General features: G+C 42.5%; 4 protein-coding genes across 8 annotated transcripts in view; 3 read left to right on the top strand and 1 right to left on the bottom strand.

The window, feature by feature from the left end:
* The first annotated feature begins 19,749 nt into the window (after positions 1-19,749).
* Positions 19,750-39,281, top strand: htr1fb (5-hydroxytryptamine (serotonin) receptor 1Fb). 2 transcript variants are annotated; one of them, XM_066660108.1, is made up of 2 exons: positions 19,750-19,837; positions 37,054-39,281. In XM_066660108.1, exons 1-2 carry the CDS (start codon positions 19,792-19,794, stop codon positions 38,202-38,204), a joined length of 1,197 nt encoding a protein of 398 aa, XP_066516205.1. In that variant the 5' UTR covers positions 19,750-19,791; the 3' UTR covers positions 38,205-39,281. The 2 variants fall into 2 exon arrangements, with proteins under 2 accessions (XP_066516205.1, XP_066516206.1); XM_066660109.1 differs by having other exon boundaries at positions 19,774-20,101.
* Positions 39,282-41,672: 2,391 nt separating this feature from the next.
* cldng (claudin g) lies at positions 41,673-44,079 on the bottom strand. The gene is made up of 2 exons (XM_066661302.1): positions 43,960-44,079; positions 41,673-42,890 (listed from the first exon to the last, which is right to left on the bottom strand). The coding sequence occupies exon 2, from the start codon at positions 42,859-42,861 to the stop codon at positions 42,238-42,240; it is 624 nt and encodes a 207-aa protein (XP_066517399.1). The 5' UTR covers positions 42,862-42,890; positions 43,960-44,079; the 3' UTR covers positions 41,673-42,237.
* A 1,297-nt stretch (positions 44,080-45,376) lies between these two features.
* On the top strand, positions 45,377-57,012 carry znf654 (zinc finger protein 654). The gene is made up of 9 exons (XM_066661301.1): positions 45,377-45,506; positions 48,207-48,352; positions 48,522-48,603; positions 48,872-49,007; positions 49,305-49,507; positions 49,675-49,811; positions 50,423-50,564; positions 50,965-54,865; positions 55,744-57,012. The coding sequence occupies exons 1-9, from the start codon at positions 45,381-45,383 to the stop codon at positions 55,752-55,754; spliced, it is 4,884 nt and encodes a 1,627-aa protein (XP_066517398.1). The 5' UTR covers positions 45,377-45,380; the 3' UTR covers positions 55,755-57,012.
* An 8,024-nt stretch (positions 57,013-65,036) lies between these two features.
* arl13b (ADP-ribosylation factor-like 13b) overlaps positions 65,037-72,089 on the top strand; it is a 12,656-nt gene continuing 5,603 nt past the window's right edge. For all 4 annotated transcript variants that reach the window (XM_066659591.1, XM_066659590.1, XM_066659587.1 and 1 more), the window contains exons 1-3: positions 65,037-65,880; positions 71,263-71,333; positions 71,867-72,089. The exon at positions 71,867-72,089 is cut by the window's right edge and continues 27 nt beyond it. In XM_066659591.1, the coding sequence (XP_066515688.1) occupies positions 65,822-65,880; positions 71,263-71,333; positions 71,867-72,089 (353 nt within the window). In that variant the 5' untranslated portion in view covers positions 65,037-65,821. The remainder of the gene's footprint in view (positions 65,881-71,262; positions 71,334-71,866) is intronic.

Here is a 72,089-nt window from a genome sequence, read left to right as displayed (position 1 = left end):
TGACTGTGGGAGGAAACCGGAGCACCCGGAGGAAACCCACGCAGACACAAAGAACACACCACACTCCTCACAGACAGTCACCCGGAGGAAACCCACGCAGACACAGGGAGAACACACCTAACGCCTCACAGACAGTCACCTGGAGGAAACCCACGCAGACACAGGGAGAACACACCACACTCCTCACAGACAGTCACCCGAAGGAAACCCACGCAGACACAGGGAGAACACACCACACTCCTCACAGACAGTCACCCGGAGGAAACCCACGCAGACACAGGGAGAACACACCACACTCCTCACAGACAGTCACCCGGAGTAAACCCACGCAGACACAGGGAGAACACACCACACTCCTCACAGACAGTCACCAGGAGGAAACCCACGCAGACACAGGGAGAACACACCACACTCCTCACAGACAGTCACCCAGAGGAAACACACGCAGACACAGAGAGAACACACCACATTCCCTTTACAGACAGTCACCCAGAGGAAACCCATGCAGACACAGGGAGAACACACCACACTCCTCACAGACCATCACCCGAAGGAAACCCACGCAGACACAGGGAGAACACACCTAACGCCTCACAGACAATCACCTGGAGCAGGAATCGAACCCACAACCTCCAGGTCCCTGGAGCTTTGTGACTGCGACACTACCTGCTGCACCAGTGTGCCGCAGATTTTTTATATATTATACTGTTTAATTGTTTTGGAATGGAAGATACTAATTTTTGCAGTTTTGCAAGTGGAATGTTTGCCCATTCTAGATGCACACTGCAGTCTGATTCTCCTCTTCATGATGTGCCTAACATTTTAATAGAAGACAGATTTGGACTGCAGATAGGTCAGTCAAGCACACACACACACACACACACACACACACACTCTATGTCTATAAGGCCACACTGTTGTAACTCATGCAACCTGAGGCCTGGCACTATCCTGCTGAATTAGACATGGAATATCTGGGAAAAGACCCCATCCTGGTGGCAGTATACACTGTTAGAAAAGCTGTCACTGAGGTTACATTTCTGTACCTTCATTTAGGGAGCATCATTGTACCTTATCCTATTAAAATAGTAGATTTTTAAATTGTGTTGATTTCATACGCCCTGTTTCCTCTTCAGGACTTTTATTATGTTTTTTCTTTGACACAGTTCTATAATGAAATCTTACAAATATTCACCTCTGAATGTAATGTACCTTTAGGGAACACAACTGGACAAACACCACTGTTGTACTTTTAAAAAGTACATTTACACTGTGTGTACTTTTATTGACTAGAAAGGTACCACTTTTCGTAATTCTTTTTTCTTTCTGAAAGTGTATGTTATTCCAAATACCAAAGGAAGGCTTCGTTTCAGTGGCACCTTCACATATAAGAAGATCACCCATGCTGTGAGTACTGATGCCCCCCCAGAGCATCACAGATTCTGGTGTTTGCACTTTTTTTTAACTTTGGCACATAGAATCCTCCCACGTCCGTTTTTGCCAAAGCAAGCTGAAACTTTGACTCCTCAGAACACATTATTGTAAATTTATGAAGTGTAGATAGTGAAAAACCTAAATTCTTTACGGTCTTGAGCTGTGAAACACTGTCTTTGAACTCACTGAAAATCCTCTCATGTAGTTTGGCAGATAGCGGTGAACCACGACCCATCTTTGCTAGTGAAAGACCAAGCCTTTGGTGGATGCTCCTTTTATACTCAGTCTTGATGACCTCAGCTGTCAGTTAAACTGCTAAATGTGGAACCTTCCAGAACAATTATACTTGTATAATTTATCAGTTTTCATTTACCTCAGTCCCAACATATTTGAGTGTGTTGCAGGAATCATATCTTATTATAAAAATAATAATTATTATTATTAATTCCGCGACCCTGAAGTGGAGAAGCGGAGAAGAAGATGATGATGATGATGATGATTATTATTAATGAAAACTTTCACTTGGGTATATCAATGAAAACACTAAATATTCATTCATTCATTCATTCATTATCTGTAACCCTTATCCAGTTCAGGGTTGCGGTGGGTCCAGAGCCTACCTGGAATCATTGGGCGCAAGGTGGGAATTCACCCTGGAGGGCGCACCAGTCCTTCACAGGACAACACACACTCACACACATTCACTCACACACTCACACCTACAGACACTTATGAGTCGCCAATCCACCTACCCATGTGTGTTTTGGACTGTGGGAGAAAACCGGAGCACCTGGAGGAAACCCACACAGACACAGGGAGAACACACCACACTCCTCACAGACAGTCACCCGGAGGAAACCCACGCAGACACAGGGAGAACACACCACACTCCTCACAGACAGTCACCCAGAGGAAACCCACGCAGACACAGGGAGAACACACCACACTCCTCACAGACAGTCACCCGGAGGAAACCCACACAGACACAGGGAGAACACACCACACTCCTCACAGACAGTCACTCGGAGGAAAACCACGCAGACACAGGGAGAACACACCACACTCCTCACAGACAGTCACTCGGAGGAAACCCACGCAGACACAGGGAGAACACACCACACTCCTCACAGACAGTCACCCAGAGGAAACCCACGCAGACACAGGGAGAACACACCACACTCCTCACAGACAGTCACCCGGAGGAAACCCACACAGACACAGGGAGAACACACCACACTCCTCACAGACAGTCACTCGGAGGAAACCCACGCAGACACAGGGAGAACACACCACACTCCTCACAGACAGTCACTCGGAGGAAACCCACGCAGACACAGAGAGAACACAACACACTCCTCACAGACAGTCACCCGGAGCAGGACTCAAACCCACATCCTCCAGGCCCATGGAGCTGTGTGACTGCGACACTACCTGCTGCACCACTGTGCTGCCCCAACACTGAAAATATTTTTTGATTTCACAAACTATTACTATTATTACTACTGTATTTTTAGAAAGTACCCCAACTTTCCTGGAAATGGGGTATTAATGTATTTTCTCATCATGATGGTCCCTAATCATGATGGTCCCTAATGATGGTCCCTAATGAATATATGTGAATTGTATTTGTAGAAACTATAAATGATTGACTGTGATGTTAAAGTTCAATATGAGGGAAGTTTCCATACACCATGGCTCACTGCACTCGGGCCTGGCCTCGGCGGAATCTCATTATCCATTAAATTTGGTTAATTTGATGCTTGAGTAACTGACGGGGGGCAATTACGTTTTCACATGTGCGAGTCACGTGATGAATGTTTTGCCTCCCTGCATCAATAAATAATCATTTAAAAATGCATTTTACCTTTGACTTGCTTCTAATAGTAAAACATTTCCAATAGCGTGGGGTACTCTGGAGTGGTGGACCTGGTGTTTGTGATCCAGAACTTGTAACCCCAGCATCAGTACCTGGACTCAGTAAGGTTTCTGTGGCTGAATGCAATCAACCCCTGACAGTAAAGTTCCAGTATTTGGTGTAAAGCCTTCCTAGCGGAAGTTAGCCCGTGTTGTGTATGCTCAGTGATGGTCCTTTAGTGGTCCAGACAGGGTACAGCATGTCTATTAAGTTGTGCTGCAACAAATGGGCTATAGTCAGTAACTGTAAACAAGGTAGGCGTTCCTAACAAACAGGCAACTCCATGTGCATCCAACAAAGTTAGAGACTGCTGGCTTAGAGGAGCTGAACTCAATGCACACATCTAACCACAAGTGATAGGTATCGACTTCACCTCAGGTGTTGGCATTTCGCTTCCATCCCGCCCCGTACAGTTGGCACAGACAATGGACGCAGCCGTCTATCTCCAATTATAGTGAAAGGCCAGGGGGAGAGATGAGAGCGAGAGAGAGAGAGACAGCGAAAGCAAGAGACGTGTGTGCTCCAGCAAAGAAAGAGTGATGAAAAGTCCTTCATGATTAAGAGATGAGAGTCTGAATGACGTCACAAGGACGCTCTGAGCCCCACAACTGCTTCTGTGTCATTATTCTCCATAATCAGGTCTGGACTGGGTCCAATCGCAAATGCCAAAGCCGAACGGACGCTATGAGTGGCTTCTGTATTCTCATTTCTGTAAGGGAGCATTCTGATTCATAGACTGTTCTCCTTCTTATCAGCTGCATATTGTTGAGACTGATCCTCAAGTACTAGACATACCATTAGCTGCATCTCAATAATAATGCAGAGTGCTGTGTAACAAAGGTCAGGGACAGTGTTTCTGGCTCATAAAAATGTGTTTATTTCCATCAACATCTTTTTGTTGGATCTTGGCAGTGTCTATTACGTATTGAAGGTGGACATATTCCACCTAATTTCCACAAGTGAACACAGTTCTGGGTCTTAATGAAACATCTGAAACATTCTTTGGTCAAAACACTACAGCAGCGTTCTCCCAGTGTTTAATCAGCTCTGTTCAGAACGGTCGGTTACAGCGCTTGTTCCTTTAAATGAGAATGAGCCATGAGAATGATTAGACACACTCAGACGAGGAGGTGGGGCAATTATGAAGTCTCAGCACTTGGCATTGAAGTAACTCTCTTCTCTAAGCTGTGAATTTAACTCTTTTCAGCTCTACTCTTGTGGGAGTTAAAAGAGAGATCCAATTTAGAGTAAAATACCACTCATAATTTGAGTTAAATTTGAGTTTTAACATGAACTTTAACATAATTGACTGTCCAGGTGACTGTCTGTGAGGAGTGTGGTGTGTTCTCCCTGTGTCTGTGTGGGTTTCCTCCGGGTGACTGTCTGTGAGGAGTGTGGTGCGTTCTCCCTGTGTCTGTGTGGGTTTCCTCCGGGTGACTGTCTGTGAGGAGTGTGGTGCGTTCTCCCTGTGTCTGTGTGGGTTTCCTCCGGGTGACTGTCTGTGAGGAGTGTGGTGTGTTCTCCTTGTGTCTGCGTGGGTTTCCTCCAGGTGACTGTCTGTGAGGAGTGTGGTGTGTTCTCCGTGTCTGTGTGGGTTTCCTCCGGGTGACTGTCTGTGAGGAGTGTGGTGCGTTCTCCCTGTGTCTGCGTGGGTTTCCTCCGGGTGACTGTCTGTGAGGAGTGTGGTGTGTTCTCCTTGTGTCTGCGTGGGTTTCCTCCGGGTGACTGTCTGTGAGGAGTGTGGTGTGTTCTCCCTGTGTCTGTGTGGGTTTCCTCCGGGTGACTGTCTGTGTGGAGTGTGGTGCGTTCTCCCTGTGTCTGTGTGGGTTTCCTCCGGGTGACTGTCTGTGAGGAGTGTGGTGCGTTCTCCCTGTGTCTGTGTGGGTTTCCTCCGGGTGACTGTCTGTGAGGAGTGTGGTGCGTTCTCCCTGTGTCTGTGTGGGTTTCCTCCGGGTGACTGTCTGTGTGGAGTGTGGTGTGTTCTCCCTGTGTCTGTGTGGGTTTCCTCCGGGTGACTGTCTGTAAGGAGTGTGGTGCGTTCTCCCTGTGTCTGTGTGGGTTTCCTCCGGGTGACTGTCTGTGAGGAGTGTGGTGTGTTCTCCTTGTGTCCGCGTGGGTTTCCTCCGGGTGACAGTCTGCGAGGAGTGTGGTGTGTTCTCCCTGTGTCTGCATGGGTTTCCTCCGGGGGACTGTCTGTGAGGAGTGTGGTGTGTTCTCCCTGTATTTGTGTGGGTTTCCTCCGGGTGACTGTGTGAGGAGTGTGGTGTGTTCTCCCTGTGTCTGTGTGGGTTTCCTCCGGGTGACTGTCTGTGAGGAGTGTGGTGTGTTCTCCTTGTGTCCGCGTGGGTTTTCTCCGGGTGACAGTCTGTGAGGAGTGTGGTGTGTTCTCCCTGTGTCTGCATGGGTTTCCTCCGGGGGACTGTCTGTGAGGAGTGTGGTGTGTTCTCCCTGTATCTGTGTGGGTTTCCTCCGGGTGACTGTGTGAGGAGTGTGGTGTGTTCTCCCTGTGTCTGTGTGGGTTTCCTCCGGGTGACTGTCTGTGTGGAGTGTGGTGTGTTCTCCCTGTGTCTGCGTGGGTTTCCTCCGGGTGACTGTCTGTGAGGAGTGTGGTGCGTTCTCCCTGTGTCTGCGTGGGTTTCCTCCAGGTGCTCCGGTTTGCTCCCATTGTCCAAAAACACACAACGGTAGGAGGATTGGCGACTCAAAAGTGTCCATAAGTGTGAGCGATCACAATGAAGGAATGAATCAATGTCAAGGAATATTTTATGTTCAAAAAGAAGCAGCTGATGTTCTCAAAACAGTGGCCTGACCCCAGAGTCCAGTCCTCAACATCACTGAATGTGTTTGGGACCTTTACAAGCAAAAACGTAAAGTTCTTGGACTGATATTCAGAGATATGGAAATTGAAAGCAAGTCTCCCAGAAAGATTGGAAGGTGTTACAAAGGCAACCCTGAGAGAGGCTTCTGGGTATGTACCCAATGGCCATTTTAATTGGAGATAAAGGTTGATCTCTGACCCTAGTGCAGTACAGTATGTCATTATATTAAAGAGCATATAGGGTATGTATGGAGCTTGTGGTATTGGTTGATCACAGCTTTGACATCACATAGCTGCCATCATTAAATACCAGTCAGAGACCAGAGTGGACATGACCAGCTTGTGGCTACAGGGATACAGCATGCTCTGGCAAAGCTAATAAGAGTGACAAGGTGGCTAATGGTATGGTGATGAGGTTTGAAATGAAACCACTATGCTAATGACGAGCACGGTGGGATAATAAATAGGTTCTGATTTGTCAGTGGAAATAGCAAATAACAGCCAATAATTTTACCTTCCCAGACGCCCAGAAACTCTTCAAAATTGTTCCATTTACTTGCTTTTAGTTGCCAAATACATTCAATATATTTGTAGGGCTTCTGACCCACAAGCCAAAGCCTCAGCTGCTCTGGAATTGATGCAAAACAATGGAAATTAATTACATCTTTCCACAAATGTGCTGCTCTCCTCTCCTGCGAGTTTATTTTCAAAGAGCATTTTTGTGAGATTTTAACTGTTTTGTTCCCTCTTTTCATTGCCTTCAGTAAGTGGCAAAACACACCAATGAGATCAGCCCCATCCTGCTCGAGTATCTCTCTGCACGCACTGGCAATGGCAAAGTCCTACAATAAATCAAAGTTAAGAAAATGTACAGGACGCCCGCTGCGGCAAAACTAATTGTGGAACACCTGCAGCCTCAGTTATAGAGGGAATATATTATGAAAAACGATGATAAATAATTTGTTCCATGCATGTGCACATTATTTTGGGGATTTAGGGATCTCCCACCAATTCATAAACATGAACAACACCACCTCGTCAGGTTTTGCTGCTCACCAAAAATGTCAGAAAAATTGTGTGCTGCTTCTTAACTCTGCTCTAGAGTATATTCGATGGTACACTCAAAATGAGTTGATTTGAACACTCAGGGAGTTTATTTCAAAAGGCAGAATCTGCTGTGTGCTCTCATTTTCTGTACATATTTCATAGCATATTTTTGTACTCTTGTTTTGTAACCTTGTAAACGTTGTACCTTCTCATTTGTTTGATTTAGCTACGATAAATCACGATAATATAACATTTCTGATAACATTTTAATGATCCTTCAGTGTTATTTTGCAAATGCCATATTCATTCATTCATTCATTCATTATCTGTAAGCACTAATCCAGTTCAGGGTCGCGGTGGGTCCAGAGCCTACCTGGAATCATTGGGCGCAAGGCAGGAATACACTCTGGAGGGGGCGCCAGTCCTTCACAGGGCAACACAGACACACACACTTTCACTGACACACTCACACCTACGGACACTTTTGAGTCGCCAATCCACCTACCAACGTGTGTTTTTGGACTGTGGGAGGAAACCGGAGCACCCGGAGGAAACCCACGCAGACACAGAAAGAACACACCACACTCCTCACAGACAGTCACCCGGAGGAAACCCACGCAGACACAGAAAGAACACACCACACTCCTCACAGTCACCCGGAGGAAACCCACACAGACACAGAGAGAACACACCACACTCCTCACAGACAGTCACCCGGAGGTAACCCACGCACACACAGGGAGAACACACCACACTCCTCAGACAGTCACCCGGAGGAAACCCACACAGACACAGGGAGAACACACCACACTCCTCACAGACAGTCACCCGGAGCGGGAATCGAACCCACAACCTCCAGGTCCCTGGAGCTGTGTGACTGCAACACCTACCTGCTGCACCACCATGCCACCCAATGCCATATTCCTTTATTTTAATTTTCACATTTGTACCTCATTTATAGGAATAATGTCTGCCAAAAAAAAAAATAAAAAAATAAATAAATATATATATATATATATATATATATATATATATATAATTGAAAGGGATTCCAAGTGTTTGAATAGTGGTCCACATTGCAGTCAGTGTAAAGCTTTTCCTGGAGGTTTGTATCAATACTGCCATGCATGTACTCCATTGGGGTCCCCAGTCAATGTCTTCTTTGTAGTGTGCTAGAGCCAGAGCTCCCATTTCTAACCGTATTGATATCCACACATGAATCAATGTGCAAGCTACATGACTTGCATATGTCATCTCCATTTACTCCAGACACAGGCTATGAACATACGCTTATTGAAGTCTGTGTGAAGAACCATCTGTGAGCTCAGGTAAAACAGTACCTGTCCTGTAGTTTAAAAATGAGCTTTGATTAAGATCTTTTATCCTTCTTGCCTGTCTAATGAATCCTTTATCCCTCTTTGTATCAATCCATATGGCTTTTAGGCACACAGTGCCTACTGGCTTCTTAAGCACCAGATTACTGGTAAAACGGCAAGTTTATCAGTCCTGTGCATCAGCCCAGCATCCTGGGTTTGTTTCAGAACCTGAGAATGGAGATAAAGCTGAAGCCCTTTATTGGAACACCTGGGAGTGGGTCTTATATTGTATGAATGTCTGTCCTTCTGTTCTTCTTATCACAGTTTCCCATACACGCAGCACTGCAGGGTATTATAAGCCTTGTCCTGTTGAACCGAGATGGCACATGCCGCTAGAGTTCATTTAGACCTGCTGTGTGCGTATGAGAGTGAAAGAGAGGGGAGGACAAGCAGATGGACAAAGCCAATAGAGACAGTAGTTAAAGTGCCCATTCCATGAAAATGACCTTGATTTTCCTTATTTTTCTTCTGTACTAACCACCTATGGAACCTAAGCTGCAGAAATGGAATTGAATTGAATTCTTTGATTTTGTGATGTCACAAAACACCAAGCTTACATTCATCTACCAAATGGGGGTCTACCAAAATTATATATCAGATATTGATCACAGCATTATTATTAGTGATAACTGATTATACTTATAACCGACAAGACCTGGAGGTTGTGGGTTCAAGCCCCGCTCCGGGTGAGTGTCTGTGAGGAGTGTGGTGTGTTCTCTCTGTGTCTGTGTGGGTTTCCTCCGGGTGACTGTCTGTGAGGAGTGTGGTGTGTTCTCCCTGTGTCTACGTGGGTTTCCTCTGGGTGACTGTGAGGAGTGTGGTGTGTTCTCCCTGTGTCTGCATAGGTGTGAGTGTGTGTTGCCCTGTGAAGGACTGGCGCCCCCTCCAGGGTGTGTTTCCGCCAAGCGCCCAATGATTCCAGGTAGGCTCAGGAACCACCGCGACCCTGAATTGGGTAAGCAAACTATGAATGAATGAATGAATGAATATAACTGACTGTATAAAATTGTAAGTTAACACTATAATTCCACTGTTCTAATTAATAATAAATGTTACTAAAAGCAAATAATTCTGACCAAAAGGTAGAGACCACCCTTCATTTGTTTACTTTCCAGTCAGCATGAACATTAAATACAATTAGACTCTTAAAAACAGGTAGACTACCTTTTCTTCCAACCAGAGCTAGGAGAATATCTTTGGGGTCTGAAGGGATGTGTAGCTCTAAATAACAGAACACTAAACAAGGGACAGACTGTCCCAGAGCCCAGGCCTCAACATCACTGAATGTGTCTGGAATGACTTGGTTTATGGAAAAGCTGAACTGAACGAGAGGTGTGGAAAAATATCTCTGCTGACAAGCTGAAAGCGAGACTCCTGATAAAAACGTAAGTTGTAATTAAGACAGAGCTGGATTCAGTAAATACTGGAGAAATGCTGTATATTAAGCTGCTGATGATTTTGTGTAAAATTCAGTTAAATATACAGATTAATAATATACAGATTAAAATAATAATAATATACAGATTAAAAAATACACAATATATGCTTTCAAATCAGGCGATCAGGCGATAAGGCGGCCCTGAGAACAGCGAGGGCCAAACTCTCCAGAGCTATCAGAGAGGCAAAGCGTGCACACGGCCAGATCATCCACAGCCACTTCCAGAGCAGTAGAGACACTCGGCGCATGTGGCAGGGCATCCAAAGCATCACCAGCTACAAGACTACACCACCTGTTTGTGACGGAGATGCTTCCCTACCAGACGTGCTGAACCATTTCTACGCACGGTTTGAGGCACAGAACAATGTAACGGCGAGAAAGTCCACCCCTTCTCCCAGCGACCAGGTGCTGTCTTTTACTGTAGCCGACGTGAGGAAAACTCTATGCAGAGTTGACCCGCGGAAAGCTGCTGGACCAGACAACATTCCTGGCAGAGTGCTCAGAGAATGCGCAGCCCAGCTTGCTGATGTCTTCACTGATATCTTCAATATCTCTCTTAGCAGCGCCGTTGTTCCAACATGCTTCAAGAACACCACCATCATCCCGGTGCCTAAGAATTCTTCTGTGTCCTGCCTCAATGACTATCGTCCCGTTGCACTCACACCGGTCATCACAAAGTGCTTCGAGAGGCTCGTCATGAGGCACATCAAAACCCTACTTCCCCCCACACTGGACCCTCTACAGTTCGCGTATCGTCCTAACCGTTCAACGGACGATGCCATATCCACCACGCTGCACCTGGCACTCACCCACTTGGACAAGAAAGACACATATGCCCGAATGCTGTTCATAGACTTCAGCTCAGCATTCAACACCATCATTCCTCAGCATCTGATCGGGAAGCTGAATATACTGGGCCTCAACACTTCTCTCTGCAACTGGATCCTGGACTTCCTGACTGGGAGACCTCAGTCAGTCCGGATCGGTAGGAACACCTCCAGCACCATCACACTGAACACTGGAGCCCCCCAGGGCTGCGTGCTCAGTCCACTGCTGTTCACATTGCTGACCCATGACTGTGCAGCAATGCACAGCTCAAATCATATCATCAAGTTCGCTGATGACACGACTGTGGTGGGTCACATCAGTAAGAACGACGAGTCAGCATACAGAGAGGAGGTGCAGCGGCTAACTGACTGGTGTGAAGTGAACAACCTGTCTCTGAACGTGGACAAAACCAAAGAGATGGTTGTAGACTTCAGAAAAACAAGGGGTGAGCACTCGCCGCTGAACATCGACAACTCTGCTGTGGAGATTGTCAGGAATACCAAATTCCTTGGTGTTCACCTAGCGGATGATCTCACTTGGTCCACTAACACCAGTAACATCAAAAAGAAAGCCCAGCAACGCCTCTACTTCCTGCGAAGGCTGAAGAAGGTTCATCTCCCCCCTCCAATTCTCACCACTTTCTACAGAGGAGTCATCGAGAGCATCATGACCAGCTGCATCTCTGTCTGGTTTGGGAACTGCACTGTGGCAGATCGCAAGTCCCTCCAGCGGATCGTGAGGACAGCTGAGAAGATTATCGGTGTGTCTCTTCCCTCCATTACAGACATCTACACCACTCGCTGCACTCGCAAAGCACTCAGCATTGTGGGAGATCACACACACCCTTCACACACACTCTTCAACCTACTGCCGTCTGGAAAAAGGTATCGAAGCATTCGAGCCCTCACATCCAGACTCCGTAACAGCTTCTTCCCACATGCTATCAGACTCCTGAACACCTAGAGACTAAGACTGGACTGAAAGAAGCACACACACACACACACACACACACACACTTCACACAAACACTGGTCTGTTGGACTGTAAATGTTTTCACATATCCGGTTTACATCATGTTTACATCCAGTTACCGTTTACAGCACAAATACACTTTAAATTGCAGTGTCTCTCTCCCTCATCCCCTCCGTACTTATGGTTTTTGCCTTGTCTTGTATTACATTGTATTGTATTGTACTGTAGGGACATTGTTTTGTATTTTTCTTAGCCATATCTTCTGCACTTTAATGTGTATGCACTGGTTTATGTTGCACTAGATTGTACTAGTTGCACTTTAATGTTGTGTATTGTTTTGTGTTCTATGTCCTTTGCACTTTAATGCGTGTGCACTGTTTCATGTTGCACTAGCTTTACACTAGTCGCACTTTAATGTTGTGTATTGTCTTATGTAGCACCTTGGTCCTGGAGGAACGCTATTTCGTTTCACTGTGTACTGTAAACACTATATACTGCTGAAATGACAATAAACTTCTTGAACTTGAACTTGAACTTGAACAGTACCTTCTGTATTTTTTTACCAACACTGAAAAATGTCATTAAAACCCACTGGGGTTGCACTTGCTCATGTGATCCTGATGTCGGTTCCAGGCCCAGTGTAATGGGAGTGTTGTATAAGGAAGGTTATCCAGCGTAAAAAAACCTGGGCCAAGTCTGATGTCAGTCGGGTTGGCGGGTGATCTTCTGTGGCAACTCCTTGCATTAGCAGCCAAAAGTGGAACAACAACTGACGTTTGTGGTTGTTTTGACAGAATGAAATAAATGAAGGGTAGTCTCTGACTTCTGCACAGTACTTTATTATAAAAGGACATGGCCGTGTTAAAGGTTCTGTAAATATTTGTTTGGTGTTTTTACATGGGGCGTTAAATACGTTCTTGGTATCTACCGTATATAACTAATCCTGCAGGTAATTTTATAATGGTTCAAGGAAGGGACACTTTTTGAGGAGATATTAAGAAAAATCAGCCCGCTATGAAAACTAAACCATTCTGGCTGTGGATTCCAAGATATTAGTCCTCCACCCTACAACCAGGACCTATGCTTCATTCCATTTACCTCAAAAGCTGGATTTTGGAGCTGGGAATGACTTCACACTTGAGCTGACCACATCCCAGTTGTACATTCCGAAATTAGCTTGAGTGACACCAGTTGATAACAGCGAATAATGCAACACGTTAGCAGGTGAAAAATGAAGTGTGTACGACTATTTCATGAGACATAAATTGATAAAAGCACTAATAAACTGTACAGTATATTACAGCTTATACACACTCCTGACATGCGGGCGGCCATCTTGAATTCTGAACTCAGAGTTGGTGAGGACCCCTTGGCATTCCAAGCAGGAAATCAGACTTGTGGGGGTGTTCCAGTTGAAATTTCATTTTTTTTTACCTGTTCCCATATCTGTAGGAAGCAACTTTCTGATGTGAGTGTGTGAGTGAATGGGTGAGTGTGTGTCGCCCTGCGAGGGACTGGCGCCCCCTCCAGGGTGTGATCCCACCTGTCACCTATCAGTGATTCCGGGTAGGCTCCGGCACACCCGTGACCCTCAACTTGATAAGAGTTACAGATAATGAATGAATGAGTGAACTTTCTGAAAATAGCAATCAATGATAATTGTTTTCAGGGAATTGAAAAGCTAATTTCTAGTTAAGTGTGATTACATAGGAAAATAGTATTAAAATAGTATTCATTTTGTTTTACGCTCCTGCCTACAGATTACTTCCAGACCACTGGTGTTGAGTGAAGTTTTTGGAGTGCAAAGCGAGGTCGTCTGGTTCTGTCTGCCACAAGGTTGTGCACTGTGTCAATGGGCATGAAAGTGGAACTCTGAGGTTGGGTCCTGTGTGCCTGACACACACACACACACACTCTCTCTCTCTCTCTCTCTCTGTGCCCTAGATACACACAGAGTACTAATACAGCCCACTGAGAAAACCCACCGACTGAGAAACTCAGAAAGAAAGAGAGAGAACAGAGAGATGTTGACATACACCTTTATTCCCACTGTCTCTCACATCCAGAGACAACTAAAGGGTTTCTTGGTGTGTGGGGTGTAGATGCTGAGGGAAAAAACAAATGAGCCAGGGCGCTAGCGATAAGATCGTTTGATGATGATCAAACACACAGATAGCTACACTGCGAGCTACAGGGCCACTATATCTCACCAGCTCACCACTCCAGAAAAGCCACGCGATAGCAACAGCACAGCTCCGTGGGTTCGGAACAGGTTCAAAGCAGAAGCAGGATTTTAAATAGTCCACCTTCATCTCCAACCACCTCCAACACATCAAAAAGCTTCCATTAATCCAGTGCAGAACATGTTTTGAGATCCACCCTAAAAAATCCTTTTTTTCCCTCTTATTTATAGCAGCGGTTTATTGTACTTTCAAACATCCGTTTCAAGCAATCGGCCAAAAACAAGTTATAGCTGAGAGTGACATCATCAATAATATCAATTTCACAATAGACGTGAAATATATTTTCCTCCTGTTTTAAAAATTCATTCATTATCTGTAACCCTTATCCAGTTCAGGGTCGCGGTGGGTCCAGAGCCTACCTGGAATCATTGGGCGCAAGGCAGGAATACACCCTGGAGGGGGCGCCACACAGACAGTCACCCGGAGGAAGCCCACGCAGACACAGGGAGAACACACCACACTCCTCACAGACAGTCACCCGGAGGAAACCCACGCAGACACAGAGACAACACACCACACTCCTCACAGACAGTCACCCGGAGGAAACCCACGCAGACACAGGGAGAACACACCACACTCCTCACAGACAGTCACCCGGAGGAAACCCACGCAGACACAGGGAGAACACACCACACTCCTCACAGACAGTCACCCGGAGGAAACCCACACAGACACAGAAAGAACATAGAATTATTCATAGAATTACTATAGATTTTTTTAATAATAAATAGATTTTTAATAATATAGATTTTTTTTAATAAAAAGTGGTTCATCTGGTATTAATTAACAATCAGATGTAATTTGAAAAATGAGATTAGGATTAGGCACGTGGCTTGCAGAGTACAGATGTTCCTCCACAGTTACTAAACTACACAAGCCTCGTAGCTCCAGTTCAAGAAGAAGAAAAAGTAAAGAAGAAGCTAACTTCGGAAGCCAAGCGGGTCTTGTGTGGCTGATTATGGTTGGGGTAAAGGGAATACAGTGTAAATTAGATTTTTCCCTTTGATTATTTTTTTATTCACACTCCTGCCAGCACAACAGGACACGTCATTTTGTACCGTGTCTTAAGGCTCATCGCTAGACTAAGAAGTCCATTATGTTTCATTTATTGGTTTTCAAACAGTAAATAAGAGTCATATTTGTAGGAGAAAGCAATATTGCACTTTGATGCTGGGATTTGATGCAGTGCAGAGATTGTTGCTTGTAATAACCCAGCTGTCGGTAAAACAAGCTCATATTTAGGGGGACAAGGCTCCAAATAACACCTAACAAGGTGTATGCATCCACAACTGTTAAGGTATTCCTGGTGTATGGTGCAGAACTGCCAGTGCTGACACCTCTCGCACCTCCGTAGCCTATTTGCCTGTGCGTGCCTATGTGTGTGTGTGTGTGTGTGTGTGTGCACACACAAAGATCAATACTGGACTGACCTGCACCTCCTTACTAACGAGGTGAGAATGTAAACAGATAGAGCAACAGTACAGAAGCTGAAATGCAGGCAGAATATATAGCTGCATTCAGATGGCCTAGATACATCGTACAGTAGGCACAGCGATATCATGCCTGCATTGCATAAATGCACTTCAAGGTGTGTTTATAAGAATATGCGTAGAACTGGAGGAGATAAAAATGCCAAAACCTTATTATGCGTATTGCAACGTCAAAACATAGCAACTATTAAGTCAAAACTGCAGCTGTATAGACCTCTTTCTGATTCTGAAAAAGGGGCACAGCTGTCATGAGCCATAACTATAATCATCATTCTGCTGAGGGATGGACAGCCACTGTTAAAATGGTTAGGTGTTGTGCACTACAGCTTCCATTTATAAGAGTGCCTTGAGCACACTGCATTAAGCACATCCATCTGGGTTATAATCTTTACTCTTTACTCCTGTACTTCAGAGAAAATGGACTATGGAACATACACATTTCCAATTGAAACACTTACACTACGGGAAAAGAACATTTTTTTTGTATTTAATGTATCATTTACTTATGTATGCTCCCCTCAGAAATGTCTATTAGTGTTAAATTAACACTGTTAGAGTAATAATTTAACACTCTCAGTGTTAACACTAATAACACTGGAGAATTGGCTGGGTGTTGCCAGGTTGCACGAGCTTCACAGAACTATGTCAAAAATCACATTCAAGCTACTGAGAAACAGCATGTTCGGAGTCACTATAAAACCTATTAAAACTATAAAACCTTGTAAAGCTGGCTGAGTTTTTACGTTGTTGTCGCTAATGAAAACTAGGTATTTGGAGAAAAAAAAAGGGATGTAGACTCTTGTCACATGTCGACTGACTGAAAGCTCGAGTATGAGTCAGACTTCAAACTCGTGAAGTTTTAGTCTGAGGAAAGAAAAATGTAAAACTAAATAAATGATGATCACTAGCCTTGAATTAAATAAAACCTTTCATTAAAAAAAACCCCTTCAATCTGAAGGATAAGATGAAGTAGAACATGCAGTGTTTAAATGAGAGGGAAAAAAATCAAACAGTAAACATTAAATGGCGAATTACTTCCTATTGCAACCAGCTAATCTGGCAGTAGGTTTAGAACCTTATAGATAAGATGCATTCACTTGCGCTAGCTAGCATGCGCTAGCTAGATAAATTATAGCCTAGCCGACCATTCAAGCTTTCTCAAACACCACATTTACAATTAAAAGTGCTTCAATTCTATCCTTCGGTGATGAAGGTGATATATATCTCATGAAAAGACTCGAGACTTAACTGAGATTCACATTAAATGACCTGTGAATTTGCTGCAATGCTAATCTGAGCTTGATTACACAGATTATCCTCTATGTCAGAAACCTGTAACCTTTTAGCTGCAAAATAAGCACACAGTAATATTAAATACAGGTTCTTTGTACATTAATGTGTATAACTGAATCTGGACAGCTTCTGTGGAGGCTGATGTCACCTCATGTACTGCCCTGCTAAGACTGTGCTCCACACATTACATGTTCTGTATTTTGTAGGCCAATTATGACTGACTGTAGCTCAGGATTATGCATGTAACATGACTGTGATTACAGGTACACTGTGTGACAAGATTTTGTGGAACCGTATAAAAGAGCCTAAAGGTAAACAGCATGACTTCATTTCATTGCCACTTAAAAGCTGAACTCAGGTTAAAAAATAAATGCAATAAATAAATAAATATAACTAAAAAAAGGGAAAAAAACGGTGTTCCTGCGTCACACGAGCCTCTGATTGTCATATCTGCATTTCAGAAGGAAGCACCACTGATGAATTTTCTGCTTGAGGGAAGATTGAGAGAGAGAGAGAGAGAGAGAGAGAGAGAGAGAGAGAGAGAGAGAGAAAACAAATAAAAGAAACAGGCTGACACAAGAGCTTCACCCGGTTGCCAGGACACTGCCTCCCTTCTTTCTCTCTTCCTGTGCCAGCTCACCTGTGCAACTGTTTATCTCTCTCTCTCTCTCACACACTCACCGTGTCTCTCTATTTCTCTCTGTCTTCGCATATTTCTCTGTCTCTCTCACTCTCGCAGATGTTTTCCCACCCTTTCTGCTCCCTTGTTAAAAACCTGCCACTTTGACCTCATCAGTCTCCTTCAGTAAATTTTAGCTCATTAACCACCAACATGGAAAAATTCATAAAGCTCCTCTAACGTTCTCCATCAGCTCCTCAATCTTCACTCCTCATCACTGCTCCCGGCACACATGCACATACATTAGAATGCATTATCTCGACTTGCCACACGCATGCTCACACACACACACACACACACACACACTCACTCCTTCTGTAGCCTCTCCGCTTCATCAAGTGTGCACAATAGGCCTGGAAATCTAATCATGCTCCTGCAGAACCGATAGCTGGCAGCTTGTGTGTGTTGTATGTCCAAGGCTGAAGGATAATCTGATGCGTTTGACACCCTCTCATTCGTTACATAACCAAGAGGCTGCTAAAGGCTCCCCGGCCACCCCTTTATGAATCATATACTACAGGCCTCGGGGCCCCCACGAGTTTGGACAATGGCCCAAAACATCCTGGCATGCTGTTAATGTTCAAAGTGAAGCTATTAGCTTTGACTGCAAAGAGTATTACCGTGGATTTCTGTGACAGGGAACTCTTTAAGAAGCACTCTATAAAAATATAAGCTGCTTCCAAATGGGCTAAAACGAATTGCTGTAATTAGGCTCATTATAGGGTCCATATGTCTTCGTGTGTTCTCCGAGGGCCATTCATGACATTGATTTAGTTATTCATGTACCAAAAGCAGTCTTATTTAATGTTTAGATTTCCCATTTCCCAAACCCATTAACAACATCAACTGTTTTGTTGTGCCTTTAAGAGTTATTTAAATGGCCCTTCTTCTAATTGGCTGCTCTGTATTGACTCCTCTTGGAAAAAGAACACCCAGGCTGAAACACTCCTCATAACTTCAGCAAAAGGCTGAAGTAATATTTTATATAATCTTAAAACAATGTTTGCTTTTATTTCTAACATTATTTAGTGATTAATTGGGACTTCATTTAATCCTTAGTAATGATTATTACTGGCTTATTACTTTATTTTTTTTAATGTACCTTTAGTGTATGGAGTATTTGGTATGCTAGCCTTTAATGGGTTAATCTGTTCTGTAAAACTGTGGGTAAATATAAAGTTTATCATTTAGCTCAGAAATGGCTAAAATCCCCTTCTCTAAAAATCCTTTGAAATTAACCTAAAAAATATATATTTTAAAAAAATTATCTGTGAAATTTTTTTCTGCCATTCTTGTGCAGTTAGTTTGCTGGCTAACCCCAGCAGCATGTCGGAAAATACATACACATGAGAATGCAAATCGACTCTGAAATAAGCATGCCACTTCTCACCATTTTCTTGTCAATCCTCAGAATTAACAATCCTTGAACCCTTCCCACCAGCTGCTAGTTTGACTTGGGCCTGGTCCAAAACCATATTTCATAGTAAGGTTTGTACTTTCAGGCAGATAGCTTCAAAAGAACTGACCGCAGTACATTCTGGCACTTCTGCTGCATAGTGTAATGTATGAGTTACGCTAAATTTAACTGCAACCCTGTCATCAGTCCACAATCCACAAAAGACAACAGAACTACCCAAGTGGCTCTAGCCATATTACAGGCTCCTTCTGAGCAAGCTCTGCTAATGTAAACAGAAACAGACATGCGCACTTGCAGTAAGGTTCAGCAATTTTCAAAAGCTCTGTTTTGCCTATGAACATAATACTGAAAACTGAGTTTTCAAAAATAAATAAATAAATAAATTAAAAATAAAAAATAAAAAAGAGACCTTGGAAGGTGTTTTCAAAAACCTCAGTTCTACCTGACTTAAAACAATTTCCATGTGAACAGGAGGCCAAAACAGAGACAAAAAAAATCTTGTTATGTGTGGACGGAGACCTATGTGTCTATGGTTGGGTAATGCACTTTTTGTGTTCGTTATTCTCCTGTTTATACAGTAGCCAGGCAGGGACTATTCTTACAGCTTCTGAACTGCGAGGGGAATTTCGCCAAATACACAACCATTTAAAAAAACTCAATTCCCCTCAGTGTTTGGGAACTTTTCCTCCAACTGTTGATGTTTTCCTTCCCGCCTTTTTCGGAGCGGCGTCCCCGCCCCCCCCCCACCCCTCGCGGTGCTGCGCGCGCTCTCACCTTGAGCGCCAAACCGTCGCCGGTGTGCGCGCGCGGATGGACCGTTGCTGGATGCCTCCGCGCGCGAATGTCGCTCTCTCCGACAGAGCAGCGGAATTTAACCACAGCACCACGTAAGTCTTTCCTCTGACAGAGATTTCTTTCAAAAACCGGGGTTTTTCCATCAGTCGACTTTGGGTAAAGCTGTCGTTAACTCATCTCCGGCGGTAAATAAAACGCCTCTTTGGGAAGCTCTTCGGAAAGGTGGTCGACGGAGGCTCGTTTGTGAAACATTCTCCGTCTCTGCTGGGAGGATTGTCGGTGAGAAATCACGAAAAACAACTCGTTTTGGTCCGAATAAGACGAAGAGGCTTCAGCCTTGACTGGATAACACAAAGGTAGACTTTGTCTGAGCTCTCCTTGTCCGTTAATATTATTCCTCATTCAAATGAACTCATTTTCTAGTGGATTTCAAACAGGGTTTTTACTTTTTTTGGGGGGGGCTAGTTTTTTTGTCATGTAAATTTGCCTGAGCAAAAATTGATATCAAAATGCAGAGCTTCATATTAGAGTCACATTCTAGTCTTTTCACAGCTGTTTTTGCCTTTAGTTCTTGTTTCGGCTGTATGTTCTTGTTTCAATGTAAGACATTGATGTTGTGAATATTTATATTTGTTGCTGTGAATATTTTATTTTTTGCTGTAAAATTGCACTGAAGCTAGATTTTAAAGATTACATTCTGAATTTCTGTGTAATTAAATCATCCAAAGTCACTCAAAATGATTTAAGTTAATGTTCGCAATGTAGGGGACATATACGTGCTTTCCCAAGTGTTTAATGTCTATAAAAGCTACTGCACGTGTAATAGTTAAATTCCTGAGACATATTTGATAATTGTGAGGTAAGAAAGATGCCAAGAACATATTTTTCCAAACCGTTCATGAAGGAAATGCATTTTTCCAGCATTATTATCAACGTTACATACAAAAGCCATTTTGTATAGTATTTAAAATGGCTATTTTTGCACTGTAGCTACACTGGATGCTGTCAGCGCCACAATAAGCAGAGAGGCTTTAGAGTTAATAAGTCATTCATTCTCACTACACACCCAGTCTCTCTCACACATACATACACACACACACACACACCAGCCTATAGAGGTCCCATTTCCTGGATATTTCTGATACGGCAGTGTCAGCAGATTTGCTGCACGGCAGATAACAGAGAATTATTTAGCTACACTTTCACTCCAACATTTAATTGAGCTTTGGGAAGCTAAAATGTCTCTGAGCTTTGCACTCAGGAGGCTGCTCATACTCACGAGGGAGTGTAACTCTCATCATCTCCCAGCTGTCGAGGATCCTCTCACTGGTTTCCACCACAAGCTCAGAGCGAGCCCATTAATCCAAACCTGAAAGCCATGCCGAGGAGCTGCAGACAACAACCTCTCGGCAGCTTTTGCAGCTATATTTCTGGTCGTACTGGTGGTGCTGGGAGGCTCAGAGTATTAGCAGAACATTTAGGAACCGAGTAGCACACAGCAGTGGTCTTGAATTAATGTAATACTTTTCTGTTTTCTTTGCAGCTGAAGAGACTCTCTTTAATTATTTGGACACAGTGTTTAAACTGTAAATGTACAGTTTGAAATTGATGATATACTTTGTGGGGTTTTTGATGCTATGTGCTGGAAGCCACTGTTAGTGATTATATAATAATTGATATTTGTAGTAGATTCCATAATCAAGAGTTTCATTGTCATATGCCCAGCGAAAGAGACAGTGACACTGCATAGTGTTAATTCTTATCAGACACCATGTCCTGGACTAAAACGTACTCCTATAACACTAGCTATATGAACACTAAATGCAAAAGAAAGTGGAAAAATATAAAAATATCAAATAATATGAAACTGTATATTGTCAGGGTGCTTCTGACCCAAAGCAGAAAATGCAACATGAGTGCAATATGCATCATGAAATGCAAAATCATAAAATATAAAATAATGTGTAACACTCTGCAATAGCAGCTGTACAGTAGCAGCATGATAATGAAGAGGCAGTGTTCTTAGGGTATACAAGTCTATGCATTTATTCATACCATACACATAGGAGGCACCGTGTAGGGAGTTAAGAGTTCTGTCAGGCAGAAAAACACCTTCTCAACTTTCAGTGGAATTTATTGTAAAGAAGGATTTTTTTCCAAGTAATTTTGAGTAGTCTGTTCATGAAATTTTCACAAAATGTGAAGGACATCTGGGCAGCATGGTGGCGCAGCAGGTTAGTGTCACAGTCACACAGCTCCAGGGACCTTGAGATTGTGGGTTGGAGTCTCGCTTCAGGTGACTGTCTGTGAGGAGTGTGGTGTGTTCTCCCTGTGTCTGCGTGGGTTTCCTCCGGGTGACTGTCTTTGAGGAGTGTGGTGTGTTCTCTCTGTGTCTGTGTGGGTTTCCTCCGGGTGACTGTCTGTGAGGAGTGTGGTGTGTTCTTTCTGTGTCTGCTTGGGTTTCCTCCGGGTGACTGTCTGTGAGGAGTGTGGTGTGTTCTTTCTGTGTCTGTGTGGGTTTCCTCCGGGTGACTGTCTGTGAGGAGTGTGGTGTGTTCTCCCTGTGTCTGTGTGGGTTTCCTCCAGGTGACTGTCTGTGAGGAGTGTGGTGTGTTCTCCCTGTGTCTGCGTGGGTTTCCTCCGGGTGACTGTCTGTGAGGAGTGTTCTCTCTGTGTCTGTGTGGGTTTCCTCCGGGTGACTGTCTGTGAGGAGTGTAGTGTGTTCTTTCTGTGTCTGTGTGGGTTTCCTCCAGGTGACTGTCTGTGAGGAGTGTGGTGTGTTCTCCCTGTGTCTGTGTGGGTTTCCTCCAGGTGACTGTCTGTGAGGAGTGTGGTGTGTTCTCTCTGTGTCTGCGTGGGTTTCCTCCGGGTGACTGTCTGTGAGGAGTGTTCTCTCTGTGTCTGTGTGGGTTTCCTCCGGGTGACTGTCTGTGAGGAGTGTGGTGTGTTCTTTCTGTGTCTGTGTGGGTTTCCTCCAGGTGACTGTCTGTGAGGAGTGTGGTGTGTTCTCCCTGTGTCTGTGTGGGTTTCCTCCAGGTGACTGTCTGTGAGGAGTGTGGTGTGTTCTCTCTGTGTCTGCGTGGGTTTCCTCCGGGTGACTGTCTGTGAGAAGTGTGGTGTGTTCTCCCTGTGTCTGTGTGGGTTTCCTCCGGGTGACTGTGAGGAGTGTGGTGTGTTCTCCCTGTGTCTGCGTGGGTTTCCTCCGGGTGACTGTCTGTGAGGAGTGTGGTGTGTTCTCCCTGTGTCTGCGTGGGTTTCCTCCGGGTGACTGTCTGTGAGGAGTGTGGTGTGTTCTCCCTGTGTCTGCGTGAGTTTCCTCTCACTAATAAACTAATTAATTAGTTAAACTAATTTAATGAATTAGTAAAATGTGGACAGTGATGATATTTAAAAAGTATTATTTATGCCTTGTGTAAAATAGCACAGTCTGGACTGCACACTGATGTACATGAAAGCTATTCCTGTTTGTGTATTGTTCTAACAAACATGGTGTGTGTTGTGGGTCCAAGACCACTCACAGTCACAATCTGGATGCTTATGGACTTGGCCGTTGCGTACAAGGCATTTACAGTCTTAATGGTCTATAATGGTATAAAAACTGGTCTGTAATGTAGTGGTCTTTGATTTCACGGCCATGTAATTTGTGCCAGATTGTCGAAGTGGTAAGAGGACCCTGAGCTGTTTCTGTTCGCACCACACTCTGATGAAACTGGTGTGAACTCGCTCAGTGATGAGCCCTTAAATAGTCTTCTCTAGAAGTACAGTCACATTCTTGAGCACTTGTGTTTCGTTGTCCAGGTGCGGTCTTCACAGATGATTTGTGCATCTGCCTTTCTTTCATAGTCCACAATTCATCTTTCTTTTGTCAGCGTTTAAGTCTAGAACACTGAACTGATTCCATGCCACCAAGTTTGCCACCTCGCTTCTGTAAGCCCTAATGGTTAAAAAACAATACAACAATAATTACAGTAGTGATAATATAAAAGTAAGAAATGACGGGAAGGGAATGAAGATACTGACTTTTCTGAGCAAAACTAAAGTCTGTATTTAATTATCATCTCAACACTTTAGAATCAGTGCCTCATTGCCTGACTGCCTACTGGGCCTAGAAGAGGCACTTTCTCTGACTGACTGACTCCTAATGCTGAAATGCGCATGCGTGAGTAGGAAAGTTATTTCATCGTCTGTTGTTATTTCATATGTTTTTCCACCAACAAGGAACAGTTCCAGTTCGTGAACTAAATGTTTCCACTGAAATAAACTGGTTCGCGGACCAGAAAAATGTGTAAGTTTTCCGTGGTTTCATCTGTGGACATATCGAGGTAGATCGGCTAGTTCATTCATTCATTATCTGTAACCCTTATCCAGTTCAGAGTCGCGGTGGGTCCAGAGTCTACCTGGAATCATTGGGCACAAGGCAGGAATACACCCTGGAGGGGGCGCCAGTCCTTCACAGGGCAACACACACACAGACACTTTTTTGAGTCAACAATCTAGCTACCAACATTTTTTGAACTGTGGGAGGAAACCGGCACACCCAGAGGAAACCCACGCAGACACAGGGAGAACACACCACACTCCTCACAGACAGTCACATCTGGAATGGGAATCGAACCCACAACCTCCAGGCCCCTGGAGCTGTGTGACTGCAACACTACCAGCTGCGCCACCGTGCTGCCCTAGATCGTCTAGTATATAGTTTTAAAGAAAACGAACAAGAAAAACACTGATTTTATATTACGAACAAAACTTTGTGCTTCTTTTTGAATTTATTAGTCCTGCTCTCCATATTTTCTGTACAACATAAACACACAATTAAAATCACAAGTGAACAAAGACATTGATATGAAGCACCAAAGCTTCTCCAGACATTCCAATGACAAGGGTATGCATTTTGAGCATTTCCTGTTTTTGAAACACCAGAAACCCCTCTGTGAAAACGGCTATATGGCAAATGGTGGTCCGGCAAAACTAGGCTTGCCTAGTCTTGTTTTTACTCAATTGTCTCATTTCCAATTCTGTCTGCTAGTTAGGTCTACCTCCACACTACTCCTATGACAATTTGAATGCTATATACAAACACTACAGTTAATCAAACTAGTATGCTTTGAAACAGCTGCACAAAAGCTCACTATGCCCAGTTCCAAACAGGCTTATCTTGAAAGATTCAACAAAATCAAACAACTTTGGGATGATATTGAGTAGTGTTTGTGATTAAGAACTAATCATCCAACACCAGCACCTGATCTGGTGATGTTTATGTGAGTGAATGCAATCAGATCCTCATAGAAATGTTTCATTGTCTAGTGTGAAACAGTCCAAAAAAAGTAGAGGCAGCTACTGCTGAAAATGGTCACTGTCCAAAAAAGAACACGTATCTTTAAATTAGTAATTTTATAGAAGAAGGAAAAAAAAACTAATTAACTTTCAGGGGAAGTTAATATAAAAAAGATCTGATTCCGGGTTATTTTGGATTTTTAATGCATTTCTATTGGTCCATTCACTGGGAGATTTTCACACAATAGGAAGGGCAGCTGCGGTGTTCAAATGATGGAGTAAACTAAAAAGTCACTAAAATGGAGATGTTTTTCTTTGGACGGCGCCAGCAGTATCAGTGCTAACAGACTCTAATAGAAGTAATGTTGAAAAATAGATGGACTTTTGTATTTTTGGAAACTCACCACTGATAAAGAGCTAATCTTGAGGACGTATAACACAAATTGTGCATGGAAAACCGTGAGATATAATCTGTAACTGTACAGCAGGACGGTGTAATAAATAATGGATCAGTAATGGCTGTGTCGAGTCTTGTGATAGGTGTACATACCAGCTCTGAGCATGTATTGTTTTCTAGCAAGAGTAATGTAGAATAAATGGCTGTATTTTAAATAAAGTTCCCCTGTTTAATTTTTTAACACCCTGAAATTTAAGCTAGCTTCACTTATTAACGTATTTCTCTTTTTAATATCGAATCCACTGTGCTTAAGTGTGCAGCATATGCCATGCTCAATATACTTAAGAGGCTCAAGAGGCTCTCATTATGTAATACCTATACATATCTAAGATATCGCTCTCCAGACACATAAGAGGTCTGAAATCACTTAAGCGAGGACCTATCTTAACCTAACCTTTGATTAGGTTAATGCCGTCAGAGATGGAGGTCTTGATTTAAGCGTGGCCTGATCTGCAGTAGAAACGGGAAACGGCAGCCTTAAAGCAAGCTGTAGTCTTCTTTCTGATAAAGTAACTGCAGCGCTGCCAAAAAGGGATTAGCAGTGAAACTCTGTTGTGACTGATTTGAATGAAGAAGTACAGCGAGGCACATTAAGAAAGGATGCGCATTAAGCGTACATGACTCTGTTACTGATGACAGGTCGCAGCCTTGAGGTGCACTGGATGATGAATTGCCTCTCCTCTGTGCTTAGAAAAGTGCTGGCGACACTTTTCCACATTTCATCTCACAAGGTTAACGTCAAAATGTTTAATGTCCTTTTGCAAACCCCGGAATGACAGTGACACATCGAAGAGGCTCCGGCCCATTCATTCATGTCTTTACTGAAGTACGGCATGTTTCCGTGGCTTGCATCCAAAGTCTTGCTCATCTTTTCGTTCCCGGAATTGGTTTTATAAGTCAGAAGATTTTCCCACAGTGTATTCCCCAATAAAAACATCAGCTGTTGAAATATACTTATTCAGTTATTCAGGTGTAAGGTGAGTAGTGTCCCTCCTTACACTCTGTTCTGAAAACAAACACCTCTCGTACACAGCCACTCGGTTTGATTACGTATGTTTCAGTGTAGCCTCAGACGTCTGATCTCTGTAGAGCCCTTGTTAGCTGCTTTACACGCTCTGTCTATGTGGAGAGTGCAGTTATAAATATTTCTTGCACCCGAACACGGTTATGAAACAGATCTGTGAAAATGAGTCTAACAGCGATAAAACTGTCTAGCAGATAGTTAAAAAAAAAAAAACTTAACTCATTGTATTTCCTGAAAGCTGCTTCTGGCGCTGAAGTGAGTTAGGATAATGAGGAAGGTTTTTTTTATCTTTTTGTGGTTTTGTTCTGAAAATGTTCTTCTTTTGATGTTGGGAAACCGAAGTGTAGTAGTCAAGTGTTTCCCAGTGAAGGTATTAGCATTTCTTCTGTGTGTGTTACACCTACTCTGAGACCTCTAATAGTGACTGATACGAATGCTGTGACCATGAAACATAAGAAGTGGTCTGAGCTTACGTCCAGGTAATCAAACCTCCCTCGTGGAGGTGCCTCAGACGACACAACCACTGCCTCTTTTTGATTATGTAGGTGAACAGGCAAATTTGATCCACTTCTGTTTTTAACAGGACGGAGGGCCTCACGCCGATGGAGGTTTTTATGGTTGCATCATGAAAAAATAGAAATGCACTGTTATTTACTGGTATATGTAGGGTGTAGGGATGGAGAGATTCACCGATTCACATCGGTGGTTCGGCACACATGTCTGCGATTCGACTGCACTGGTAGATTCAACGTGCATCGGGTTTAATTTGCAGGCGAATTTACGGTGCATCTCCTCTAGCCTTTTTGAATAGGCAAATACCATGGGTAAATCGGTTGTTTTGTTTTCCAGTATCTATTCCTTATTCTAACGTATTTTCAGAGGCAACATATTTTTTATTTTTATTGATTTCCTTTTTTTTGAAGCAACATAAATGCACCATCGTGTCATCAGGTACTGACGCAAGCACGCAGACGTACACAACAAATATGGAGGGAAACGAGAGCATTAGCAACGACAAAGAGATTTAATGCACCAAAAAAGACACACAAATCAAACGTGTGGCAACATTTCGGGTTTTTTAAGCGAGGTGGTCAACTTGACAAGACGCACGCAATCTGCAAACAATGCCGTGGGTCTATCAAATACGTTAGTAGCACAACGAACCTGGCGACACACATGAAAAGACGGCACGGTGTGGACATCTCTGTGGCTGCTACCCCATCGTTTTCTTCAGATCCTCCTGAAACACGAGCCACACTGAGCAGTAGCAAAGGAGGTGACAGGTCTATCGCAAGTTTATTTAGGCAAAACACGCCCATGGCAGCTAACTCTGCTCATTTTTTTCTGCTACATGCTGCAATAATAGTTTTATTTTTATGTTGTTATTTAATTTTTATTTGTAAAATGGAATTAGAGCCATTTATGTTCACTACTCAGTTAGTCAACTATCTGAAATCTTGTGTAGCAGTTAAGTTTAGCAGACAGTAGTATGTGTTGCAGATCATAATTTTCACTATGCACATTGTTAATACAGTACTTTTAAAACTGTTCATCTTATGTTTTATACATTATGTATAAATGTAGATGGAGAATATAACTGAATAATTCAGTTGAATAAATTAATGCTCTGTCTGAATATACTGAGTTATGCATTTTTTTATATTATGTATTGATTTTGCTCCATTGAAAACAATCAGATGCATACATCCCTTAAATTGTTAGAGAGTAAAGTAGAATTGTGGGGAGGGGGGGGGTTAGGGATGAGCTCTCGCCCCTCACTGCTGTTGTATGTTTAGCTGAACCTATGTGTGCTTTTAGGTCCTTTACACCTTTATTTGCTACACGTGGGAAAACATGGGAATTTCTTTTTTAATTCATCAGAGAACTTACATTTACGTTTCGCCATAGCTGTTCGAGATGAGGGTAGGTATTTGAGCTTTGCCTGACGTAAACAAGGACTACTGACGTGCAGACTGACCAATTAAATGTTTACAGAGAAGGTTATCGACCAATAACGGTAGCTCTACAGTCAGACCGTCCAATCCGAAGATTTTAGGCTACTTCACCACACCCCCTTCTCACTCAAGCGAACCAATCAGAGTAGGGGAGGGCGGGACTAGTTTGTGAACGAAACTTCTCGTAGTTCTATGTAAGCTCTAGAAAAACAAAATCCCGGATGTTTGTGAAATTCTGCCCGGACATTTTTTTAAGTCTAAAAAAGAGGACGTCTGGTCACGCTAGGTATATGATATGTGCTGGGTGGTGTAATTAGGTGCTACTTGACGTAGACCACTGCTTTTAGGGTGCACATAAATACAGTACACTCTAAATTTGTTCTAGATTATATACAGTCCCAATGAGTGTTCTGTTATTAATGTGATGTGATGCGGTACAATTTGATTCCTGTTTGGTTCACTTTTACAATTTCATCTAAGCCTGTGTTTGCAGTCATTTAAGAAATGAATAAGTAGAGTACACTAATGTAGTGGGGATGCCAAACTCTGATGCATGTACATGAATGTCAATGTTGTTATCAATGTAGATACATGAACATATATAATATGTAATATGGGACATTTCAGAGTAGTAACCAAACTGCACCTAAAAATTCTACTGTTCTGGAGTACATATTAATATTAGTGTTATATCACCGCACTCAAAAAGTTATAACTTTATAGGACAGTGGTTTCCAAATATTTTCTGCCCCTCTTTTGTTGATGGGAATATTTTCTCCAACGGATCTATCATGAATATATGAATTCATACAAAACTGCAAGTTCTTATTGATGAAATCACTCTTAGTGTGGAGTTATTACAACTGACATGCATTTTATATTTCATTATTTCGCTTTGCTGCCCCCCACTGCAATAACTCCTCTCCCCTCACTTTGGGGACCACTGTTATAGGACACGGAATATCCTTCTTAATTGTAACTTAACCTAAATGTGAAAGATTGTATTCCATGTCATTTTGGAGCATTACTATTGGTCCATTCATCATGAAGAAGAGCTGCTGGGTTCAAATGAGGTAGTAAACTAAAAATCAACAAAAATGGACATACGTGTTTCTTCTTTGGACAGCGATGATGTATTGGTCTAATCCAAACATCCATCAAATGCTGAATTAGTTTAAGCAAGTAGCATCACTGCCACACAGCTCCAGGATCTCTCTTGATGTGTTCTCCCTGTGTCTGCGCTCAGTAGATGGTGAGTATCTAATGATTCTGGGATCCACCGAGGCCCTGAGCAGGATGGAGTTGTTACCGATGAATGAATTACTGAAAATATCTCCTGATGAAATTCTAATGTCATTGTGTATTGCTGAAGCTTTTTAATATAGGCAATGATTCTTGTGGGAGGGGGAGGGTGCAGCCAGGAGGTGCTGCTCACATAAGTGTGACAAGGTTGTGAAAGGGCTTTTTTAAAAAATGAGTGCAATGAATGCAGTTAAGCAGCAGATGTTTAAGACACATAATTAATGCATGTCACTTATAACAATTCAACTTGTATTGTATTTCCTTTAGTTCAATAAGAACTTTCAGTTTTGCTAGAATTACAATCTTTAAAATAAATTCCAGTGTTTGGAACTAAAAAATGCTCAAAATATTCTTAACTACAGAAGGGGCACAGGAGAAAACGTTAGGGATCCACTGGTACAGAGCAGTAATTGAGCAGTAGTCTCCTTAAATGTAAACCCATACATCCTTTTTAATATTTTAAAAACTGTAAATTCAAGTAGATCTTTTTGGTCAAGCCAATTTGACTGCATTCTGAAAATTAGTCATGACGGAGGAAATAACGTGCACCAGTGTAAGGAGAAGGCTGTGCTGATTGTGATAGTTTACAAACACTGCCAAGGATGCTGTTCAGGTGCCTTCTGGTTCTGGATTTGATGAGCTTAAGAAGCTTACAGAAGAGTGGAGATATTGCAGAAGCGCTGCCTTAGCCCACATATTCATAAGAGTCAAGTGGAGGTGGTGGATGATCGTTTTCTCTGGATTGTCAAAATTCTGTGACTTGCTCTTGGGAAAAAAGTGTAATGAACGTTCTGAAATATTTTTTCGCTGAGATAAATGCTGCCTTGTAGACAGAGGGATACAATGTGTACACCACAGTGGTGGTCATGTGAAGCCAGACCTTTTAATGAGAATACATGTCAGGATACGAATATGAATCCTTAAAAATAATCACCCCCTACATTTCTGTAGCTCTTTAAAAGCTGGAGTAGGTCATTTTGCAGAAGCAAGTGTGTAAAGCAGTTTTTGAAAAAATTAAAGTCTCACATTTAGCCCACATAACAAAGCTACTCATCTAAAATGGAGGAAAGCCATGGCTTTGGGATGTAAAAAGGGTTTTTAAGAAAAATCGAATACTCAGGCTTTAATATCCAGGTACAATCCATAACACAAAACAAGCTAGCTGTCTAGTGTTAATGAAATACAGAAGTCAGGACCATATTTGCCTGGATTACGTTGCTTATAACGAAATTTACAGGGGTTAGACAATGAAACTGAAACACCTGTCATTTTAGTGTGGGAGGTTTTATGGCTAAATTGGAGCAGCCTGGTGGCCAATCTTCATTAACTGCACATTGCACCAGTAAGACCATGTGCATCCAACGGTTCAAACATTGTGTCCTGAAGGCAGTGTCGTGTATCAGGACGACAATGCACCAATACACACAGCAAGACTGGTGAACGATTGGTTTGATGAACATGAAAGTGAAGTTGAACATCTCCCATGGCCTGCACAGTCACCAGATCTAAATATTATTGAGCCACTTTGGGGTGTTTTGGAGGAGCGAGTCAGGAAACGTTTTCCTCCACCAGCATCACGTAGTGACCTGGCCACTGTCCTGCAAGAAGAATGGCTTAAAATCCCTCTGACCACTGTGCAGGACTTGTATATGTCATTCCCAAGACGAATTGACGCTGTATTGGCCGCAAAAGGAGGCCCTACACCATACTAATAAATTATTGTGGTTTCACTTTCATTGTCCAACCCCTGTATTTATTTTGTTTTGTGATGAAATGGAAAATACTGAGATTCTAGGGTGCAGTAAATGCCAATATTATCAAATATCAGTTGGAATATCTTTAAATCTGTTCTTTCACCAATAACAAAAATTAACAAAAACATTTGCTGTTACCAAAATATTGTGTTACTAAAAATGTGCTTTTATTTCACCCCTCTTTGATGTTTTTTTTTTTTCTAAATCCCTTCCTACAAGCCAAAAACAACTTAGAACCCATGTGTTTTTGTTTATTTACTGGAACAAGATGCTGACATTACATAATCTGAAATGTACAAAATGGCACGGCTGTATTTAGTAAAAGATTTGCCTGCTTTTTTTTATGTCTTGTAAACAGCCAGCATATTGTGTTGGCATTTTACAAGTTGTGCAGGTATCAGAGCCAGGCGACTGAATTCACAAATACGGATTCTTTTGTTGTAGCCCTGTTATCCAACACGTCGGGGTTCTAGATGCTTGCGAAGCTCCATCTGTTTATTCCCACTGGACCCACAGGACCAGACAAGAGAACGCATGTGTTTATGGAGCTGTTTAAACATTTCCACCCCCAGTCACTAGGTTGAAGCGTCCCTCGTGTTGTCATCATTGCTAAGTTTTTACAATTTCTCACATCATGTTAAATAGTGGGATTTGAGTAATACAAGCTGGTCCTGAATCAGCCTTGAAGGGGCAGCTTCACTCGACTGCTGCCAGACTCCTGACAGCCTGGGGCTTTGCCACCAGCTCAACACCCAAAGGGCCTTTTGGCTCAGTTTGTTCTGGCAGCCCCGGTGTGAGAGTCACTCGCGCATCTGGCGGAGGGCTTTTGAAAACTCTCACTTTCATTTTGCTGTTATTCTTTCCTGACAGTAATCGTAAAAGAATACCATGACCTCCCTCAGCTGGTTATATAAGGTGTGTTTATTTGAAGACTTAAAATTCTTTACTTTAGCAAGAAACTCACTTGGAAGTTGTGATAAAAATGCAGTCTGCATTACGAGTAAGTGTTAAGACTTTCTCCCCTGAATATTGGATTGGATTTGGTTTGTTGCTTTCATTTTCACGGAGATGGCAAAATGAGGCCAACCGGTAATAGTCAGATAGTGCACCGTTCACTTCAGAGAGAACCTGAAGTGCATCTTTACTGCATCTCTTATTCATGTCAGTTTATCTTCTGCTAAACGTAACTGATTTATCCAACCTCTAAGTGCTGGCCTTCATATACCTCTTAAGTGTGTGAAATCCAGACTTCTGAATCCGTAGTGCGTTTAATTCAACTGCCATTTAAAACTCACTCAGTCGCATACATATATTTTCCCTCACAGTTAGGAATTGCAACTTAAGAGGCGCTATTGCTCACATTCTAAAAATTGCTCCACAAGTGGGCGCTATTGCGCTTTACATCAGCGACACTGTGTCCTTGTTTTCATCACTTATTTTTCACATCTTCCTTCTGTCATTTTGGTTTCATTTGTTTGGGGTAACGGCCCAACCTGCTTTACACAGTCAGTGTGTATGGAGGCCACTCACGCCAGCTGACAACACCAGGAATGACTACAACACTCTGGATAAGTGCCCTGTGATTGAACACAATGTGCATTAGGAAAAGAGTCCAGAGAAGAAAGAAAAACTCTTCAAAAAGTGATAAATATATTCATGTATTTATTTATTTATTTATTTATTCATAGCATCTCTTTGCAATTACTTTTATGTTGTGGTCTTCCTTCAGGAGAGGAATCAATGTCTGGCAGGCTACATGGCCGGGGATTTCAAAGTCTTGGAGGCACATTTTGTTCACGGACGTGCCTTTTAAATGCAGGGATAAAGGAACATATTGTTGAGAGATAGACAGTCCCTCCTCTGTGTAAACCCTCCAAATAAGGGACTCAGGAAAGTCATAATGAAACATCTGCCCTTTCTATAAGGTATGAGGGTTCTTCTTACTTTTTTTTTTTTTTTGCCAGCGTTTACTAAAGACCTCAGCACAGCACTGAGGATGAAAACTCAGTATGCTCATTGGGGATCCTGAGTGTTTTTGCACAGATAAAAGCCTTCTGTCCTTGTGGAATTCAAGGTCAGTGACACCTTTTTTTCTGAAGCATGTCAGTATTTCCAGAACCGAGGAAACGTGAGCATGCTTCAGTGTCACTTAGGAACAGCTCCAGTCTAAGGCTTGCCGTCTACTTGAAATGTCAGACTCTAAATCATTGCATCAGCCGATTATATCAGCAAACATGTATTAAAGGAAGGTACATGAAAAAAAGGATGAAATGCTCATAATGAGGCTGATTAGAGCAGTGTGATCTAGCTCTCAGAGGCAGAGGAAGTAAGAAGAGTGATTGGCAGGAGGGAGTGCAAGCGGATCGTGATCTCACTAGCTGCCGCGGCTTGGCATCGTGAGCGGCAGTTTTCCCCATCCGTCCCTGCTGCTTTTCCATTTTATCTCATCTTATCGTCGGGTTGTTTCTGCAGCACTGCACAGAGTGAGTCTCTGAACTTACGTGGGAACCATTTTGATTGACGGGGGTAACTCTAGCATCTGTCTGTGCTGAAATAAAGTGCTTTTCTAAAACCTGGACCATTGATCTGTGCTGCTAGCTAAAATTACTCTGAGCAATAAGCTGTTTAAGGGCTGATTCAAGTTTTGGCAGAGACCTCTAAAAGGTTGTTTACTGTTCATTTTTGGAGATGTAACATTAATTTAACTGAAACGACGCAGTTTTTAGAGAACCATGTTTGAGGAGCAGATGTAGAAAGTGTGAAGTTGTAAGAGGATTAAATATTGAGGTTCCTGGGCCTGTGTGAGAAGGTAGAATTCAGGGAGTGGGAGAGAGATAGCAAGAGAGAGTGAGAGAAAGAGGGCAAACTAATACAGCATGTTGAAATTTTGATAGCAGCCGTCTCCCGCGAAGGTTGTCTTGAATATATATGACATAGCCTACGCGAATGTCTGTGTGAATGAAGCAAATGCATCTTAAACTTGTGTTATTTACTGTGTGGCTGAGTCCTGGACCAAATATGTCAGTGTACTCGCCCAAATAACTTTTGCAGGGTACAACATGTTGGCGAAACCAAGTCTTCGTAGCCTATGTAACAATAGCCTATGTGATGTTCATTTAAACAGATGAGACAAGCATCACTGCAAATGGTTAATAAACCTTATTCTGGTTTATCTCAGTATACTGAGAAATGTTGTGAAATGTTGGCCTACATCAGATTAAACTACTGGAACAAAAGGTTTATTGTTTTCCGTCACATTCTAAACCCACAGGCTTTAATATGTAGTTGTTTCCCCCTTAGCAGCTGTAACAGCATCCAGGATTTCGACAACAGTTTGTGGGAATATTGCCCATTAATGAGGTGAAATCTTTGTTCTGCTTCATCCCAAATGTGTTCAGTGGGGCTGAGGTCAGAGCTCGGAGTGGCCTGTCAAGTTCTGACACCAAACCTACAAAGTCATGCTTTCATGTACCTTGCTTTGTGCACTGGGGCACAGTCACGGTGGAACAGAAAGGGGCCTTCCCCAATCTTTTTTCATAAAGCATGCAGACCCAGACTCATCCATCTGTTTCCACAGCTCCAGAGTCTTGGCATTGTGCTTGCTGATGTAGGGCTGGCATTCAGCTGCTCTGATATGGAAGCCAGTGCTGTGAATCTCCCAGCACTCGATTTGTTCCAGAGGAGGTTTGGAATGCTGCAGGTATTGGGTCAGTAGAGCACTGGCGACTTTTACACACTATGTGCCTCAGCACTCAGCAACCCTGCTGTAACTATATGATGTCTGCCACTTTGTGGTCGAGATGCTGTGGTTCCTAAAGGTCTCCACTTTTTAATAAAAACACTCACAGCTGATCGTGGAGTATTTTTTCACCAGTTGACTTGTTGCAGTGTTGGCATCTTAATACAGTACCACACTTTAATTCAGCGAGCTCTTTTGAAAGACGTATTCGTTCACAATTATTTGTAAAGCTAGACTGCATGGCTAGGCAATGAAATTGGATAAAACACCTAAAATCAGTGGTTAAGACGTGTGCGTCTTAATTTGATAATTTTTAAATTATTTGATTGAAAAGTACATATTTGAATCCTACACAACTGGGAAGTGTTATTCTACTTCAAACGTACTTTTATAAGTAGCTTTCCATGACATGATTACTTTAGTGGCAGTCATTGCTTAAACGTCAGGTGTAAATGTAAATTATGTATCTCTTTGTTATGTGACTCTCATAATTTTCTGCTTCATTTCAAGAGGCATGTCCTGTCCCGAAATGCTCCAACAAAGTTTGATATTGAGAAAACAGCAATTAATTTCACAGCACATTATTAGTTTAATATTGCTGTACTGCACATGAAACTTTGCTCTAGTTCAGTGGTTGTATCTGACACTTTAGATAGTCGAGTGTGGGAGGGAACAGCGGTGACTCACAGACTTCACGAGTGCTGTACATTGCGCTTGTTTCCAAGTGGCAGCACGTGCGGTTGACAGAATGAGTCAGTGATGTCGTGCTGGAATGCAGATTTTTTTAATGAATAGATACTAATGTTGCGAAGCCGAAGGGCTGTGGGTCATGCGGTTTGTTTGCATGGTTTCAAACAAAAACCAATATTTGCATCATTTGATGGCTTTGAAAAAAGCAAATAAACAGAACGTGGTCATGAAGAATGCCTAAACTGTTTTCATAAAAGTTTATAGGCAAACATTGCATTAAGGAGAACTGCACTGAGTCACCCCAGACACTTGATACATTTCTTGAAATGTCTGGTTAATTATGTGCATACTGCAAAGATGAATGATTGCGGCTCATCAGTGACACGGTGCTCCATAACAAAAGGTCTAATGTGTCAAAGTCAGCAGTCTGATAACAAAAGACTGGATCTGGATCTGAAAAAAAAAGCTTCCCTGCTATGTAATTGCAAATAGCTAATTTTCTTCACTAAAATGGCCTTTTATACACAGAATGAGATTAATTAAACAGGTGCTTTGTGGATGTGCCTGTTATTAAACAATAATATCACATGGATGTTTGTGTCTGCACTTTAAATACTTGTTGAGTGCACGTGTGAGGGGTTCTGGAGCTCCTATCAACCCAGAAACTGTGCGACAAGGCCATTGTGTGTTTTTGCAAGCCACCTTAGAAAACATGGGATACAACACATTCATATTTTTCTGTATTTCAGGTGAATTCTGAATCTGAAACAGAAAAAGCACAGAGAAATGAGTACTGATTAAATATAGAGGGAAAAAAAGAACATTGAAGAAAGAAAACAGGCTAAAACCCGGAGCTTGTTCTCCTCGTTCCTCACTCTTGGGCCCTTGTGCTTGAACTGAGCTATGGCTCATTCTCATTTAAAGGAACAGGCACTGAACCAGTCATTCTGAACATGGCTCTTTAGACACGGGGAGAACACATCTGTGGCGTTTATTCCTTGTGGTATTTTGACCAAAGCAGGTCACTGACTTTTCAGGTGTTGAATATATTGAACGTCAATTCATTAATTTATTTGTCTGAATAAATACCTATTCCTCCTTCTCTTCCAGCTTGCTCTGAAAAACAAGAAGACATGGATGTCCTGAACTGTTCTTCAGTGGAGCTCTCTGATGTCCTGGTGGGCCGTATCAGCGCTGGCAAAGTCCTGCTCTCACTGATGCTCTCCGTTTTGGCGGTGGCCACCACCATCATCAACTCCTTGGTGATCACAGCCATCTTGGTCACCCGCAAGCTTCACCAGCCGGCCAACTACTTGATTTGCTCCTTGGCCGTGACGGATCTTTTGGTGGCTGTGCTGGTCATGCCGGTCAGCATCATCTACATTGCAGAAGAGGCTTGGGTTCTGGGGCCAATTATGTGCCACCTGTGGCTGGGAGTGGATGTTACCTGCTGCACATGTTCTATCCTCCACCTGGCTGCCATCGCCCACGACCGCTACCGCGCCATCACAGATGCTGTGGCCTACTCTCAGAAGCGCACATCCAGACGTGCTGCCTCAACTATCATAGCGCTGTGGGTGCTGTCTGTACTCGTATCCCTTCCTCCTCTCATGTGGAGGAAGTTTCCCAATATACGAGAAGGTGGTGGTGGTGGTGGTGGTGGCCATGTGGTCATGGACTGCTTGATAGAGCACGACCATGTTGCATTCACAGTCTACTCCACATTTGGCGCTTTCTACATCCCTCTCACCCTCATCCTGGTGCTCTACTACAGGATCTACCGGGCCGCCCAGACGCTCCGGAACCGAAGGGGAAGCAGCCGATTGGCCCAGCAGACGGTCAGCAGCGTCATGTTAAGTTCAGAAAGAGAAAGAGAAGCTCCTCTCACTCCAGACACACTCAGCCCTACTGAGAAGTCTTTTTCCGATCCATCGACGGACGGAGAACGGGTCAGGTTCACACCCACCACAGGGCGGATTGTGAAGAACCGCCGGACGCCCGGGGCCAGGGAAAGGCGTGCAGCTTTGACGCTAGGCCTCATTCTCGGGGCCTTTGTGGTCTGCTGGCTGCCTTTCTTCCTTAAAGAAGTGATAGTGAACAGCTGCCCTTCTTGTAGTACCTCAGCCGTCCTCGCAGACTTCCTGACCTGGTTGGGTTACCTGAACTCCCTCATCAACCCCCTTATATACACCATCTTCAACGAGGACTTCAAAAAAGCCTTTCAGAAACTCCTCCCGCTGTGTTGTTCCCAGTACCGCTGAAGCGTGTGGAATGCTCTGTACTGTTTGGATGTGACATTGAAGGATACCCAGGGAAAGAGATCCCGTGGAGTCTTTAGAATTGTTAACAATGTAAAGTTTTATTTTTGAGGTCAAACCTGAGCTCAGATGATTCACAGTCAATGCTACAAAGGGTATGAAAACAGAAAAGCATCAATATATAAATATATTAGTGCTTAGGAGCTGCACCGGAGTGTTGATATACATGGTTTGAGTCATTCGGAGGAATTGTATCATCCTTCAAGGAAAATCCGCCTTGTTGTTTTCCCCAATTTTGGCACCAGTTCTGTCTCAGTGAACCTTCATGCTCATATTGCATCAACAGGTCTGGGATTGTGACCAAGAGGAGAGAGGAACTAAGCCTTCCTTTTCACCTTAGCAATCTCTTTTGGACTAATGATCAATAATAGCAGTGGCTTTAATGAAAAGATGCAAACCAAACCACTTAACCCTCCGCATATGTCAGAGAATCACCCTCTTGGGCTTTCACCACACTTTACCGTCTATATGAACAAGGTCAGTGTGTTAAACAATGTGTATGTGTGCTGCTCCATCACGACTGCTATAGCGACCAATGCTACTGACCCTTGTAATTAATAAGAAACAGTGTGTGTCAGATTCGTCGTGGCAGTTTCGGGGAATTCATTGTTTTTCCAGAAACTACCCTGTTCATGTGTCCATCTCTTGCTGACAGTGAGCCTCCACTTGCAACCACTCTTATTGTTACCTGAGGCAGTTTTACTAGTTTGGCATGCTGTCATCACTTTTGACACCGTTACCTGTGAATTTTTTTATTTTTTTCTATTTTAGTGTCTGGAATACTTGAAGCTCAGACTGAGATATTCCACCATCTGAACGTTAGACGTTGTATGTTGGTAATTCTACACATTTCTCGTAAATGTCATGAGTAATTCAAGTGAGATGCTATTTTAGTTTATTAAAAGCTATGTTTTTATTTGCTTCTCTCTACCCCCTGAAATGTAAAGACTCAATCAACACGGGTCATTATTCCCACAAAACTCTTTGTTAAAGAAACTAGCAAACTCTGAAAGGACTTAAGAACACAATAATTTATTAATAATAATTTATGTACAGGGGCAACACGGTGGCGCAGCAGGTAGGTGTCTGTGAGGAGTGGGGTGTGTTCTCCCTGTGTCTGCGTGTGTTTCCTCCGGGTGACTGTCTGTGAGGAGTGTGGTGTGTTCTCCCTGTGTCTGCGTGGGTTTCCTCCGGGTGACTGTCTGAGGAGTGGGGTGTGTTCTCTCTGTGTCTGCGTGGGTTTCCTCCGGGTGACTGTCTGTGAGGAGTGTGGTGTGTTCTCCCTGTGTCTGCGTGGGTTTCCTCCGGGTGACTGTCTGTGAGGAGTGTGGTGTGTTCTCCCTGTGTCTGCGTGGGTTTCCTCCGGGTGACTGTCTGAGGAGTGGGGTGTGTTCTCTCTGTGTCTGCGTGGGTTTCCTCCGGGTGACTGTCTGTGAGGAGTGTGGTGTGTTCTCCCTGTGTCTGCGTGGGTTTCCTCCGGGTGACTGTCTGTGAGGAGTGGGGTGTGTTCTCCCTGTGTCTGCATGGGTTTCCTCCGGGTGACTGTCTGTGAGGAGTGTGGTGTGTTCTCCCTGTGTCTGTGTGGGTTTCTTCCGGGTGCTACAGTTTCCTCACACAGTCCAAATACACACGTTGGGAGGTGGATTGGTGACTCAAAAGTGTCTGTAGGTGTGAGTGAGTGAGTGAATGTGTGTGTGTGTGTTGCCCTGTGAAGTACTAGCGCCCCCTCCAGGGTGTATTCCCGCCTTGCGCTCAATGATTCCAGGTAGGCTCTGGACACACCACGACCCTAAACTGGATAAGCGCTTACAGATAATGAATGAATTTATGTACATCTGATAAAGGCATAGACTGATTAGCAAATAGCCATGAGATAAACCTACCTTGTCATTTTACAATTAAAGACATCCACTGGTTTCTCTGCATACTTTATCTCCAATTCACCCTGCTTTTCACGCGTCAGAACCCACAGAGGACCACCACAGGTAAAGTATGGTGGATCATTCTCAGTGCTGCAGTGACACTGATGTGGTGGTGGCAGTGTGTTTTTGCAGTATGAATGGATCCTACACAGCAGCTGCTGAGGTTTGTAAGGCTCTCTGTCTCTGCAAGACTGAGAATAGTCCAACAACCAAAAACATCCATTCAACAGTGTTCACTGACTAAGGACTAGTGAGTTACCAGTGAGGTAAGAATGTTTAACAGTGTGGACTATGCGTGGACACAGTTTAAAAATTCAAGCAGCACTGCTGTTTCTGATCCGCTCGTACCAGTGCAACACACACTGTCACACCAAGACCACATCAGTGTCACTGCAGCACTGAGAATGAGCCACCACCCAGATTATACCTGCTCTGTGGTGAAATGGGGATAAGAAAGTATGCAGAGACAGCTCCTGTGTGTTCAGTGGAGCTGGTAGCTGTTCCTAATCTAGTTATAGTTCAGTGTATACTGCTCGTGAATATGCTATTTTTCTTTTGGATGTATTTGTAAGGTAATACACAAATATATGACAATGAACAAAATAGTTAGAGAGAAAGGTAGCATTTGAAATTTTATCATGAATTTCATCATGGACTTGGTACTTCCCTCCATTGCTCTAATGACTGCACCAGAGCTGGCACAAACGCCACAAGTTTGCTCTAATGAGTTAATCAAACACACCCTGGAAGTGGCTCTGGAAAAATCTGTTTAATTAGAACAGAGAACACGGGGAAAAAACTGACCTCAAACCTGACAATTTACCTAAAATAGAGCAGAAACTTGATTACCAGTCAAATGTTCTTTCACAATTTTCAGACTTCTAAACCCTTTATTTCCAGGTTTGATTAAAGATCTGCAGCGGTACCAATTATTTGGACCCCACTGGAGGCCATCTGCCACAAAAATAAACACTCTATCCAAGTAGGACCCGTACTTGCCAGATATTCAGGACTAACCCTTTTGGATTCATCCACCAACCAAAACGAGCCAGTAAAAGAGGTTCTGTGAGAAAATGGCTGCTGATAAAGATCTACTGTACCAATGTTAACTGCCCTAACTGTCATTCTGGTGCTGATAATCATCCAATATCTAGATGAGCATGGATCACTGGCCAAAATAACTTCCTTTCCACTGAAGGCTTGGTGACTGCAAGCACTTGTAAACCTACAGCCAGCATTTATAAAAGGGTACCTAATGAATAAGCCTGTGTTTTGGACTGATCCCTGATATGATCCAAGAGGTTGCGTTCCTTTCGGCCCAGCTCTTTACTAAAAGAATTTAAGCGCATCAGTTAATGTGCACGTTTGTAGATGAATAAATGGGTTGCAACAAATATGGCTTTAAACGGCTATTGACTACTATCCCCTTGCACAAACTGACAATCCCTCAGTGGCAAGTAATTAAGGCCCTGGGCCTAGTAAGTGGGATTCAATACCTTCAATTTAAGCAGTGGTGTTTGAGGATTTAATATGAATTGAAGCCTGGCAGAAATAGAGTGCAAATTCTGATCTCTGAAGCAGCCCACATCTACGACATAAAACCATGTACTGAACAGCAACACCAAGGTAAGCTACAAATGTCCTTGTATTGTTCATTTAACCACTTTTAGTCCTGTACATACACCTCTCCTGACCTTCGTACAACACTCTTAAGCATTTCACATGACCACGGAGGTGAAGAGTACTAGAAAACCTTGACCATTTGACTGCATTTTATATTAAACCTCGTATAAACACAGCTGTGACTATTGTTATTACTATAATTTAGACTTGTTGCCTATTGCCTGAAGTACAACACTACCATCTGCTGGCTGCCACCAGTCAATAGTGGAGATAACACTAGATCCCATGCATTTAAGTTTCTGAAATATTCTGAAGTCAAACCCAAATCATGAAATCAGTTTTTATTTTAAAAACTCAGTAGTAAAACCTTTTATTTCCAAAAATAAAACCACACACTAAAAACATTGTCCTAGACTTGAACAGTTAAACACTCAGACATAATCCCGCTCTCTCGCACGCGGTGCTGCTTTATAGTGTGCTCTTGCTCCAGAAGGGGAAGGCTGAGGGGTGCACAGGAGCCCTCCACCAATTAACAGGAGCACAGCTGCACCCCAACAGATAAAGACAGACGCTCCCAGCTCCCTTTTCTGACCCTGGGACAACAGAGGGTTGTAGAAGTCTGTGATAATCACATGGGCTGTCCAGCTGGGTGGAATAAGGCTCATAACACCAGCAACAAGGAAGATAACGCCAGCTGCTGTAGCTACTCTAGATTTGGTGGCGGAACCCTCCGCCAAGAGATTGATGCATTCACACCCAGCTATACTAGTGACTATAGCTACAAGAGCTACAAACAGAGCGATGATGAGGATGGCCCGAGAGGCTTGAAGTTCAGAAGACAGGGCCAGCATAGAGTCATAGGCTTTACACTGCATTTGACCAGTGCTTTGCACCACACAGTTCATCCACAGGCCCTCCCAGACCGTCTGCGCTGTCACGATGTTGCTGCCTATGAAGGCGGTCACTCTCCACAAAGGAAGGCAACAGGCCACGATTAGACCCAGATAGCCCAGTGTCCCCAGTCCACTACCAAGCATCCATAGACCTGCAGACATGGCACCCTCAGGGAAGAGCTAGACTTCACCTGAAAGTAAGACAGACTGGAGATAAGTGTTCAAAAAAATGCAATATACTCAGGGGGTAGAAGGGATGCAACACTGGTTTTTAACTGACCTTTCAGGCACTTTGACCATATGCTACAGATGTGGCAGATGGAGACTAGTTACCTCAGACTAAACATTTGCCCCATACTGAAGCAGCTTCATTGGCTTCAATGAAGCACCCCCCCCCCAACTAAATTTTTCTTTGAAGGGTATCCCACAAAGCAGGATTTCAGTTTAGCCAGACAACTTAATCCCAAAGTCAAACCTGAGGGAGATTGGCCAGTTCAGTTAGTCTCAGAAGTCCTGCTTTGGAGAAATACCCCAGAGAGTGTTCAAGACCCAGTTGCCATCAAACAACTCTATAGCTTAGCTTTTGAAAACTAGATAAAAAAGGGAGTAGATCCAAGAGTTTATAGATCAGGATTTGTGGAACAAAGACACTAGCCCCATCATCCATCTGGATTATTGAAGGTGGAGTTGGTGGTGCCAGGAGTTCAGGGTGCTCCAGTGTCTGGCTGATATAAGACTAGCTTGAGTAGCTTAACTCACTCTGAATGTTCACTAAACCTTAGCTGTGGGTTAGCTATAGGATAATTTAACTGCAAACAGTGGATAGCAGAAGCATGGTTGCTGATAAGTATACACTGGGCCCAATGTGAAGCTGTGATGTGCAAGAGTGCATCTCTTTAGTGACTAGCCACATGTCTTGCACAACACTGATAGTAGACTGACTCAGGACCTCCTACCAACCGCTCTCCATCCACCTACTGCTACCTGCTCACCCTGTTACCACCTACATTCAAATTTTACATGGACTCCAATTGCTAATATAGCAATAACCACATTTACTATCATTATTCCCCATCACTATGACTATCAACATGCAAGCACAAAATTGCATTGGGAGATACTTGAATTTTTAACTCATCTATAAGCAGTTAAATCCAGAGGAGGATGGGTCCCACTTTATTTATTTTAATTGTCATTGTGACTAACAAAATGTCCACCATTTAAAGATAATCGCAAATGAATCAAAGAGGACACACGTACCGAGAAACTCCGAAACAGCTGCAGGAACAAACAATGAGAAGCGCGTCAGACCGCAAACGCGAGGAGAACCAACCACACTGACGATTTAACCGTTAAAACCAACTGAACCTACAGCTCAACAGCCTCTAGGGTCATTGACCTCACTTATATATGAGCCGCGCCCGTTCATTGGCCAAGAGCTCCACCCTCGCTGATGAGTCCTCAGCTGTGATTGGTTGATAAAATCAATTATTAAAGTTAGGACCTGGCATGCAACGCGCCTTTGAGCGTAACACTCCTCCCGCGTTGTGTTGTTTTATAATGATTTAACTATTTTTTAGTTCACTTTAATATTATCTACGGAAACTCTAAATCACTCATTATACTTCCGTAAGAGATACGACTAAGATTGGTAACCATTTATATACATATTTATTTATTATATAGCTATCTCAAAGTTGCTCTTTGTAGCTATGAATTTACAAATTATAGTCTTAATATTGCATACTTTTTTTGTCCCACAGTGCAGTGATAGTGGTGGTTGACAGTGTATGTTGTGCTGGTATGACTGGATCAGACACAGCAGGGCGTCTGTAGTTTTGAAAGCCCTCAGTGTCACTGCTGGACTGAGAATAGCCCATCAACCAAAATGTCCAGCCAACAGCTTCCTGTGGGAGGCGCCCTGTGTCCACTGATGGGGGACTAGAGGACGACCAACACTGTGCAGCAAGAGATAAGCTACTGTCTCTGACTTTCTACAAGGTGGAGCAAAGAGCTAAGAGTGTCCAACAGAGTTGACAGTGAGTAGACACAATGTTTAAAAACTCCTGTAGCACTGCTGTGTCTGATCCACTCATATCAGCACAACACACACTGACACACCACCACCACATCAGAGTCACTGCAGCGCTGAGAATGAGCCACCACCCAGATAACACCTGCTGTGTCAAGTGGAGGTCCTGACCATAAAAGAACAGGGTGAAATTGGCAAATAATAGTATACAGGACATGGACCCCTGTCTGTAAACTACAAAGTGCTCTTGTATGGTCAGTGGAGCTGAGAGAATGGACAGAAATAAGGTGGTGGTTTTAATTTTATGGCTGATAAGTGTTTTTATATGTAAATTTACTTTGTGAAAAATGTTTTCATGGACACCCGTTTGTTTATGCAGGTAGACATTATTAAGCATAGCTAGAAAATGTGGTTAAATTATACTAAAACACAGAATATTATATTAAAAGCCCTAGTGTTGTCGAATGAGTGAGTGCGAGGCGGAGAGTGAAGGAACCAGGGGCCAATGGGGAGGCTTCGAGCCGCGGCCGAACGGAGATTGGCGGCTCTCTGCGCCTATAGCGGTCCGGGGGCGAGAGACGCGGGGCGGGCCAGCGGATATTGAGCGTATGTGCTCTGTGTGTTGTACGCGCTGGGTTAGACAGGCAGTATGGCGGAGGAGGACAGTGAACTGGAGTTAGAGAGGTTTAACGCAGAGCTGCAGAGTTTATTACAGAGCGGAGAAGGCGACGAGGCCGGGCTCAGGAGTCGGATTTACTGTCGCAGCTTCTGCCAGGTGAGACTCACACCGAGCCCTAACCGGCGTATTATTAGTCCCTTTATCCGCTCCACCTTAAATTGTGCTGAATTTACATTGTTGTGTCCGGAGCTAGATTTAAGGTGGAGCGGATAATTCTCAAGTAGTACCTGAGGAATAAGGTGGCGACTCCGCCTTCGCTGAGCAGACGAGTCGCTGGTGTTAAAGACCCGCTAACACTCGTGCTAGCGTTAGCTTCTATTATTTACGTCACTCTCTTGGCATCTGTTTGCGACTTATTCGTGCTACAACGACCAGGCCACAGGCTAAGGATTCCACAAAGCGTTCACAAACATTAAAATAATAACTCGGTTCTTTGTGCGAAGTAGTTTTATGTTTCTCGTTAGCCTTAGGCCAGCTAGCTCGGGATTAGCAGGCTAGTCGTTAGCTACATTCCAAAACAACAGAGCTGGTCCAGTCCGACAGCCTTACGTTAGCTAGACTCTGCCAAATGAGCCTGGCTGTAATTTTAAGGACACTCCGGATTATACTGTTACTCTTCCTTTAAGACTGATATATGTAAATAACCCCTTTGGGGATTGGCTGCGATGTTTTGTAACTTGTTTAATTAAAGGGACCCCCTAACACTATTACTGTAACTAATGTGTAATGTCAAAGCCCCCAAATGGTGTACGTGTCCAAATATTCTCAAAATATGTGGTATAAACCAAGCAGTATCCTCTGTTTTGTTATTGAAGGTAGTTAAAATCTAATGTATGCATCGTTCAGCCTTTCCTGCTTTAGCTAGCACAACATTGCCCCAAAACTGATGCATTCTTTTCTTATTATATCACCCTATTGTACATAGAAATATGGGGAAATGACCATGATATTCCATTTGGAAAACATCATATTTCAGTGGTATTGGGCACGTACACTGGTCTGAGGCATACAAGTGCTCGCAGATAACATCCCTGTTAAAAATGTAGTCCAGGCTGAAACACTCCTTATAATTTAAGGTTGGATATATTGTGACATCACAAATAAAATTACTTTTATTATATAAGAATCAATTTATTTTACCCTGTAACATGTAGCGATGTTTCTTCTAAATTCTTATCAGACTTTAGTTCACCACTTATCTTTCTCAAATAATGAATGCCACACTTACGGAATAACTATTGTATTTATTTGTTCTTTTATATACTTATTGACCCGATGGCACATACATTAAAATCTAGATGTTTTATAATTTATATCTTAAGAGTTTTGAGATTGGTTTGCCATTGGTCATTATAAACAAAATGAATACATTTATAGAACCATACTGCACATGATCCTGGACAGGACACACTGTAGGTCACAGGGTACCACACGCTAACTCAGCCTCTCACACACATACACACCATTAGCATGTTTGCACAACCAATCCACCTGACAGCATGTGTCTTTGGACTGAGGGAGGAGACCTCCCTCTGGGCTCTGGACACAAGAGCCCAGAGGAAACCCCCTCAGACACTGGGAGAAAACATCACACTCCTTACAGACAAGTATTCATGAATCACTCTCTAATTTTGTAAAGAATGTAAATATTTATATGTCCATGTCCTTAAGTTTTCTCAGGTGTAATGCTGAGTTACAGCCAGTGTTCTATACTCTGCCATCACAGGGCAATTACCATGACTTCAAGCACCAGTGACGTCAAAGTGTATATGTATGTGGATGGGTAATATGTTTGTTCTTATAAAACCATTTAGTGACCCCTTATTGTTGTGGGTGGTAGGGTCACAGTTGCGCTGTCCCACTGATAGTGTGGGCAAATGGGTTATTGCATCTTTATAAGCATTAATGAGCTCTGTATAGGCGCGAGATCTGAGCTGTTGTCATTATGTTTTACCCAAAATGTAGAATGGAAAGAGGTGTTTATAGGTAAACAAGTGTTCACACCTGACTGCTTACATCTGTACAAAACTTATAGGTACATACCCTCATATACATTAAAGAATAAATACACCCTTAGACTATAATTTTAAAGATTATCATCAGAGTAAATAAATTTGGCTTAAAATTTAAAGATCTATTTTGTAAAGAGTTTTATTTGTGGGCAATGCAGACACTTCAGAATGTGCAAATCAGAGAGCCAGTGTTCCTGCGTCCTGATGATGCCCACCTGATTCTGTGCTTGTGTTGGATGATTTGAGTCTTGGAATTTGACACTCAATTTCGGAGCAGCCCATCAGACTGGTTCTCTCCTGCTTGCAGTCCTGCACTTTGCAGTGTGCACCCCCCCCCCCCCCCCCACCACTTCAGAGGAGGTATTTTAAAGAGTTCAGCTAGAGGCAGAGCTAAAGTTATTCCAGGCCCTAAAAGCAGTGGAGTAGACGAGGGGTCTAGAAGTCTGGGTCCGGAGGGATGGTTTTCAACACTGATAATTTGCCATCTCAGACAAAATGATTCATTTCCTTGGTTAAGTGCATGGCACTGTAGACGTACCTATTGATATACTACTCCACATTGTGTTGGATTCCAGTCCTTAGGTCACTATCTGTGAGGAATTTGGTATGTGCGGGTATCTCTGGTTTCCTCCCACAGCCCAAAAACACATGCTGGTATGGAGTTTGGCTTTGTCCAAGTGTGAGTGTACTCTGTCCAATGTGTGTTTGCCTTGTGCCCAGTGATTCCAGGCAGGCTCTGACCTCACTGCAATTTATGTTTAATAAGTTTTATTTTCTCTTGTAGCTGGTGGAAGAACACACTAGCCGGTGGCATGTTCCCCTGCCACAGCTGCAGGTTCTGAGGAGTGCCCTGTGCGCTTTCGTACCCGGCGCAGCGTCTTTCCCATCTGATTGTGAGCATGTGCGCTACACTCTGAGCAGTCTTGCACTGTAAGTACAACTGACTGTGATGTTCAGATATCTGCCATTCTTGGTTGGTTCATGTAACCTTTCTGTTTTCTTGGTACTTTTTCATCACTTGTATTGACCTGGAGCGATGGCTGTGGAAATTGCAATTTAAGTCTGTGAATGAAAGATAAATTCTTTTCCAATTTTCCAGGAGTGTCTTTGAGCTGCTGCTATTTTTTGGGAGAGATGAGTTCCCGGAGGACCCTTTAAAAGATATTCTGGACTCCTTTCAGGTAATTTCATCAGCTGAATTCAGATACTGCCTGTAGACATTTTGTGTTAGATATATTGAGGTTAAGATCTTTCTGTAAACACAGAAGCAGGAGATGGTACTGATTGTAATCAGAGTAACCGCATATGTTTTGAATATAATGGCAATAAAACAAATAAGTAGGTAGATGATTACAGCGTCTATGATAACTGTGGTTATGTAGATGATAACGTTGCCAATTAAGAGGCTGCTTATTATTCTTATTAATAATCTTCCTTTTTCTATAACAGGAATGTTACTCAAGTCTGGTGAGGTACCAAAATGTGTACTTACTCCAGGTTAGACAGGTCATCAAAGATGGAGGACCTTGGGCAAGCCCCGTGCTTCAGGATGTCTTAAAAGAATTGGATCGGCCACAAACGGAGGGTATGGGTTTTTTTTTCTCTCTCTCTCTCTCTTTCCCTCTCCTCTCTCTTTCTTTGCCTGCACTCACAAGACAGATTTACAGGTTCAGTCTGGAGTCACGACTGCAAAAGTTTTAAATGACCTAACACATTTTGACTGCTTTTCTTTTAATATGCTGTTCTCAACACAGCTTCTGGTTACCAGTGATTAGACTGGTTAAATGCAAGACTAAATATGTTTTTTATCCATCTAGTATGTTCTAATAGCATTAGAAAAACAGTTTTACCATGACAGTGTGTATCACTGCTTCTTTCACAGTGGACAGATATCTGAGCTCTGAGGTACCTCTATTTTTTGAGTTGCGGGTGCGTTACCTACTGGCCTGTGAACGATACCAGGAAGCCATGGCACTGGCCCAGAAATGCAGTCAGCACCTGACTGTTGGCCGACACCTTTTCTTCAAGCAGGCCTACCTCACCTGTCTCTGGAAAACCTCTCAGAAAGAACGGCTGTTTAAGGAGGTAAGACCAAATATTCCAGGTTTTCTTCAACGCTGTAGTGTGGGTGTAGTCTAAACTCTAGAAAATAGGGGGAAACCATCTGAATTATTGCAAAGAATTAAGCCAAATGCAAAATATTCACAATATTAAGGTTTGTTTTCTGACTGATATTTGATCTTATTTTAAAGATGTCAGAGATAGATGGGAAGGATGCTGTTGAGATCCTCTGCATTGCAGAAAAAGAGGTGAAGGCTGAGTTACTTTTGGAGCTGAGCAGAGGATTCCTTTTACAACAACTCAGGAGTGGAGACATGTACTACCTTTGGTGAGTCTTAAAGCAGCCTTTCGCTCCAGTCTATGACTGAGCAAGGAGTAGATTCCACATCAGACAGTGTAGGGATACATATTCAGTGTAGCTACACTGTGTCTTCAGAGGGAGAAAAGTATGCCTTATTTAGGATTCATAGACAGAAAATGTTTTTGAAAACATACACTTTCTATACCATTTTTTTTAGTTTCTCTGAGATGCGTTGGTTGACAATTGATTAAAGTCATTTTTCAGTGTCAGAAATAGTATCATACTTGATCAAAAAATATCCTGGTGATTTATAACTTTAAAATCTAATTAAGAGCCAAGTACACTGTTACTTCTCTGTGTTTACACATTCAAATAGTGCCATTCATAATGTGGTGCCTAAAGCGACTCACTGCTATAAGTGTAAAGGAACTAACCAAAAATTACAGATATTTATTTGAATTGAGCAAGGCCAATGAGAATGAATATGGAAAGAAAAAACATGAATGATTTTTATGTGTATCTTACTGTATTTTCTAACTATGTGTGTTTGTGGGTAATTTATGTAAATTGGCTGTATGTGAGTAGTTGTCTTTTAAGAGAAGCACATACTAATAGACTTACATTATTCTCCCCTATAGGGATCTGGTCTTCATATGGTGTAAAATATTCCTCAGAGTGAAGCCCTCCAAACAGGACCTTCTGGAAGAATGCAGGCTCTTGATTCTGTCAGCCTCCAACATCAAGGCCATCTTTCCATTTATGAAAGTGATTTTAGAAGGGGTATGTTCTTAATTTTTTCTACCTAAAGTCTAGCACTGAGTAAGCTTGAATGTCATTATTTACACATGGAAAAGTTTATACTTCTGTGCTTTTGCTTATGTCAAGACCCTAAGGCTTATTATTTAGTAACTCCATGGGAAACCATGTAAAATTACTGAAATATTATTTAGTTTGAAGAGTGAAGACATTTGAATCTACAGACAGTGCCTCAGAGTGCAAAGGATTCAAATTTATATTGAAAAGCTGAAATATCATTGGAGCTATACAATATAAAAAGTCTAGTTGTTTGTTATTGAACGTTATGAGCCAACCATGTAATGTAATGGTCACTCACTGTCTGTGTGTTAGCATTTTTCATGAGCTTATTTTTTATTTACTTTTTTTTTGTCTTTGTTTTCAGCATTTGGGGAGAGATGGCCTCACGTTCTGCATGGAGCTCTGTGCCCGAGCCCTTCAGACTGACCTCAAGAACGATCCCGTCACTAAGTCTCTTATCTATAAAACCATTGCATACCTGCTCCCAAGTGACCTGGAAATTTGTAGGGCTTGTGCCTTACTTGTGTTTTTCCTGGAGCGCACCATCGAGGCCTACAAAACAGTGTTTCTCCTGTACACACATCCAGATCAGGAGTACTACCTGGACACATGTCCTGTTGAAAACCATGTTCGATTTGAAGTGATTCGGATCCTTAAGAAGGGCCTGTTCTTTGACCCTGAATTTTGGAGCCTTCTAAATATCAAAACAAACTGTCTTAAACTTATGAGCGACAAAGCTGCTCTCAGTGAAATCATGGAAGAGGACAAATGGGTACACAATTATTGTGCAAATGGTCACTGCAAGTGCCGTGTTGAGCCAGAAAGGACCGAAGTGAATACGGTGGCAAGAACAGATGGCGTAAAAAATCAGGAATCTGGGGTGGTAGATAAAAAGCTTGCTTCCACTGGTAATGTGTCTTCCAAATTTCTTCCACCAAAGAGAAGGGGAAGGAGACCTGGAACACAGATTTCAAAGGATCTGGATCCCTGTCCTGTTCGCCGCTCCTTCAGGCAGTTGGATTTGGCACAAAATCATAGCAGGCAATTGAGCAGCAGATACCAGAGGTTCATCAGCAGGCAGTCGGATAAGAAGAACCTGAAACGCAGAGGTCGGAAACCGCGCTGGCTTCTGGAAGAGTTGGCTTCCCAGGCTGAAAACAGTGTCCCAAGGCAGGGCAAGAAACCAGGGAGGCCAAAGAAATTATATCAACTGAAGGACATTGCAGCTGACACGCCTGTCATTGAAATCACCATGGAACTTTCTTATCCTGATAATGAAGTTGATCTTCCTGCAGATGTTCAAATTCGGTCAACTTCAGCAATGAATTCTACTACAGAGTCCATTCGTCAGGAGATTTCTTCGCAGCCTGAGGAGACTTCAGATTCTTGTTGTCAGGTACAGACAGAGAAATCTATTCTTTCATGGACAGAAAATGTGAAATCAACGGAAGAGTTTGTCTTCCAGGCACAGGAAAGCATTGCCTTCGTGAGAAAGTTCCACAACTACGTAAAAGTGCCTGATGAAGAGGGAAGCATAGTTAATGACGTAGATGACAATGTAGCGTCTGATCCCCATGCTCTTGAACAGGAAATGCAGTCAGAAGTCCCTGCATCTGAAAAGATTGATGCTACTGTACCAGTTAAAGTTAATGCAGCGGTTGAGACTGAGATGAACTTACTGACCCCTGCTGTACAAAAGAATGACTCTGTACCTCTAGCAGGCACTGTTGATGCTACAAAGGCATTAGTTTTGGAGACACATCCTGGTCAGAAATTGTCAGTTACACCTGTAGAGGTTGGTATGAGCTTGGGTAACGTTCACAACACACTGCAGAATAGCACGGTGGCTCCTTCTGCAGAAGAAACTAATACGTTAATTGCTGACACTATTTCTACACCTGAAAAGGCACCAGAAAAAGCAGCTGACAAAAGGTTTTCTCCTGATAACACACAGAACAAGAAAGATACTAATCATGTTTGTTCGTCTGATTGTGAGCTTGGAAAAGCAACTGAAAAAGTTTCTACACCTGAAAATGCATCCAAAATGACAAGCAACACTACTCATTTACCTGAAACTTTACCCCAAAGGCCAACTGACAGCATGTCAATTCTTGAAAAAGGATCTGAGGCATCTGTTGCACCCAGAGAAATGTCATGTGTTTTTGAAAATGCTTCTGTAATTGGAAGCAGCCTTAAGAAGCCTGCAGAAGAGAAGGTTCAAGAACCAGCGGTCTGCCCGACAGGCAAGGAAGAACCTTGTGTTAGATGTCCAGTAACTGACACTTCAGATTCTTTGCCTATTCCTCAGACTGATGAGCAGTTCTCACACCGTTGTAGGCTTTGCAATAAAGAATATTTTAACGTAGCTATTATGGAACACGCATTTTGGCATTACAGGCATGAAAGAAAATGCATGTTTTGTCCGAATTTTACTTACAGCCGTAGTCCACTGTGTCATTTTAAAATGCACATCAAAAAGTTAAAAGAAAGACTTGCTGAGGAAAAGACATGTCAAAGTTTATCTGAACAACCTGCAAAACCTGATCAGACTGTCCATGTAGCAGTGCCAAAGAAAGCAAGGCCTGGGCTTGCTCAGATAAAGTCAAAACTGCTAATGAGGCTAAACTTTAGAAGAGCCACACCTCATAAGGCTGAGAACAAGACGGATATAGATGAAAAAATGTTGAAGCCAAGCATCACAAAGCAGTCTGCATCCATACAAGATCCTGAAGTAGAGAAGGATAAGGAAGAGAGCGCTCCTAAGATGCAGAGACGATACTTGACCAGAGGTTTAATTAGGAAGTCTGAGTCTAAGGGAAGATTCCTTAGGAAAAGACTAGCTAGAAAAGCAAAGAGTAGAACATTAATGAAAGACAGAGAAGCTTCAGCGTCCAAGGATGGTCCTGCTTGCAGACTAAATGGGGTAATCCGGAAGAAACAAGCGATGAAACGTAGCAAGCAGGAGAGTAAATTTGCAACTGATAAAAATACACAAGCTACAACGAGACAGGAAAACAAAGAGCAAAAGTCTGATGTGGGGTCAGAAGACAGAAGTGAATGTCAAGTTAATTTGTTACAGAAACCAGAAATAAACAAGAAAAGGAACAAAATGGAGATGCAGAAAGGGGATGCCAAAAGAGTAAAGAAACGGAAAATAGACACTGGAACAAATGAACAAAAACAGAAAGACAGAAATGATACTGTTAAGCCCACAGATGAGCAGGAGAATGCTGGAGCCAGCTTAACAAACACAACAAAACAAGCAAGTGAGGCAGAGGCCAAACCCAATGAGACCTCAGAACCAGTGCAGAAGAACAAAAAGAGACCCGCCTTAACTGTCAGATGCCCTGGGGAAATGTGCACATTCACAGCTAGGCCTGGGCCCGTCCTCTCGCATGTACTAATCCACCATTCGGATGACACCAAAGCCCTTGAGTTCTTCTATCACTTTGGCAAGCAAAAGTGTCTTTTCTGCAGCCGAAGAATCTGGACCCCTCAGCACTTTTTTGACCACATTGCTTCTCATCGTGGTAACCTCAAGCACCTGTGCTACCACATGGACTGCAAGGAAAGATTTAAAACCCGACTGGAGCTTACTGACCACATGCTGAAAGAGCATCAGCCACTTAGGGCAGTTTGCTGCTTCCCTGGATGCACAGTGCAAGCTTCCAACCCCATGTTTTTGTACAGTCACGAAAGGGGACATTACAAAGTGGACGTGAAAGAGTCAAAGTGCAAAGAGAAGAAATTGGACCAGGTCTGTTCAAAAACTGCAACCCCAAAGAGTAACGTTGTAGAAATGCAGCAAACACCTGAAAGCACAGAGTTCATTACAAGAACAGAACAGGAAAGGAGTGCTGCTACACCTGCTGAAGTACAGGATGAAACACTTATGACATTAAATAAAGGTTCTTTGAACTATACCACTAAAAGCCCCAAGCTTGTTAATGGCCATATTGACCCCCAGCGAGAAGCTCTTGTTAAAACCCCTGCATCTGCTCCAAAAGAGCAGGAAACGGACTTTGGGAAAACTAACATCAAGCCTTTTGTTCGTCCTCCACCCTCGGAGTACCTGGACGAGTTGCACATCAGCATGCCTAAAAGGTGGAAGGGGCCCCAGGTGAGCTCCCATGGCTTCCATGCAGTCGAGGTCGTCAAGAGACCGGTCTGCCCGCGATGCTCTGCGTCCTTTAACAGTGAAGAAGAGCTGCAGGGGCACAGAGAGAAATGCACATCCCTCTTCGGCTTTGATTCAGATGATGAAAGTAAGTGGCTATGCTCTTAGGAATAGTTTGGCTAGAAAATATAGTTACACAACTTTCTACTTACCCCAGATATAGCTGAGCAACAACGATGTGTATGATGGGTAAATGAGTCTAATGACACTCACATAAGCTAGGTGTCAGTTGTCAATCAAAATAGTTTGTAAACATCCCAAAACATTTCCCAACTCTCTCAAACTGTATGGGGAGGGGGTTCAGAACACAGTTTGTTCTAAACCACATAGCAGAACATAGTACTGAATTCAGAGGGTTCCACACAATCTACCTCCTCTTCTTAAAGGTAAGTGTGTTATACAATGTCACATGCCATGTCTGATCAAGACTTAAGGTGACATTAATGATTTTAAAAAATATCTTCAAATTCGGGAGACAGGTAAATACCGAAAGTGCTACAAAACTAAACAACTTGAAGTACAAATGAGTTTCTGTGGTAATTGAAACAGTGAATAAAAACCTACAGACCAGTTAAACATCAACAACGTACAAAAAAGTACGTAGCTGATGGTTTCCTTAAACATACCATTCTACTTTATAATACACATTATGCTTTTGAGCATAAACAAACCAGAGAGAACATCATTTCCCTACAGTCATAGACATCCCCTTTAACTCGACTTAACTAATACATTAACTTCATTGTTTAGGTGCATGACAAACAGTTGACATCATTTATTTGGAGTAATGTGAGAATATACTGTCCATAAAGAATCTATAACTATAGAATAAAGGCTGCTTTTTAAATAACATGCAAAACATGCAAATGATGTTTTTCACTGGCAGTGTAGTATACTCTTATGCTAACACTGTGTGTAACCATAATATCCATTTCCATTTTTGGACACATTTCTTTATTCCTCTAGGTGCCTCTTGAAGAAGCTACTTTCTGTGAACGATGGTCAAAGAGACGGAGCTGTCTGAACTGTTAATGAAAGCTGCTAATGAAATATCTGAAGAGGGTGTGCATAAGAGGCCCAGACTTGAATGGACCCATCTTGAGGATTTATGTGTAAAACAAACTACAAGTTGAGAGTACAGCTTGTTTTAACATTTGGATCCTTCCCTCTGTCCCTTTCTCTGACAAGCTGTGCTGATTAACTATATTCTGAAGTAATAAATCTGACTCGATGAAACCAAACTTCAGCAGCGGGACGCAGTGTTCGACGCAATTCAAGTTGAGCTGATTGACGTTCCAGGAATTTAACTGAAGTGTCTGGGTACAAAAAGTTGCTTGCCATGCAAATGATACAGTTGTTTAAAAGAAAGAAAGGAAGAACAGTATTTCAAGCAGGACATTCTTTCCAATGCTGTGGAACTACTTTTTGATACCTCTTTGGACTTTTTATGGACAATTAAAAAAAAGGCCAATTTCAGGTCGTTGTTGGTAAAATGGTCATTGACCTTGGAGAGATGTACTGCTCAATCTCATTTTCTTTCAAATGGTCTGCTTTTGCTATGTCTGTTGGGAGATATAGCCAGACTTATCAGTGCCAAGAGTGTAATCAGGATTCTGCCTCAATTTGTTCTATGTTACTTTGGCTTTAGGAAGTGCACAGGATAGAATTAATTGTACTGGCTGAGCAAGCCACAACATATTTCTGGCGCATTTGGACAGCCTAGCTTAATTATTTGTGAATAAGTACGTCTTTCATCACTAATTTTACTAACCTTTGCTCTGAACATGGATGTGTTAGATTCATTGAACTCTAATGAGCAGATGATGTGCTCAGGGGTTGTACAAATCAGATTCTTACTTACTTTTTTTTGCCTTTATTTCTTATTAAATAATTTTGTGGATGCATGGTTGCAGGCCCATGCCTTGCAGACATAATGAAGGACTAAAAGAGTTGCTGAAAAGGAATTTAAATGGGTATAACCAACACAGCCAAGCTGTTTCTTACCCTTTAGGTTCAAACTATTAAAAAGAAAGTGGTGTGAAACTCGCACAACTCGTTAAAAGTTAATGTTACATACATTTCTAATGGACTTCTCTTTAAATTAAAGAGAAGAAAAATCTGTCTCAAAGGAGGCATGTTTTGAACTGTTCTGTATAGGAGCAGTGACTTAATTTATTTTTCTTTTTTTTGTATCTTATGTAAATGTTTGAGATGTTTGAATGGTATATAAGCGGGATGGGTTTATATATCAAGATTTTTGTTCAAAAAATAAAATACATATATGACAATTTTCACGTTAGACTGTTTTTTGCAGCATACCCCACTGAAAACTATGGACCGAGAAAGAGACACAAGAACTACTCCAATGGGCAGTCACTGGAAAAGCTCAATTTATACATTATATACAAAGTGCTTCTAAACTTTTGATGTTGATGGGCTCTACTTTTCAGAGTCTTGGTTCTGAATACCACTGTAGTACTTATGTTTGTGCTAAGCACCCGATTAAACTCTTTAGCTAACTAACAAGCCTTTAACTTACAGGTGCTGGTCATAAAATTAGAATATCATGAAAAAGTTTATTTCAGTAATTCCCTTCAAAAAGTGAAACTTGTATATTATACTCATTCATTACATGCAGACTGATATATTTCAAGTGTTTATTTCTTTTAATTTGATCATTATAACTGACAACTAATGAAAACCCCAAACTCATCTCAGAAAATTAGAACATTGTGAAAAGTTCAATATTGAAGTCACCTGGTGCCACACTCTAATCAGCTAATTAACTCAAGCAAAGGCCTTTAAATGGTCTCTCAGTCTAGTTCTGTAGGCTACACGATCATGGGGAAGACTGCTGACTTGACAGTTGTCCAAAAGACAACCGTTGACACTTTACACAATCGTGGCAAGACACAAAAGGTAATTGCTCAAGAGGCTGACTGTTCAAAGAGCTCTGTGTTCAAGCACATTAATAGAGAGTCAAAGGGAATGAAAAGATGTGGTAGAAAAAAGTATGCAAGCAATAGGGATAACCACATCCTGGAGAGGATTGTGAAACAAAACCCATTCAAAAATGTGGGGAAGATTTACAAAGACTGGACTGCAGTGGGAGTCAGTGCTTCAAGAACCACCAACACACAGATGTAAGCAAGACATGGGTTTCAGCTGTCACATTCCTTGTGTCAAGCCACTCTTGAACAAGAGACAGCGTCAGAAGCGTCTTGCCTCGGCTAAAGACAAAAAGGACTGGACTGCTGCCTTGTCCAAAGTTAAGTTCTCTGATTAAAGTTTCAAATTTTGCATTTCCTTTGGAAATCAAGTTTTCAGAGTCACAGAATCCACGTCGCTCGAGGTCCAGTGTAACGTTTCCACAGTCAGTGATGATTTGGGGTGCCATGCCATCTGCTGGTCTTGGTCCACTGTGTTTTCTGAGGTCCAAGGTCAATGCAGCTGTCTACCAGGATGTTTTAGAGCACTTCATGCTTCCTGCTGCTCACCAACTTTATGGAGATGCAGATTTCATTTTCCAACAGGACTTGGCACCTGCACACAGTCCCAAAGCTACCAGTACCTGGTTTAAGGACCATGGTCTCCCTGTTCTTAATTGGCCAGCAAACTCGACTGACCATAACCCCATAGAAAATCTATTGAGGGTATTGAGAAGAGAAAGATGCAATATGCCAGACCCAACAGTGCAGATGAGCTGAAGGCCACTATCAGAGCAACCTGGGCGCTCATAACACCTGAGCAGTGCCACAGACTGATCGACTCCATGCCACGCCGCACTGCTGCAGTAATTCAGGCAAAAGGAGCCTCAACTAAGTATTGAGTGCTGTACATGTTCATACTTTTCAGTTGGCCAGTATTTCTAAAAATCCTTTTTTTATATTGGTCTTAAGTAATAATCTAATTTTCTGAGAAACTGAATTTGGGGTTTTCATTAGTTGTCAGTTACAATCATCAAATTAAAAGAAATAAACACATGAAATATATCAGTCTGTGTGTAATGAATGAGTATAATATACAAGTTTCACTATTTGAAATGGAATTACTGAAATAAATCAACTTTTTCATTATATTCTAATTTTACGACCAGCACCTGTAAAAGCATTTTGGAGCAAGAGAAGCATTCATAGTTCAGTTTATTGCTAAAAAGAAATTGCCTCTAAGTATATTTAAATAAACAGAGACAAAAACTGAGTATACTATCTAATATGTAATATAGCAAGTCTGTGATCTGTGATTGGGTAATTCACTCAAACCCTATTCAACTGACACATGCACACAGAAAAGCTTTCTAAATGTTTAAATTTGAATTTTAAATCAGAATGACTGCAACATCCTCCAAACAAAATGGGACAAGGCATAATAACAGTGAAAAGTTCATAGAATGTTAAAAGTTCAACTATTTTGAAACATACAACAATAAGCAGGCGAAGAATTTATAAAAAGGGCTTTCACCAAATTTCAGCTTTTATGAGGAAAGATGTGGTTTGAGAGCTGTAAGGCATTTCTCAAAAAGACATTACTCAACACAAGACGGCAAAGAATATTGTGAAAACTCTTTTACCATATTTTATTGTTAAATGATTCAGGAAATCTGGAGAAACCCCAGTCAGTGTAAGGCAAGGCTGTAAACCACTGCTGAATGAGCAAGACCTTTGATCCCTGGATGACATTGCATGCGAGAATATGTCATGGTATTGTGCTAAAAACAGCCACATGGGCTCTGGTGTACTTTGGGAAATCATTGTCACTCACTTTGTCTGCTGCTGCATCAGGAAATACAACCTGCATGTCTATTACCCAAGGAGAAAGCCAAATATTGTTTCTAATCAATCACCAAGTTCTCTGAGCCTACGCTCACCTCAGAACAGTAATAAATAAATAAATGTTTGACCACTGAACTAATGACTCTGTTTAGCTTGATGTACTTACAGTCATGACCAGTGAAGTCACTCTGAAGTTTGTTTACCACCACATCAACAGGGCTTGCTTCATTTGGTTTCTACAAAGAAAAACATTAATTAATTATTAAGTTGTTAATATCATCAATACCTGATATCCAGTGTTAAGGAGAGGAGTATGATATACCAATACTTAAGACTATTACCTGTCAGTGACTGGATCAAAGGGACAGCTCTCTAACCTCACTGGAGCTCGAGGGTTAGGTATGATTCACAAGATATAAAATATATTTATTGTCATTTTAGAGCAGTACAACAAATTTAGACTGCATATTTAACCTATCCTTCACAGTGAACACACACACACACCACACAAACAGCCATCTTAGGGCTTGAGTATGGAGAGAGATTAGTCTCAAAATACTTTCCAAATGCGTAAATGTTAATCCACTAATTAAACACAAGTCACAAATATGTTTCACTGTTCACAAATTTATACACAGTCTGCAATTTGTACAAATACAGTTCATTCACTCATTCATTCATTCATAATCTGTAAGCGCTTATCCAGTTCAGGGTCACGGTGCGTCCATACACCCTGGAGGGGGCGCTAGTCCTTCACAGGGCGACACACTCACACATGCACTCACACTCACACCTACGGACACTTTTTTAAGTCACCAATCCACCTACCAACGTGTGTTTTTGGAGCGTGGGAGGAAACTGGAGTCACCCAGAGGAAACCCACACAGACACAGGGAGAACACACCACACTCCTCACAGACAGTCACCCGGAGGAAACCCACACAGACACAGGGAGAACACACCACACTCCTCACAGACAGTCACCCGGAGGAAACCCACGCAGACACAGGGAGAACACACCACACTCCTCAGACAGTCACCCGGAGGAAACCCACACAGACACAGGGAGAACACACCACACTCCACACAGACAGTCACCCGGAGGAAACCCACACAGACACAGGGAGAACACACCACACTCCACACAGACAGTCACCCGGAGGAAACCCACACAGACACAGGGAGAACACACCACACTCCACACAGACAGTCACCCGGAGGAAACCCACACAGACACAGGGAGAACACACCACACTCCTCACAGACAGTCACCTGGAGGAAACCCACACAGACACAGGGAAAACACACCGCACTTCTCACAGACAGTCACCTGGAGGAAACCCACGCAGACACAGGGAGAACACACCACACTCCTCACAGACAGTCACCTGGAGGAAACCCACACAGACACAGGGAGAACACACCACACTCCTCACAGACAGTCACCCGGAGGAAACCCACACAGACACAGGGAGAACACACCACACTCCTACAAATACATGGCCTTTAGCCATGAACCTTTAGGGAAGAGAAAGTGCTGTTCCCTTAATCCCACCATCCCATTTTTTTCTGCTGGTACTGTTGTGGAATTTATCACTTACAGATATGAGGTCAATTTAATCCCATTCACAGTACACAGAGAGACAGGCAACCAGTCATCTTCTATGACACCAGGTGATCTGTAGTCATGAGTTGACAGCAGGTGTAATAATGTGTGCTGTATAGTGACAAGTAGTAAGTCAGTTTTGATTTTCTCTACTTTATGCAACTGAGTTATATACACTGCTCAAAATTGAAATATTCCTATTGAAAATCTTTATTCATTACATAGTGGAATGTGTTGAGAAAAAAAAATATCAGAAAAATTATCAATGTAAATTATTATCCCATGGAGGACTGGGTTTGGAATCATGCTCAAAATAAAAGTGGAAAATCAAATTACAGACTGATCCAACTTCAGTGGAAAGTCCTCAAGACAAGTTCAAATGAGGCTCAGTAGTGTGTGTGGCCTCCGCGTGGCTGTATGACCTCCTGAGGGATGTCCTGAACAGTCCGTGGTGCCACAATTGGATTCAGGTCTGGGGAAGGAGCAGGCCAGTCCATAGCATCAATGCCTTCATCATGCAGGAACCACTGACACACTTCAGCCACATGAGGCCTAGCATTGTCATGCATCAGAATGAACCCAGGGCCCACTGCACCAACATATGGTCTCACAATGTGTCTGAGAATGTCATCCCGGTATCAAATGGCAGTCAGGGTACCTCTGGCTAGCACATGGAGGGCTGTGGCCCTCCCAAGAATAGCCTCCCCACACCATTACTGACCCACTGCCAAACCGGTCATGCTGGAGGATGTTGCAGGCAGCAGAATGTTCTCCACAGTGTCTCCAGGCACCGTCACATGCTCAGTGTGAACCTGCTCTCTTCCGTGAAGAGCACAGGGCACCAGTGACAAATCTGCCAATCTTGGTGTTCTCTGGCAAATGCCACTCGATCTGCACGGTGTTGGGCTGTAAGCACAAGCCTCACTTGTGAACTTTGGGCCCTCATACCACCCTCATGGAGTCTGTTTCTGACAGTTTGTGCTGGAGGTCATTTTTCAGCGCTCTGGCACTGCTCCTCCTGTTTCTCCTTGCCCAAAGGAGGAGGTAGCGGTCCTGCTGCTGGGTTGTTGCCCTCCTACAGGCCCTCCATGTCTCCTGGTGTACTGGCCTGTCTCCCGGTATCTCCTCCATGTTCTGGACACTGTGCTGACAGACACCGCAAACCTACTTACAGCTTGCACTGATATGCCATCCTGGGGGAGCTGCACTACCTGAGCAACCTCTGTGGGTTGTAGACACCCCCCTTATGCTTCCTCTAGAGTTGAGAGCACTGACAAAATGAAAAAGTGACCAAAACATCAGCCAGAAATGACGAGAACAGAGAAACGGTCTGTGGTCACCACCTGCAGAACCACTCCTTTATAGGATGAGGAGGTTGTCTCATTTCAACCTGTTGTCTGTTCCATTTGCACAACAGCAGGTGAAGTTGATCCACAATCAGTGTTGCTTCCAACTGGACAGGTTGAGTTCACGGAAGTGTGATTCACTTGGAGTTACATTGTGTTTTTTAAGTGTTTTTGCAGAAAGAAATTGACAAGAATAACGTTGACTTTAGAAAAAAATGAACCATGTATAGTTTCGCCATCACATTTTAGAGCTGAACTTTTATACCCAGGACATTAGAATGTTTGAATCTCTTAGGGGTGTCCACAAATATATTTCAGGCAGGTGTATTCTATTTTCATAAAGTACTGGGTGCTGAGATATTAATATAATAAGCCAACTGGTGGGATCTTGTTATACAAATAGCAGAGACAAAGATAATTGGTTGGGGAGTTTTTGTCTCAACACAAAAACTATTATGCTGTGTGTTCACCATTTGAAACACTGTATTTGGCGTTCAGACACCATCAGTTAAACCAGTTCACTTACTGTTGGCCAAATATATAGCGTTCAGTGTGTAAAGGTCTTTAGTCATGGCTGAGGATGCTTTTGGGTGGCAGCAGTGTGACCACTGGGCCCTGGTTTGGGGCTCAAACACTGCCTTAGATCACTCTCTGCGAGTAGTGTGGTGTGTTCTCCCTGTGTCGCCTGGGTTTCCTCCCACAGTTCAAAAACACACGATGGTATGTGGATTGTAATTGTGAAAATGGCCATAGGTGTGAGTGACTAAGTGAATGTGTGATGTCCTGTGATGGACTGGTGCCCCGTTCGGAGTGTATTCCTACCCCACTGGCACTTTTCTACCAAAAGAGCTCTGGTTCTTGAACCGGTTCCGTTCCTGATTGTTGGAACCTTGGTTCTTTCCAGTGATGTGTGATTCCGTGTAGGTTCCAAACCAACTCAGACACACTGAACGGGATGAAGCAGTTACAGTAGCATATAGAAGCCTGTTTCTGCCACATAAAATAATACAAAAAAAGGCCCCAGTTTTTAGTTTTCATTACTATTGCAATATATAGCAATTGCTATCTCAATATATTGAGATACTATCTCATTATTTTTAGATACTAAGTCAATATATTGAGATAGGATCTCATTATTTTGAGATTAACATTGTATATTATCTCAATGTATTGAGTTATTATCTAAAATAATGAGATACTATCCCAAATAATGAGATAGTACCTCAATATATTGACTTAGTATCCCAAAATAATGAGATAGTATCTCAATATATTAACTTGGTATCCCAAAATAATGAGATAGTACCTCAATATATTAACTTGGTATCCCAAAATAATGAGATAGTATCTCAATATATTAACTTGGTATCCCAAAATAATGAGATAGTATCACAATATATTAACTTGGTATCCCAAAATAATGAGATAGTATCTCAATATATTAACTTGGTATCCCAAAATAATGAGATAGTATCTCAATATATTAACTTGGTATCCCAAAATAATGAGATAGTATCACAACATATTAACTTGGTATCCCAAAATAATGAGATAGTATCACAACAAATTAACTTGGTATCCCAAAATAATGAGATAGTATCTCAATATATTAACTTGGTATCCCAAAATAATGAGATAGTATCTCAATATATTAACTTGGTATCCCAAAATAATGAGATAGTATCTCAATATATTAACTTGGTATCCCAAAATAATGAGATAGTATCTCAATATATTAACTTGGTATCCCAAAATAATGAGATAGTATCACAACATATTAACTTGGTATCCCAAAATAATGAGATAGTATCTCAATATATTAACTTGGTATCCCAAAATAATGAGATAGTATCTCAATATATTAACTTGGTATCCCAAAATAATGAGATAGTACCTCAATATATTGACTTGGTATCCCAAAATAATGAGATAGTATCACAACATATTAACTTGGTATCCCAAAATAATGAGATAGTATCTCAATATATTAACTTGGTATCCCAAAATAATGAGATAGTACCTCAATATATTAACTTGGTATCCCAAAATAATGAGATAGTATCACAACATATTAACTTGGTATCCCAAAATAATGAGATAGTATCTCAATATATTAACTTGGTATCCCAAAATAATGAGATAGTATCACAATATATTAACTTGGTATCCCAAAATAATGAGATAGTATCTCAATATATTAACTTAGTATCTCAAAATAACGAGATAGTATCACAATATATTGACTTAGTATCTCAAACTAATGAGATATATCTCAGTATATTGACTTATGCTAGTATCTCAAAATAATGAGCTAGTATCTCGAAATATTGAGATAGCAACTTGCATATTAATGAAAAATAAAAATTAGTGTTTTTTTTATTATTATTTTAGCCCGAAACGGGCTTCCACGGCAGCGAGATGAATGAACGGGGGCTTTTTTTCGAGCGAGGGCCCATTGCTGATCCCTGTTTTACTACATTCCCTGCGGTAGGCGGCGGTACTGCCCTCACTCGGAGTCTGAGAGAGAGAGAAATCAGAGCCGCAGCCATAGCAGCGAAAGGAGAGAAATAAACACAACACAAAACGACCTGCAGCTCTCTAAACTTTACCACACCGAGCTGTCCTTACACACTCCCCGAGAGAAAACCACGGACTTTACTGGTGGGAACAGCTTCTCTCATTAAGCGTCGACCCTTTTTTGTTTGCTGTGTTCTTTACTTGAGCTAAACTGCTGGTTATTTTTTAAGCTGAGCAGCTAGGTTAGCTAATTATTACAAGTTACTCTAACGTAAGTTAGTCAGCGTGCTGAAGATAGGATTTAACGCTAATAACGTTAGCTGACGGTAGGTGTATAGCGTAAGTTTGACGTTTAGTTTGTTTTCAGCCGAGGTTTAAGAAGCTCGCCGTTAGCTTATCTGTCGGTTACCGAGATTTAGATACCGTTACTTTAATGTCTACGACTAGTTTTAAACGTAGTAAGCATATACTAGTGAGTTTTAAACACTCACTGGTTTAACGTTATGCTGTAAGGCTGGCTATGGTCTGTTTAGTAGGTAGAGAGCTAACGGTAACGGCAGTGTAACGGTAACGGTACTCAGCATGGCGTCATTAACGGTTCCGGACCGTAACGTTAGCCCAAGCCCAGGAGCTGGAGCTGAAACTAGTGGGTGGGTAATGGAAAGCTGCTAAATGCGAGTTAGCGTCAGTGAATAAACCTGCAGTTTAACAAGGTCCGAGCTCTTTCCCACACCCGTCTTTCACGCAGTTTCCATGTGGTAAATAAGCCCGCGGTCGTCCAGGTCCCATGAGTTGTGTTTGCGATGTTCAGTCTGATGGCGAACTGCTGCAGTTGGCTCAAACGGTGGCGTGAACCCGCCAGGTGAGTGTCTACATACCGCCTGATATTAGTAATGCAGCTCTAACTATACATTCACTTGTACATGACCTCCTGAAGACCCCCTTCAATTAAAATCTGGTCATATCATGTCTGTGTATGCTGACATAAACCTGAGTGAAATAATCAGTCTACGTCATGTAAATTCATATCACCAGGGTTTCTGAGGTCATAAATCAAAGGCACTGTGATCAACTGATAGACGGAGAGTTAACCGAATATTACATTCTTGTAACACACCTTGTAACATATTAACAACTCAACATAGTCATTTTAACCTGTTAAACCCTTGATAGAGGCCTTTGAATAGTTTTTTGAAGAGTTGACCCAAATAACAACACACTCACCAGTGATTAAACTGTATCACAAGTTAGACTACTCTGCCCACCTCATCTGTCTCATCTATACCCCAGACGGGTCAGGAATTCATAAAAAGCAATAAATATAAGTTAAAAAAAATGTTGAATTGGGTGAATCTTCATAGATTGGGAACCCTTGCGTTAATACATCTATAGCACAAAAAAGAAAATTAAAAAGAGTTGTCTTGTCATTAGGGCAATCAGCCGCATTATCTGAGGTAAGACATTTTAGCCTACACAGTGTGTAAAAATTGTCTTTTTCTTTTTGACACATTTATGATTAACCAAAGTGCAACAACAAAAATGTATTCCATGTTTAGTGATGTTATGAAGACTTCTATTGATATTGTGAGTGATAATATGGCCGTACTTATAGCAATAATAATTCAAACTAGACATTTAAGACTATATTGCCAGATCATGGCACACAGTCAGCATTTATCTAACCAAATAATAGCTTTGGGGTCATTTTTCTATTGCCTTTATCTAGAAAAACCCTCTATACCAATAGAGATGTATTGCCTAGCACTTGTTGCAGCCAAAGAAGATCCTGTGTTAGTTACAACAAACTAAAAGTATTGCCTCCTAGTCGTCTCTTTGTCCACCTCTGAATCTTCATCTGTGCATAATCCAGAATTGCCCCCACCTTGCTCATCTCTTTCCGTTTGCCCATTGAAGCACAATAGCGGGTGTCATTGAAGATTTCCGAAGTGAGTTTAGGACACCTGAATGATATGAACAATCATGAAACACCTGTCGGCGTAAGTGAGTGAAGATTGTGTTTGGTTGAGTTGAGAAACAGCGGTGTTTTGTTGGAAATTGCACATGGCTTTTAGGCCCTGACAAGCACTTTAAAAGGATTCTGTGTTACATTCTGTTGGCCTCAAGATTTAGGCTTATTGAGTGTCTCGGCGCTCAAAGCGCTCTCACTGTGATCACAACAAGTGAGTCACGCCGATGCTGTCGGCTTTAAGCGATAAATCTTCTCTCTGACTCATTGCCTGCTGTGCAGTGAGTGGAGTTTATTAGTCTATACTCTGGTATGGCCATTACTCTCACTGTTAAACTGAGGCAATAACCTGAGTTTTTTTATGTGCTTCTGTTGTCTTAAAAATAGGATGATTAAAGGGTATCACTTTAAAGTGATTTATTAAATATATGGCACTCCCAAGTTGTTAAAAAGTTTACTTGCATGTTCATACTGGTAGGAGTGAATGTATTTGTTGTAAAAGACAGGCTTTACTGAACTTTCCTCATGCTGTCATGTTTTAAATGAGTACGTTATTTGGTCCACCTGTGGTTTAGGGTTTGTTGAGAGTCATTTAATAATCCTTCACAATTTAAACAGTCCTAAGCAGTGATATTAATTCTGTGTTGAGACCGTGATCTACAACCCAAGAGTCAGATTCAGAGGCAGCATATCAGACCATGACAAAGATAAACAAGAGTTTGAGGTACCATTAATAGTTATTTTTCACATAGTCAGGCATAGGCCTGTCTTAGATATACTCTATGGACTTGTCTCAAACACATTAAGCAGCATGTGTACAGTAAGTTCTTGAAATTAAAATGTTACAAGCAGAGAAAATGGATAAAGTTGTGATGGCTAGATGAGTCAGAGCATCTTCAAAATGGCACATCTTGTGGGGTGTTCCCTGGAGTGCTCTGGTTAGTTGTTAAAATCATGAAGTTAAATGGGATGCTCTAGAACTGCTGCACATAAGCCAAAGGACATGATGCCCCATGCGTATTGAAATCCATCAAGAAATATGACACCCTGGGTTGCACATGAGGGGGCATTTAAGGGTACTATACTATACCTACTGTGAGCATTAAAGGATGATTGTATGCAGAGAAATCCCTGTATCTGAGGAAATACTGTGCTCTACAGTAAGGCAGTATATTTTTTTATATAGCAATATATATTGTTGTTATGGGCGGCACGGTGGCGCAGCAGGTAGCTCCAGGGACCTGGAGGTTGTGGGTTCGATTCCCTCTCCGGGTGACTGTGTGTTCTCCCTGTGTCTGCATGGGTTTCCTCCGGGTGACTGCCTGTGAGGAGTCTGGTGTGTTCTCCCTGTGTCTGCGTAGGTTTCCTCCGGGTGACTGTCTGTGAGTGGTGTGGTGTGTTCTCCCTGTGTCTGTGTGGGTTTCCTCCGGGTGACTGTCTGTGAGGAGTGTGGTGTGTTCTCCCTGTGTCTGTGTGGGTTTCCTCCGGGTGACTGTCTGTGAGGAGTGTGGTGTGTTCTCCCTGTGTCTGTGTGGGTTTCCTCCGGGTGACTGTCTGAGGAGTGTGGTGTGTTCTCTCTGTGTCAGTGTGGGTTTCCTCCGGGTGACTGTCTGTGAGGAGTGTGGTGTGTTCTCCCTGTGTCTGCGTGGGTTTCCTCCGGGTGACTGTCTGTGAGGAGTGTGGTGTGTTCTCCCTGTGTCTGCGTGGGTTTCCTCCGGGTGACTGTCTGTGAGGAGTGTGGTGTCTTCTCCCTGTGTCTGCGTGGGTTTCCTCCGGGTGACTGTCTGTGAGGAGTGTGGTGTGTTCTCCCTGTGTCTGTGTGGGTTTCCTCCGGGTGACTGTCTGTGAGGAGTGTGGTGTGTTCTCCCTGTGTCTGTGTGGGTTTCCTCCGGGTGACTGTCTGAGGAGTGTGGTGTGTTCTCTCTGTGTCAGTGTGGGTTTCCTCCGGGTGACTGTCTGTGAGGAGTGTGGTGTGTTCTCCCTGTGTCTGCGTGGGTTTCCTCCGGGTGACTGTCTGTGAGGAGTGTGGTGTGTTCTCCCTGTGTCTGCGTGGGTTTCCTCCAGGTGACTGTCTGTGAGGAGTGTGGTGTGTTCTCCCTGTGTCTGCGTGGGTTTCCTCCGGGTGACTGTCTGTGAGGAGTGTGGTGTGTTCTCCCTGTGTCTGCGTGGGTTTCCTCCGGGTGACTGTCTGTGAGGAGTGTGGTGTGTTCTCCCTGTGTCTGTGTGGGTTTCCTCCGGGTGACTGTCTGAGGAGTGTGGTGTGTTCTCTCTGTGTCAGTGTGGGTTTCCTCCGGGTGACTGTCTGTGAGGAGTGTGGTGTGTTCTCCCTGTGTCTGCGTGGGTTTCCTCCGGGTGACTGTCTGTGAGGAGTGTGGTGTGTTCTCCCTGTGTCTGCGTGGGTTTCCTCCGGGTGACTGTCTGTGAGGAGTGTGGTGTGTTCTCCCTGTGTCTGCGTGGGTTTCCTCCGGGTGACTGTCTGTGAGGAGTGTGGTGTGTTCTCCCTGTGTCTGCGTGGGTTTCCTTCGGGTGACTGTCTGTGAGGAGTGTGGTGTCTTCTCCCTGTGTCTGCGTGGGTTTCCTCCGGGTGACTGTCTGTGAGGAGTGTGGTGTGTTCTCCCTGTGTCTGCGTGGGTTTCCTCCGGGTGCTCCGGTTACCTCCCACAGTCAAAAAACACATGTTGGTAGGTGGATTGGAGACTCAAAGGTGTCCGTAGGGGTGAATGTGTGTGTTGTGTGTGTTGCCCTGTGAAGAACTGGCGCCCCATCCAGGGTGTGTTCCTGCCTTGCGCCCAATGATTCCAGGTAGGCTCTGGACCCACCGCGACCGTGAACTGGATTAGGATTACAGATAATGAATGAATGAATGAATGTTGTTGTTATTAGGATACACTACGCTTTGATAGGCTTTTCTCAGTATACCATTGATATGTGAGGAGCACTGACAAAATCTGAATTTAATGGTTAGGAGATTGAAGTTTGGACATTTAGAGTCTGATGATGTGGAAAGTGCATTAAATTTAATTAAATGAAAATTTGTTTGCCTTCATTGGTGCTTACAGTTTTATTAAAATGTGGCTCAGCTGCTGTATTGTGCCCATGTCAGTCAAACCTTGGAATACAATACATCGCAAATACGGTCACGTTTCATTCAAATGTCTTCTGGAGTCATAATAATCCAGGCTCAAAGCTCGGACCTTTTATGCTAACTGCTCATAGTATCAATCTGTGCTTATGTGATTGGGCAGATAGTGTTTGTCCTCCAGCACCCTGGTACTGATCCTCTGGGGCTGAAGTGCAAATCCCTGACTAATCCCAGTGCACAGGGGCTGACCAGGCCCAAGACGAGGAACAGGTTGTGGACGGGTGTGAGTTTGTTTGGTTTGTGGGGTGGAAGACAAGAACTGCTTTGTTTAGATACAGTGTTGTTTACAACATCGATGAAGGCCTCCTGGCTACAGAGGACAGTCACCTGGATAGTTCGGTTGATGTCCTTGCGGCGCAAGTGCCGTAGTTAAGTATTTGTGTGTGTGCGTGTGTTGTAGCGAGAGCTTTTTTTTTCAGTGGTTTCCATTGTGTGTTTCTGTAGAGAAGAGGGTGGGGATTTTGGCTGCCTCTTGATGATTTGTTTAAGTTGCTTGGTGCCCATGTTTGTCCTGTCTTCTCTGGGTAATGTGATATTGCTTAGGCAGCTGACGAAGGTGACAAAATTAATATTATTCCTTTTCATGATGTTAAATTTAGTCAAGTGTAAACAGCAGAATTTTGCTTAATGCACTGCTGTTTAAAATTTGATGAACAATTGAATTGTCTTAGAAATGGTCCAGTGTTTGACCAATATTAACAAGTAAAAATAATTGCCCAAAGTGCTATATATATATATATCTCAAAATGAGAGCCACATTTGTCTACTTTGTGACCTGCCTTCATGCATCATTCTGGCCTGGAGCATAATTTATTGCATATAATCATATTTAAATTGCAATAGATGAGAGAGAGAGAGAGTGAGAGAGAAAGCGAGATACTCTGTTGTTGTGACTATGGCTGAGTCACTCATTTCAACCCCATGTGTTTCTGCTGGTCAGGAGATGATGAATTAACCTCATTCTGACTCAGCATATCTTTGCAATTATAGCTGCAAAAGCAACATTAAAATAAAGCCTTGAACATGGCCCAACACCATGTTAAAAACAATGTTTTGAGAAGGAGAATATTTTGTTTGTATTCTTGTTGTGATCATATGTCATTTAATATACATAGCTTGTTTTTACCTGATTACAGGAAGGTGACATTGGTAATGGTGGGACTTGACAATGCAGGGAAAACTGCAACAGTCCGCGGCATCCAGGGAGGTAAGATTTTATGAAAAGTATCCAAGACATAATAGAGAAGACATATGCATATTTATGGCTCCACTACTGGCTTTGTATTATTATGTTTAAAACAATTTCTATTACAGATTTAACTAACTATTATAAACAATAAATATAATTTATTACTCAATTGTTTGAACCATCTTGACTTTGCTATGGAAGTCATTGGCCTCAATTTGCCTTCATTGCCCACAGCAACTATAACATATAAATATAAACTTATTTAAAGTCTATTTAGTGCAATAAAACATCAAATGCAACATTTCCCCATGTACTTCTTTATGTGCTTTTAAATCTCTCTGAAGCTCTGCATTGATCTGAAAAATATGGAGCATTTGAGAGGGCTTTGTTTTTAAGTAAACACTGTGGTCCTAATTTTTGTTATAACTTAGTCATAACATGCTTTGTCAGCTTTAGTCATTTTTGTTTAATATGTACAAGTTAATGTAGCATCATGACATCAAACATTCATATCACAGTGTTTAAGAGAGCGCAATACATTTTTATCACAGAAAGTCCACTTGACGTAGCACCCACAGTCGGCTTCTCCAAAGTGGACCTCAAGCAGGGCAAGTTTGAGGTTACTATTTTTGACCTTGGTGGAGGGAAGCGAATCAGAGGTATCTGGAAGAACTACTACTCTGAGTCCTATGGAGTGGTGTTCGTCGTGGACTCGAGTGATGTTCAGAGGATCCAGGAGACCAGAGACACCATGGCTGAAGTCCTCCGCCACCC

This window comes from Hoplias malabaricus, chromosome 2 (assembly GCF_029633855.1).
Source record: "Hoplias malabaricus isolate fHopMal1 chromosome 2, fHopMal1.hap1, whole genome shotgun sequence".
In the NCBI taxonomy this organism is placed as follows: Eukaryota; Metazoa; Chordata; class Actinopteri; order Characiformes; family Erythrinidae; genus Hoplias; species Hoplias malabaricus.
The sequence above is the reverse complement of the archived record's forward strand: the minus strand, read 5'-3'. Positions and strand labels throughout refer to the sequence as shown.

What these genes read in the sequence shown, in the direction of transcription:
- znf654 (XM_066661301.1), top strand. Translation starts at nt 45,381, where the DNA reads ATGGCGGAGGAGGACAGTGAACTGGAGTTAGAGAGGTTTAACGCAGAG. An exon ending in AAGAACGGCTGTTTAAGGAG is followed by an intron (nt 49,508 to 49,674) that starts GTAAGACCAAAT and finishes CTTATTTTAAAG; the next exon opens with ATGTCAGAGATAGATGGGAA. An exon ending in GGAGACATGTACTACCTTTG is followed by an intron (nt 49,812 to 50,422) that starts GTGAGTCTTAAA and finishes TCTCCCCTATAG; the next exon opens with GGATCTGGTCTTCATATGGT.
- htr1fb (XM_066660108.1), top strand. Translation starts at nt 19,792, where the DNA reads ATGTCGCTCTCTCCGACAGAGCAGCGGAATTTAACCACAGCACCAC. An exon ending in GAATTTAACCACAGCACCAC is followed by an intron (nt 19,838 to 37,053) that starts GTAAGTCTTTCC and finishes CTTCTCTTCCAG; the next exon opens with CTTGCTCTGAAAAACAAGAA.
- cldng (XM_066661302.1), bottom strand. Translation starts at nt 42,861, where the DNA reads ATGTCTGCAGGTCTATGGATGCTTGGTAGTGGACTGGGGACACTGGGC.